Genomic DNA, 52803 nt, shown 5'->3' with positions numbered 1-52803 from the left:
ATGTAACTAAAGCCCAGCAGTGAGGAGCTGAAATTTACCCTCGTCTGCTACCACTGCAGACTGGCCAGTATTCTCTTAATGAAGTAATGTTCTTTCTTATTTGAGGGTCCCATTTTGTAGGGGAATATTTCAACCACGACCCCTTGTAACTCAGTTCCACTTGAAAACATGGGGTAAGGGTAAAAAATAACAATCAGATTGGGCCAGTGAGCAAGGAATTTGCAGACTCACATTCTTCAAAAAGGTGACAACCTGACCAGTTATTAAGCCACATATTTTCAAATTGAGACGTGGGACAGTCGCATCATTGACGGCATGGTTAGCGAATACATCGTATTGAGTCCACTTCTTCAAGCGGGCCCGGTACAGCGTAGCATACTAGTTGGGTTCATGTTCCAAGGTGGCTACTTAGGCCTGGGTGCCAAGACGACTAGACACACCATTTGATTCTCTTGTGCTAAGTCGGCTACTTGGGTTTCCCCGCTAATACGCTTAATTGGATTTAAGCAACAAGATAGCACTAAGCGTCTAGGTGTATCAGTGCTGGTTTAAGAGAAGCCAGGCCACTTCTTATTTCTCTCATTTAATCAAAAACATGACTGCAAAAGCACAAGAAGGCGCGCGAAAGAGAGCCCTCAGCAAACAGGGTGAACAGAGCAAAATGGCTAAGAACAAAAATATAGTTTCTGACCATTTGTCCAGGGCTGTCCTTTCAAGTCAAGTCAAATTTATTTGTAGTGCTTTTTACAACTGATGTCACAAAGCAGCTTCACAGAATTCAGGTAAAGACAAAGTTTTAGCATGAATGTAAAAAACCCCCAGGTGAGCAAGCCAGGGGTGACAGTGGCAAGGAAAACTCCCTCAGAACTGAGGAAGAAACGTTGGGAGGAACCAAGGCTCATAAGGGGGGACCCATCCTCCTCTGGTCAGACTACCGACGAAGTTATTATACTAATATTAATAGTAGTAATAATAGCTAGGAGTCCATGAAAACGTCAATGTAGGGTGGTCAGCTAGTCCAAGGCAGGTGGTGGTAGCTGGGGCGTGGGCAGCTGGGCTGAAAGATTTTGATTTTAGAAAGTCAGATATGGTCATTAAAAAATAGCAAACTTAATATTTCCTTACGAGTTACAGTGTGTACTCGGTGCTAATACGCTGCGAGTGGAACAGCTCCCTGGCTGAGTGAGGCTGGTTGCCATCATTGAGGTCATGAACATGCATGAGGCGTGATTAGAAAGTTCAAAAGTGCTAAATAAATAGAATGGCAGTGTTTAATGCGTCATGTTCTGTGTTCAGGAAATGAGTACAATTTCTTACATACAGGACAAACAGATTTTGCTCAAATGCTCCATATTAACCCATTCATTTTGAAATCACTTGTGAGCGCCCTCTAGTGTTTGACAAACCCAGAGGACACTACAGAGCAGCAATTCTCCTCTCTCCACCCTGTCTGGTTGCATTTACATGCTAAGACACATAGGATCTGAATGCCAAGATGGCTTGCTAGACCCGTCTGCAAAGACAGCTGGATTTGCAAGCTAGGATGGCTTGCTACCAAACACTTGGCACTCGGACAGCTAGATTGCATTCATCCTCTAACAGATAGAAGTGTTTGTGAAGAAGCTACTGTCTTCATGAAGCTGTTGTGCAACAAAGCTACTGTACAGTGAGAAGCTGGCTGTGACCAACATTGGCAGAACAAACAAAAACAAACAATGCTGTTTTCTTAAGTTAAAAATATTCTTTATTTTGCCCTTAAATATCCAGAATATTTTCTCCAGTGCTGCCTCAATTGTCAACAAGAACACTGGGGGGGTTCCACACGGAACTGGGAAGTAGAGCAGATGAAACTGGGAGGAAGAACGGTAATGCCATCACATCAGGAACAGCAGAGGCTCAACAACTGCAGGTTTACCAAAAAGCGCAGTAAAGGAACATGAGCTTCAGTACAGTGCTGCACAGTTACTGTTGATGCTCCCTGAGATGTTCCTGATGCAGCTTTAGTCCTCGAGGTTAAAGTCCCATGAAGACCTAATCTGGGCTTAAGGCCAACAGACGGGACAGTGGGGTAAAACCGGCGGAGCTCAGTGTAGTAAGATCAGGGCATCCTGCTTTACCTCCTCTTAAGCACAGGACAAACGTTCAGAAAAGGGATTTTGTGACGACAGGCAAACAAAGCACAATCCCCAACATGGTGAGATTGTTCTTGGACACCTTTATTTCTTTTTCTTGTCCTGTGTGGTGGTGAACCAGGTGTCCAGCAGCTTCTTGCTGTAATAGATCTGCCAGCCGTGCACCTGTACAGCCACGACCATCAGCAGGTAGAGGACGGACACGGCAGAGAAGCCGAAGATGAAGCGGTAAGCCTTGCCATGGCGGTAGAGCTGCTGAGCCACAGGGAACATTTCCATACCACCGTAAATGATGGGTGCCACACAGAAGAGCCCTGCGCTGATCATGGAGATAACCAGGTAGCTAATGTTGTTTCGCGGCAGCGCCATGAAGCTGATCGCTGTGGGGATGATGCTGAGGAGATAAGGGTACTCCCACTGGTATGGGCTGGCAACCACTCTGTGGGAGACCAGGTTCAGCTGGCTGACCAGCACCTGGGCCACCACCAGCCCCCACACCACAGCATGGACCAGGTTCAGCTTCCTGATCTCTGACTTCAAGGCCACGCTGGAACGTAGAAGAGATAGCACAGCTGGGTTAATACAGGATTATAGGACTGGTTTGGGAAGAAAATTAAATGTATACAGTTTCTTTACTACGTTTACACAGCAGGTAAAAGTGGCTCGAATCTGATTTTCTCACCAAATCCGATTTTTTTGTTTGGCTGTTCACATTATCTTTTAAATGTGATCTGTATGTGATCTGAACAGATCGGCTCCTAAACTGACCCACATGTGCAAAAGAACAGAGCTTCACGAGGCTCGTCCAGAGGTCAACAGTCATGACGGCCTGTGAACATCTGTCGCTCCTGGAGCTTTCAGTGTCGTCTTCACCAGCATCACAGGAGCGATTATGAAGTTCCAATGGTTGACAGCTGGGATCATCACCCATAGTGTGTTAGAATTTGCCGTAAAAAGAGCACATTATTCGGTCACGGCCACTTCTTTTGTTCGTGTCCTCAGATTCTTTAAACGCTTCAGCTTCGAGCTCCTCTGGCTACGTTCGGCCGCTTCGCTCGAAACCTCTTCAAACACGGAGCGGCTGCGATGAGTTTCTTGTATTTTTTTTGGTGCAGAAACATCAGCCTAAATGTTTATGAGCCGCAGCAGTGCAATATAATGGCAAATGCTGAGTTGAACTGACGTAAAAGTCACATGAATGCCGATCTGGCTGTTCAGACGAATCGCACTGCCACAGTCACTAGATCGGATTTCAGTACCACATATGAAAGCGTCTCAAAACGGAATTGAAAATATCAGATCCAATGCGTTTTTTGCTGTTCACACTGAAACACAGACACACATCTGTGTCACATATGAGGAAAAAGATCGGATTTGTGCCACTTTTACCTGCTGTGTAAACGTAGCCTAAACGTGTCAATCAGCCAAGACAAGTTTGCTGTCTGAAGTTTAGTCATTAAGCTGTGCCCTGGAGCCACAAGCCTAACGAATTAAACAGTGCTGGAAGCCAGATTACATTTGCCTCAAACCACATGCAAGTTTTGAAGTATTTACGTAAAAGATCTGGGCGAGCAACGACTTTGTGCTTGTAGCGCACAACCTCTAGAACTACGAGGCTAAAGAAGCTAAATTTGGACATCAAACATGCTAATCGAATGCATCTGTCATAAGTGCAATAAACATTCTTTTAGAGTTGCTTGTGTGGTTTCTGACACTACGAGACATGGCAGAAAAATAAAAAGATATACTGCATAGGTAAAACAGTAGCAGTAGCCATATTGGAGCCTGTATGCCCACATTTCTGTTTATTTTTATAAATAACAGAAGGTCATACAGTCTACTTGAGATTACTTAACAACTTGGTTTGAGGCAAATGATGCGATGATTCAGGGATGCAGTTTGCACCATGCCAATTGCTAAGGATGACCGTCCTTTACTTGTTGGCTACATTAGCTCAAACCTCAGGTTCCAGACAAGTTTTTGTTGCTCAATAATGTGTGGTATAAGGAAAGATCATGTAAATTTGATTTCTGCCAAACCACATGAATATAAGTGGTTGGTATAGTGTAGAGGGTAACATCTCTAACACCTCCCCAATACCGATAAGAGTCCTTGGGCAAGACTCCTAACACTAACTTCACCCACCTGTATAAAATGATCAAATTGTAAATCGCTCTGGATAAGAGCGCCAGCCTCCACTGGATTTGTGAAACAATAGTCTATTGTGCCATTTCCCTATAATTTCAGGTCCACTGTACAATACAAACCAAAGGTCAATGTCACTTATGTGCCACTGTTATCAGAAACATTTGCATTGCCATCTTGATTCATGTGATGTTTTGGTTAATAACATGATTTCCATGCAGGTCACAAGTTGTTCTCCTGATAAGGACAAATTAATCTTCACAAAGTAATTATTGGGTGCCAAAAAAAAAAAGGCTCAATTTAACTAACATTTATGAGACGTAGAAAAACACTCTCATCTGTTTCATTAAAAGAATGAGCACAATCTCTGTCGCAACAACTGAATTATGATTCTTCTGGAAACAAATGGAGCAATATGATTTGACCGTTTCAGCATGACTCTTAATTGTTTTCAAATAACACAGTAAATGCACCAATGTGATAGGAAGATTCTATTTTCTTGAATATTTTGGTGATTTTAATTGATAAATGTTCCAAAATCAGTGCAGTTCAATCACCATCTATAGACACATTATTGCTCCCCTAATACTAACACACACACCTCATCTGATAGTGTGAAGCCACACGTTCCCGGTGCTGAAAGTCACTCCCGTCTGTCCCGGCAGCTCTTGGTCCGGCTCGTGAAGCCATGGCAGCCCTTAAAAGAACAAAACATCAGAAATTTATGTTTATTGAGCTCTGTGTAGCTGCATTGGAGCAAAATTTGTTGTATCTAGTCAGGTACTATAATTGAAGTAATTACCCACATGCCTCAACTCATTTGCAATCGTCAAGTATCTGGACAATGACTGTTTCTATTGTTGTTCCTTTGGCTATGTAAGCTTAAGTCAATGTCACGTCAAAGTTTATTTATATAGCGTATTTGATCACAAAGCAGCTTTACAGAAAAATCCAGGGCCGAGCCCCCATGCCCATCGCCAAGGGCAACAGCGACAAGGAAAGGCTCCCTTAGAGCAGGAGGAAGAAACCCTGAGAGGAACCAAGATATAAAAGGGGAATCCATCCATCCTTAATTTGGTAGATAAAATAACAGCATTCAGCCACTTTTGAACCAACAGCGGTGCTCGTTGGAGCAGTTCACACTGCTCACCCTATTGGCCAAACTTTATTAGGGACACTGGAAACAACAAAACATCTTTATTTTTTTTTTAAGACAGAACAATGACTGCAGTATAAAAGATCATATTTAAACACTGGATTATTGCAGTGTATTACACAAGCTCTCTTTTGTGAGTGTTTTTTTTAGTCTGACAGTAATAATTGTGCACAGAGTTGTGAGTTTAACTCAATATGAATCTGCAGTGTGTCGTTTTTACAGTCTGACAATTATGGAGTGAACAGCCTTCTGTAGTTGGTTGCACTTGAAGTTCATTCCATAACAACAGTAGTCCTGTTCTAATCCACCTCATATTAACAGAGCAACAAAACCTTACACAGCCAGTGTATTGTTGCTCCTATTGAGGGCATCATATGGCATAACACTTATATTAATGTACAGGTTTTGACCTTTTCTTCTGGAATACATGTGAGAATTTAGGGAAATTACACAGAGAATATTTCCACAGAGAGCATCTGAGCAACAAAGTGGCACAGCCATTCTTTAGTCAGCAAAATATGAGAAAAATAAATGCTGTTTTAGATAACTGTCTCGTTCGCGGCCTGTGGTACACAAAAATGTTCCAAGACGGTGCACAGGTACAGAGTTTGAAACATTTTTATACATCACAGGACATAATGTAGATAACTTTATGAAGACAGTATTTGTATTTATTTGTTGAGAAAAACTGCTTGGACCTGGAACACAAAGGCTATGGAAGTTCAAATGCCTGTTATGTCAGACAGCCTCCAAACCCAATCCTCAGGACCCTCATGCCCCAGATTTTCCATTTCCCAGTACACCTGACGTTCTACAGCAAGCTCAATCAGGTGTGCTACAGCAAAAGCAACTCAAAAGCGCAAAGCACCACCAAACCCGAGGTTAGGTTTCATGAGTCAGTGAACTCATAAAATGGAGTCGAGGAAGTCAGGATAAAGGCATCGCTGGAGTGGAGGCCAACACCAGAGTTAGAGCTGCTGAGAACATGAAATATACAGAACTACCAAAAAGCTGTTGAGAACTTTAGAACGTCCCTGCTGGAAAAGACAGGAGCTTAATGACCAGCATAGCTGGTCCCCAGCAAAACCAGCATTGGTTGTGCTTTAGATGCTGGTGTGCTGGTCACCAAGAAAAACCAGCACATGGCTGTTGTCAGAAGGAAACCTCACATCTCCAAAATGGTACCTTAACAGGAGAAGGAAAAAAACCTACTCAGTTAGTGGAACCAGAGTTTCATGTGGTCCATTCCTTATTAAATTTCAAATTACATCAAAAACTGAAAGATGACAAAAGTGGATATACAAGGTCTTCTTCCGACACCAGCGATATGTTGTGTTTTTGATGTTGGTATGCTGGTCACCAGCTAAACCATCACCAGACCATTTTGATCTCCATCAAGGTCTTACAGCTACAACTGAACATATAGGTTCACAGACCAGTTTGGAAAAGCAATGCAGCGTCTATCAAGTTGGCATGTAGGTCACAATGTTTCTTTTGAGCTTTTTACCACAATTACACCACAAATGTGGCATAAGAGGTTAGTCTGGTTACCTGTGGGTGAACAATATGGCCAAATGTACTAACTAGGCTAGCTAACCAGGCAGCTAATCAGTTACTCTGACTGGAAAACTAGTTGAAAAAGCAGAAATGACTTAAAACAAAACGTACCACGAATAAATAAACCTTAACCGGTCAAATAAAGACTATAAAGACTCCAATAAGCTGATATAAAGAATTTAAAAAACGTTGCACAGAGAACATCCTGCATTACGAGCACGCGAATATTTAACTTGAGCTACCATAACCAGCTAGTTAGCTTAGCTTTGTCTTAGCTCAGACATTTATGCGACAAACACTGGAGAAAATAAGTTATCTGGTTAACCTGCGTCTTTTTTGAAGTTTTACTCAGAAAGTTAAAGTAAAAGTTTATGCTGACGTTTCAATGACGAATCAACTCCACGACGCTTTAAACGGGACTTCTTCTTTGAATTTTCAGCTCCACCTTAAATACTGCCTCAGTTCCTTTCCTGCGCATAGAGGCGCCGGTATGGAAGCGTTGAAGCATTTAAGGTGGAACGGAAAATTCGAATAAGAGGTCAGTCGCAGCTACTTGATACGTCTGCTTTGAGCAGAAAACAGTAGAAAAATGTGTTAATAAGTGGATAAATGAGTGAGTTTAAACAGCACCAATACGCTGAATAATATCATTCGTTTACCTTGTTATTATAAGACTTTATTCTGAAGTTTCAGCGACGAAAGTTAAGTTCTCGCTCGGAAGTTAGCGACTTCTTTAGCCACCACCACACGTTAAAAAATAAAACCCGCGTAAAATGAGATGAGGGAGGATAAACGACATTAAAAATCCAGCAGTGGAGAGATCTGAACCCTCTCGGAGGAGTTTAACGTTACCAATATTTACCTTAAAACTTGGAAGAAGCGGAGTGAAACGGCCGGCGGTGTGAAAGAGCGACTCTTCGCCTTGGGTGCACTCCTTCACCGTTGAAGTTCATTACCGCCACCCTTGGCCTGGAAAGCACATTAACGCTCCTCTGCCTTCTCCCGGCTCTTCATAGAGAAGATCAATGTGTAGATGATAAAGGTGGATCAGTCCCACACATTTCAGGCTCCAGAAACACCTACTAGCGCTTCTCTGCTCAGGCAGTGCTTTGGTATTAGTGTTGTACATTTAGCCCACTAGACGCCTAAGTGAGATTAGGATTTGGATAAAGAAACTAAGTAGGGACTTTCACTAAGAGGGCCCTTGTAGGAAGAAGGCGTACAAAAAGGTCATATACAGAAAGTCTTCACTTGTGGAATGTAAATGAATTGTCTGGTTGCTTGAACCCAGATTATTAAAGTTGACTAAGTAGACAAAACGTGGAACTAAACCTAGAATAAGGCAATTAGGTAAGCAGACTCAGGCACAACCTTCATCCCCAAACTTAATTCACAGAGCATCAATAAAGGCCTCTATGTTTTATTATATTGTATTTCTTCCCTGAGGTCATCTTATAACGTTGGTGTAAATTGGAAGCCTTTATCTGTCAGGAGAACCAAAAAATCAGCAGTTTCTGACAGCAGTATGATCAAATTTATCTGATTACCTTTAAATAAGGACTTATTATCTATAAGATGAGTATTTGGATAAAAAAATATAGACTATGTCAAAATAATGACTTTTCTCAAAATATTGACTGACTATGTCAAAATAATGACTTTTCTCAAAATATTGACAATGTCAAAATAATGACTTTTCTCAAAATATTGACTTACTACGTTTATATAATGTATTTTCTCCAAATATTGACTTACTATGTCGAAATAATGACTTTTCTCAAAATATTGACTTAGTATATTGAAATAATGACTTTTCTTAAAGTATTGACTTACTATGTCAAAATAATTATTTTACTCAAAATATTGACTTAGTATGTTGAAACAATGACTTTTCTCAAAATATTGACTTACTATGTTGAAATAATGACTTTTCTCAAAATATTGACTTATTATATAAAAATAATTAACCAAACTATTGACTTACTATGTCAAAATAATGACTTTTCTTAAAGTATTGACTTACTATGTCAAAATAATTATTTTACTCGAAATATTGACTTAGTATGTTGAAACAATGACTTTTCTCAAAATATTGACTTACTATGTCGAAATAATGACTTTTCTCAAAATATTGACTTAGTATATTGAAATAATGACTTTTCTTAAAGTATTGACTTAAAAAGAATGACTTTTCTCAAAATATTGACTTATTATATAAAAATAATTAACCAAAATATTGACTTACTATGTCGAAATAATGACTTTTCTCAAAATATTGACTTAGTATATTGAAATAATGACTTTTCTTAAAGTATTGACTTACTGTGTCAAAATAATGACTTTTCTCAAAATATTGACTGACTATGTCAAAATAATTATTTTACTCGAAATGTTGACTTAGTATGTTGAAACAATGACTTTTCTCAAAATATTGACTTCTTATATAAAAATAATTAACCAAAATATTGACTTACTATGTCAAAATAACAACTTTTCTCCAGATATTGACTTACTGTGTCAAAATAATGACTTCTCTCCAAATATTGATTTAATGTCAAAATAATGACTTTTCTCAAAATATTGACTTACTACGTTTATATAATGTATTTTCTCCAAATATTGACTTACTATGTCGAAATAATGACTTTTCTCAAAATATTGACTTAGTATATTGAAATAATGACTTTTCTTAAAGTATTGACTTACTATGTCAAAATAATTATTTTACTCAAAATATTGACTTAGTATGTTGAAACAATGACTTTTCTCAAAATATTGACTTACTATGTTGAAATAATGACTTTTCTCAAAATATTGACTTATTATATAAAAATAATTAACCAAAATATTGACTTACTATGTCAAAATAATGACTTTTCTTAAAGTATTGACTTACTATGTCAAAATAATTATTTTACTCGAAATATTGACTTAGTATGTTGAAACAATGACTTTTCTCAAAATATTGACTTACTATGTCGAAATAATGACTTTTCTCAAAATATTGACTTAGTATATTGAAATAATGACTTTTCTTAAAGTATTGACTTAAAAAGAATGACTTTTCTCAAAATATTGACTTATTATATAAAAATAATTAACCAAAATATTGACTTACTATGTCGAAATAATGACTTTTCTCAAAATATTGACTTAGTATATTGAAATAATGACTTTTCTTAAAGTATTGACTTACTGTGTCAAAATAATGACTTTTCTCAAAATATTGACTGACTATGTCAAAATAATTATTTTACTCGAAATGTTGACTTAGTATGTTGAAACAATGACTTTTCTCAAAATATTGACTTCTTATATAAAAATAATTAACCAAAATATTGACTTACTATGTCAAAATAACAACTTTTCTCCAGATATTGACTTACTGTGTCAAAATAATGACTTCTCTCCAAATATTGATTTAATGTCAAAATAATGACTTTTCTCAAAATATTGACTTGCTATGTTGATGTAGTTACTTTTTTTAAAATACTGACTTACTCTGTTGAAAGAATGACTTTTCTCAAAATATTGACTTACTATGTTGAAATAATGACTTTTCTCAAAATATTGACTTATTATATAAAAATAATTAACCAAAATATTGACTTACTATGTCGAAATGATGACTTTTCTTAAAGTATTGACTTACTATGTCAAAATAATTATTTTACTCGAAATATTGACTTAGTGTGTTGAAACAATGACTTTTCTCAAAATATTGACTTCTTATATAAAAATAATTAACCAAAATATTGACTTACTATGTCAAAATAATGACTTTACTCAAAATATTGACTTACTATGTCGAAATAATGACTTTTCTCAAAATATTGACTTACTATGTCAAAATAACAACTTTTCTCCAGATATTGACTTACTGTGTCAAAATAATTACTTTTCTCCAAATATTGATTTAATGTCAAAATATTGACTTGCTATGTTGATGTAATGACTTTTTTTTAAAAATACGGACTTACTCTATTGAAATAATGACTTTTCTCAAAATATTGACTTACTATGTCGAAATAATGACTTGCTATCTTTCATTTTTAACAATTTTTTGAACATGTCAAAACATTGATTTAATGTCTTGTAATAATTACTTTGAAATAATATTCTTGACATGTAATAATTAGTTATTTTTACTTGGTATTTTGAAAAGTTGATACTAAGTCAGTATTTTAAGAAAATGGTTCATTATTTAGAGATACTCCGTCCAATTTCAGAGATATTTAGTCAATATTTCAAGATACTAAGTCAGCACTTTTAGAAGATAAGTCATTATTTTGATATGCTGTACATCTGCTGATGACATAGAAGGTTTTATTCCAACAGCAACAATATGTAAATTAATATTTTTGCTTTGTTGTATTGTGCCTCATTCAAAAAGCTGTCCAGGCTGAAACACGCCACATCACTATGAATGGATACAGCTAAACTGCGGTAGGCTGAATAATCAAATATATGTAAATGATTTTGTGACATCATGAAAAAAACAAAAGAGGCTGTTTTTGCACCTTTCATGTATAGACTGTACATACAGGGGAGTGGACAGTATATATGGAACTTTTTAACAGTGCTTACATACTATATTAAGCTAGTTTTCCATTTGATAAGATAAAGGGTCTCTATAATGGAAAAAGCAATTTTTCATGATATTTAATATCCAAAATACTTCATGTGGTATACTAAAGTACATTCAGTCTTGTTGAAAGCATTTCTGTACTATACATTGCCTAAATATTTTGTAGTCTTTTATTTGTAGTTATTTGCATACATTAAGCTATTGACTTTATACATACAATGAAATCATCACACAGATGCATAACTTTATCAATTGAATTTTATTTACAAAACAAAATTGACCTTAAAAAATGTTGTTGTTCGTTGTTCGATTGAAGGTTTAGCACCATTGCGAAAATTGGAAGAAAAAAAAACGGAATAAATTCATTCTTTTTATGCCTCACCATCTTTTCTGCACATATACAAATTCAGGCACTCAGTAGTAAAATCTAAAAGACAAAATAAATTACAGAGAAGAAGAACTCCACGGAAATCCTCTCGGCGTCTAACTCTGCTTCGGTGGAACTGTGACTGATGGTGATGGAACGAAAACTATACTACGCTGGTATTTTGTCATGTTTCACATCCTTTGTTTACATGTGTTTTTGAATATCTGAGCGACATTTAACAGCCTAGCAACATATTATATACACATATACATATTTCAGATGTACCCCAGGTTATATCAGTAAGCAACACTAACCTTATTTCCTCATTTTTGCTTCATTAAGAAAAGGAATTTCAGATACATTGATGATAGTGCATCTACAGTTATGGTGAGGAGGTGTAATAACTGGACAGGCAGATGTACCATAAACAAATAAACTGTACCATGATTTTTACAGACCGACAATATGATTATTTGGTGTATATGGTAATGACAGTCTAGAAATAGTGCATGAAGAAGAACTGAACATCCTCTATTATGAGGACCTGAATGTCTAGTATGTCTAATGCATTTAGTGAATATTTCCCCAGTCATGTACGCATATGCAGATAGAGGAAATATGCAAATAAGTGCATGTCTGTCATTCAAATGCTTAAAGCAGGAATTGTAAATGTAGCCTATATGTAACCCACATGTTAAAAGACAGCTTTGAACGAACTATATTCAAAGTTTATGGCTTTTCGTTGTCTCTCTTTCAGAAACCCACTTCCACCACTTGATTAGGTGCATTTCATTCCCCAAAGACCTCCTCACTATGTATTCTCTAGTATTTCCTAACTATCACTAACAATGACATTTATCAAATGCCACCATTGATCAGACCTAGACCTGCTCATTTCAACAAATACCAGGGAACTATGCGATGAAGTCTACATCATCAAACTTCCTTCAATTTCTGTGTACTGATGGCACGCACATGCAGTTTATATATAAATGTATACGAAAGTTGCTGTTTTTTCCACCAATGACTTGTGAATCATGGGTAGTTTATGGCGCTTTACATTAGATACAATAAATATCCAGAGAATGATGAGTGGACATATTGACCAGCATAAAGTCCTGCAGCTTGGTCGGATGGTAACTGAATGTGAACAGTGTCTCCAGACTTTAGGGGCAGTACTGCGCTCCCTGATGCTTGATCCAGGAAACCTTTTTTGTACTCATCATATGTGTACATTACTGGCTCGTTGTTCTTCTGTAGAGCCACCCACACATTGGCTCCTTTGCAGTGGACATGGTATACAAAATAATAAATTCCAGGCATGCTGCAGGTGAAAATGCCTGTTTGAGGGTTGTAGTTCTGATTACCGTTGTACAAGACCTTCTTGAAGACCACTGGACTGCCAACAGGAGGGAACGGTGTTGTTAGCTGAGCGGTAAATGCAGGCATCTCAAGACCATTCCTGCCAATGATGTGTCCTCCAAGCTTGCTTTTTTTGTAGGCTGATTTTGCCCCATCCAGACCTGGACCCACCTCAGGAAGAATTTGACCAGCACCAGGAGGCTTAGCAGGTGGCCCAGGTGGCCCAGGAGGCCCAGGTTGGCCAGGCATTCCAGGTTTACCAGGGAGTCCGCCAAATCCTGCTTTCCCTGGTGGGCCCATAGGGCCTGGGAGGCCTGGTTTTCCTTCACCAGGTTGTCCAGGTTTCCCTGGTGGTCCATATTCCCCTTTTGGTCCTGGAATTCCAGGAGGTCCAATTGGCCCACTGGGACCCATTAGTCCAGGGATTCCTATTGGTCCTTGGTGGCCTCCTTCCCCTGGCAGACCAATTTCCCCCTTTTGTCCAGGCTTCCCTGGGGCCCCAGGGAGTCCAGGTAAACCTTTATGTCCATTCTCCCCCTGAGGCCCTAAGGGCCCAGGAAAGCCTCTTGGTCCTGGTTGGCCACTTTCTCCTAGGAGACCTGGTTTTCCTGGAAGTCCTGGAGGTCCTGGTTCACCTTTTCCACCTATAGGCCCTGGTGCCCCAACTGCACCACCTTCTCCTTTTGGTCCAGGAAAGCCAATACCTCCTGGGGGTCCCATTAGACCTGGTGGACCAGGGACACCACCAGGACCAGGTGCGCCAATAATTCCAGGAAGTCCGCCATGACCCTTCTCACCCTTTGGACCTTGAGGGCCAGGTAAACCACCATGTCCTTTGTCACCTTTCGGCCCAGGATATCCAGGCTTCCCAAATCCAGGTAAACCTGGACCCCCTGGAAAGCCAGGTGGACCTCGTTCTCCTTTTCCACCTGGAAGACCAGGTTTTCCTGGCAAACCATCTAAACCAGGTTTGCCAATACCTGGTAATCCTGGTGGTCCAGGTTGTCCCTCGTCACCAGGAAGTCCCCCCAACCCTAGCTCTCCAGGTGGGCCTTGTTTACCAGGGGCTCCAGGGACCCCAGGAAGGCCATTTAGTCCTGGCTTCCCCACTCCTGGTAACCCTCCTGGACCTGGTGGTCCAGGGAGTCCGGGTGGTCCTTTTACACCCGGTAGTCCTGGAAGGCCAATGCCTTTATCACCTTTAAGTCCTGGAATCCCAGAAAAACCTGGAGGCCCCTTTTGTCCAGGCTCTCCACGAATCCCAGGCTGTCCAGGTAGCCCTGGTCTGCCTGCATTTACCAGACCTGGCAGTCCAGGTGGTCCTGGAAGGCCTGGAGGTCCTGGCAGTCCTACTGGTCCTGCACCACCACTTGGTCCCAACTCTCCTCTCTGCCCTGGCAATCCAATTCCTCCAGGTTTTCCTGGTGGCCCTGGCATGCCAGGTTTTCCAATCCCAGGATATCCTTGAGGGCCGGGTGGGCCAGGTTTCCCAGGCTGTCCTGGAATGCCCTGGCCTGGCAGACCAGGAGGGCCTTGAGGTCCTGGAGGTCCCATAGGGCCTACCTCTCCTGGGAGTCCTTTCTCACCTCTGGGAATAGTTTCACCTGGAAGACAAAGGCAGTATCTTGAAAACAAGTGCTATGCATAAGAATGTAAAAATTCATAGATAAATGGATGGGGGGATATATTCTGTGGATGGCCCAAATCTGTAGAAATTCTTTAATTCTACCATCATAAAATGTTAAAAATGCTTATTTGGTCATTGAAAAACCTGAGACCAATGGCAATGAAATAACAACCGAGCATTTTCAGCATATCTCTGTTAATAGACGCGTAATATGCAATGGTCTTAGCATGCATATATTTCATTTTTCCGTGGCCCCTGGTTCAGATTATTAGATAACCTGCTGCCCAGGTTTAAAACATAAAGTTTTATTTAATCGTTGTGTGAAACATTTTACTTTTACATTTTGTGTAATTGTGTTATTTGTCAGGAATGTAAATTGTTGTGTGGATATCCATGTACAGCTCACACTACTCAGTGATTCCCAGATAACATTTGTTTTGGCAAAAGCAGGCAAGTGTGTATAGCAGCTGCCTTTGAAATGTGAGTGGCAGTTATGAAGTGTTTTAAATGGCATTAGCTTGTCAGGTAGATGAGAGGTAATTGGCTCGTGTCATTCACACTGATGGAGATCTGGCAAACTCTATTTCTTCAGATAGAGTGTTAGCTTTGGCAGCTCTCTCTAATAAAGCCTGTTGGAAAATGCTGGCCAAGAATGAAATCTAGGAATATGAGCAGACTCGGCCTTGTACTCCCAACCTCGTACTGCACTCCAGTTGCATATCTGAAATCATGCCATCTATGCCATTCATGGCAAACAGTCTGATCAATTTTAATCAATCTAGTTAATGATGTAAATGTATAATGTGTGTTAAACTGTGTTGCCTCTTTGGGTTTTAAAGGTTTAAAGAAATTTCACATGTATGAAGGTTGTATATCAATTTAAGGGATCATCCTAGAGCCTCTGCATTGTGTTCATCAATCCCACACATCTTATTTACAAAAATTAAAGGTTCTTAAGGGAACCAGAAGTGTCTTTTCTGTGGCACTGAGCAAAGAACCTAATTTTTGGCAACTTTTTTAAAGAGTGCTGTCCTATAACAAAAGAGTCAAAACTCAAGAAGAACTTTTCCATTCCTATGCAAATATACATTGAAATAACACACACAGTTGTATGCAAACAGTTGGACATGTTTTGCATAATTTCTATGTAAACAAGTACACTGTGTGCATTTTTTTTGCTGAATTTATTATACATACAATGAATTTATTATACATACAATGGGGCCTGTGCACCTTTTAGATTTTATGGTTTTGTTATTGTTTATCATGGTAAACTCAGCAAATAAACAGATTTTGTGCACTAATCATTTGAAGGAAATTACTTAGTACTTAAGTTGTTCCCTATAAAGGATGGGTCAGCTTATTTTCACCTTAGCTGGTAACAACAGTGAACTGCTAAATGCTTGAGTAAGGTGTTTGAAGATGGTAAACAAGGGATGTAGGGTATCCATGCTGTAATGCAAGCTAGAACAGGACAGCATATTAATCTCTTTACTAACTTACTGTATAGCTGCACTTTGTAGTTCTACAGTTACAGACTGTAGTCCATCTGTTTCTCTGATACTTTGTTCATGTGTGTTGCGCTGGTCTGAGTGGATCAGGCACAGCAGTGGTGCTGAAGTTTGTAAACACCTCAATGTCACTGCTGGGCTGAGAATAGTCCACCAACCAAAAACATCCAGCCAACAGCATCCTGTGGGCAGCGTCCTGTGACCACTGATGAAGGACTAGAGGATGACGGACACAAGCTGTGCAGCAGCAGATGAGCTACTGTCTCTGACTTTACATCTACAAGGTGGACTGACAAGGTAGGAGTTGACAGTGAGTGGACACAGTGTTTAAAAACTCCAGCAGCTCTACTGTGTCTGATCCACTCAGACCAGTACAACACAATAACACACAACCACCACATCAGTGTTACTGAGTGCTGAGAATGATCCACCACCCAAATAGTACCTGCTCTGTGAGGGTCCATGGGGGTCCTGACCACTGAGGAACAGAGTAAAAGGGGGCTAACCAAGTATCAGAGAAACAGATGGACTACAGTCTGTAACTGTAGAACTACAAAGTGCACCTATATAGTAATTGGAGCTGATAAAATGGACAGTGAATGTAGAAACAAGGAGGTGGTCAGAACGTTATGCCTGATTGGTGTATATGACCCTGAGAAGTCTACCCACATATACAAAAAGGAACACTTCTTTGAAGATAACAGTGTGGATATTTGAAAGGCATGAAGGAGGCCATCGTACTGTTGAACTGATGAAGTCTCTCAGATTATATTTCGGTTTCAGTTTCAGTTGCCTTGACTTACTGGTAGTGGACAAGGCTAATTAATATTACATGAATATCATCAGCACATTAAGGCACTATATTCATGAAGGTGATTGATGTTTTTGATCATATTCTTACCTTTGCCCAAATTTTGCAGAGGCACCTGTTGCTGTTCCTTTCCGTAGTGTGGTAGCATAGGCATCTCGTTTCCATATGGGAGATGAGGCTTCTTCCCCAGGTACTGCTGCTGGGGTATTCCTTCCTTGCCCAGGGGTATGTGAGGTAACTGTGGCAGTGGATGGTGTTGCTGGGGCAGTTGTTGGGGCCCTTGTTTATGCCCATAGTATGCCCCTGCTTGGGCATGATGCAGCAGGTAAAGCTGCACCACAAAGGCAAAGCAATGGGAGAAGTGGAGAGGCATGGCTATGTCCTGCAGAGTGGAGGAAAAGCAAGAAACTTTGACATTGAAAATTTATAAGAACAAAAAGAAATATTTGAGCAAAAATGTACAGTTTCCCCAAATACTCCAATTCTAGCTGATTGACTAAGACATTACTGGTGTCCAAAGTTTGCTTTTGGTTTAGTTTTGCACTCGAGCCCCAGGGCTGATGTAGCAAACTGGAATTGGAATCTTATAACTCCCAGAGCCTTATTTGTCTGAGCTTGATGGTGCATCTCCTTATGACAACTTAAACATGACATTGCATTTCCCTCTTACTTGGTAACACTTCATTTGGATGGTCCACAGTAGATGCTCTGTAAATGCTCATTATGTACAGGTTCAGTATGAAAGACTTTATTAAATCTATCCCTAACACTAAACCTAACCCTAACCTCAACCTACCAGAAAAAAACCAAAACCTACACCTACCGCTAATCCTAATCCTAATCATAAAGGTGTAGATAATCAACTGAACATCACCAAAATGTTAGATAATGATTTAAGTATCTGTAGACTATCTATAGGGGACCATCAAAATAAAGTGTGACCTACATTTGTTCTTACTTATTTGTGGACAGATGTTTTCTTCATTATAATTTTATTTATCCATGATCTAATGATTGCTGTTATTGTTGCTATACTGTAATAGAACCATTTACATAGCCAGCAGGCCCAAAGTTTTACTACACACTTCTACAATCTAAGAATAGCTCAATGAGTTTACACCGAAGTCCCCGTGGCTACTGAATAATAAGCCTTAGTATGTAAGAAGCCTGGGATTTTAAGGGTTTAAAGGGATTATTCTGCAATTTGGGTGTTGATGGGCTGATTCAGGTCGATTTTGGACAGTTGGACTTGGGTCAGTTTCAGATTAAAAACTTGATGCCATAGTTTGGGTCAGGCTTGGGTCAGATTCAGACTCAAACCCTGGTGCTGCTGGTCAGGCTTGGACGTTTTCAGGCTGTATTCGCATTCGATTCAAATTTCAGGCCTGATTAAATCTCTAACAATCACCAGTTTAACACCATGCAGACTGCATACCTAAACCATCACAAAGTTAAATTCGGTTGAGCTGTTAAATGATCTCAAGTAGACTTGCTCGTGTTCTTTCTGACACTGCATGACATACTGGCATACATGACATACATTTGCATATTGTAGCAGAAAGTCAAGGGAAAATAAACTGGACTTAAAAGATAAAAAACTACAGAGAAAATGTGCCTCCTAACAACCACCTGGAAGACCTAATAGACACCAATACTGTTTCCATCAGATAAAGAGCACTTAAAGCTTTCATCTTTGGGAGAGAGGAGAAAATCAAGCTGCTTCAGATCTGACCACCCCAGAGTCCAGACCTCAACACCACTGAATGTGTTTGATTAATTCAGAAAATGATCAAAACAGAAAGAAAATACTGAAATTTTGATGATATATTTAGTTGTTGACACTTTGTGTAATTTTCTGTTAAATATATGCCAGTTTTGACTGAAAATTATTATTCAATAAAGGGTTTGACTTTTACCCAGTACTATACTATCACACTAAGGCCCAATCCCATTTCACCCCTTGCCCCTACCACTCAGCCCTTAGCTCTCGGTTTTGTGGGTTCACATCTAGCGGTAGGGTGTCCCGATTGTTGTTGAGATAGAGAGGTAGGGTGAAGTGTTAGGGCTACATGGTCATCCACACGGAGGTGATAAATAATTGCCCCCCTCTTTGAAGGCGTATGATCCCTAAATGTAACTAAAGCCCAGCAGTGAGGAGCTGAACTTTCCCCTCCTCTGCTGTCACTGCAGACGGGCAGGGTCGCCTACAGAGCAGCACTAGTAGCTGTTAATGAAGTGATGCTCTTTTTATTTCAGGGTCCCATTTCATAGAGGAAGATTTCAGTCATGACCCCTGTAACTCAGTTCCAAGGGGTTAGGGTGACACTCGAAAACAAGGGGTAGAGGTAAAAAGAAGAAATGAGACTGGGCCTTATTGATATGAAGCCTCAGAGACAGTGCTGCAGGAGCTAAGCCAGTGTAGAAGCAATTCAGCAATTACAGATTTGAAGTAATGTGGTACAGTCTTGTTTTTGCATATGCAATTTGCTAGATATCCAAAAGAAATGACATGAATTCACACCATAGAAAACTGATAGCAACTCATTTGAACAGTCATGGTCATGGGATGCATTTGTTGGTACTTGTTGATAAGGTGGTTTCCCAAAATGGTACCTTGCCTTGTCCTTCACTCTTCAACCCTGAACGCATCATATTAATGACCCCAATTTGCATCACTGGGACATGTGAATCTTCATTTGGTCACTTGGTGTGGACTTTACACATTACACTAGGCCACAAGGTACTTATTAGAGCTTTCAAACTACCTTGAAACGGCATGTTCGTTTTTATGTAAACCACCACTATTGCAATGTCTGAAATTCCCAACGTGGTTATGCAATACACAATATACAGTACTTTTCAAACTGTACCTGTTTATTGATGATTCTAGACTTAAGCTGCTTTAGTAGCTCTTCAGACTAATATGTTTTGCAATCTGTGTTGGTTTTAACCTCCTGAAACACACACTTCATCAGTCTTTCAGTCTTGTTACCTGAGACATAACAGACTTGACAGTTCTCTTTAGCCTTATAAACATTCTCCAGCTGAACCCATTATGCGCTGTAAATTCAGCACTGCACACACACACTGTGTGAGATAACGAATGCACTTCTTCTACTTCCAGAACCAAAAGTTTTCAAAAGGTCTCCGTAGTTAAATCATTAAGATCATTATGAAGCCATCCAGAATGACGTGATATGAAATACACCATTCTAGAGAAACTTACCGAGTTAGAAGTGTTCACAGTGGTGGTGATAGAAACCAGACGTCCACCTTTAAAAGCTCCCTCACATGAAGTTACATGAAATAGGTATGAATACGCTGCCCAATGCCTGAGACACTGTATGACCGTTTTTTGCTACTACTTTAGCCTAAACCATAGAATTTTCAAAATACATGGTGGAGGGGTACATGAAGGGTGTTGTAAGGTGTTGCAAAATAGTCCCTCAAGAAAACGTACTTTTTCAGATTTACCACTATTTTACCAGTCATTTTCAGTAGTAAATAAAATGGCTGTGTGTGTAGTCATGGTGACCCCTGGTTCCTATCATCAACACTGTAAATAAATCTGTGTCTGTAAGTTTCTCTACAATGAACCAGTTCACAGCCCATTGTTTAAATTATACAGAGTATTTGGAACATCAGTGGAATTCTCCTTAAACTAAGGTCACTGTTATGGACCATTAGTACAATAATCACTGTGTTCAACACAGATCTTTACTGAATTTTACCCACATTAGTTCCTTTATTTTAATGCATTTTGTTTAGCATCATCCAGAATTACAGTTAGCCTTGATCACCAATACCTAGATATGATATATGATTGTATGCAAGTCAGAGAAAAGATCTCCCTGTAAGACCCAACAAAAATCTCTATCAACAAAAGCATATTCTTTAGTTGCTTTTCCTATTATTCCATTAGCAATCCTGCTCGAGAGGCCCCCATTGGTCAGGCCCTGGGCTGATAGCCCTAAAGCTGACTGGGCTAAAAGGGAATCTCAATTCGTAAGAATTTCTGCAAAATTGAGTGGTTGAGATATAAACAAAGTCAGTCACAGTAGTTCGATATGAAATGCTCCATTCTAGAAAAGCTCACAGATTCTTAAATTTTTACAGTGGTGGTCATAGGAACCAGTGGGTGCGACATCAGGCAACCATTTCATGTATTAACTTTCTGTGAGTTTTGGAGGCGTTAAACTCAGACATCTGGTTCCTATCACCACCACTGAACCACTCTGAATGAGTCTGTTTACATCTTACCTATTTAATATGCAGAAACTTTGTAAAATAGGTGGAATTTCCCATTCGTGCAGCCTCAGACGTCATACTGTATTCTCCTCAGAAATGTGTTGCAACCGTATAATGCTATGTGTTACTGGCTAGGCCTCATTCTTGGAAATGGAAAATGTGACAACACTGACACTGACAAAGAGCTTTAAAAGTGTACATAATCTCCTCCCCATAGGTTTATAGACCCACTCCACTCTTCACGCGAAGGAAATCGTCTTGTAAACTCTTATCTTGTACTTTTCTAACAGGTTGAACTATCCTACAGGTTGGACAAGTTTAACAGAACATTCCATTCTGCTTCTGTTTTTCACGTTATTAATTAAAGGTGACATTATGTATGAATGCGAAAAGCCACATTATTAGGGTCCATCAAGGTAGAGGTAGAGCTAGCATTAGCATCGTGCTTTGCCAGCTTGCCTGGTTTCTACATCTACAACAATGTGGTCCTTATTGTTAGCGTAGCCTGTCAAGCTAAGACTGTACTTCATGTAGCAACTCTAAACAAACGATGATCTGATGTGAATAATTTAGGTATTCGGCCAAAAACATCTTCTCATTAGCGAAAAGGAACTTTCTGTAAATCATGTTCAATCAAGTAACATAAGAATTTGAATTTAGAAACATTTGCCAACTGTGTTCGCATGCTGTACAATTGGACCTCTGCATTTAAACCATCCGTGCAGTGAAACACCCACATACATGCACACTAGTGAACACATACACACTAGGGGGCAGTGAGCACACTTGCCCAGACCAGTGGGCAGCCCTATCCACGTCTCCCGGGGAGCAGTTGGGGGTTAGGTGCCTTGCTCAAGGGTACTTCAGTCATGGACCGTCAGCCGAGGGGATTGAACCAGCAACCTTCCGGTCACAGGGCTGCTTCCCTAACCTCCAGCCCACAAGTGACCAGGACTGTATAGGCAAGTGGTCACTAACCCTCTTCCTGGAGATCCAATCATACTCTAAGACAACTGGGAACCTTCTGGGCCAAAGTGCTGCAGAAATTAGCATTTCCCCTCATGTTAAGCTCTGAATTCAGGTTCATGGAGTCCTCGCTAATTAGCTTTTTTAGCCGAATTAGCTAAGTTGGTGATACCTCAATGCAGACTGGCTGCTATAGAAGGATGCTATAAAACTTTGGGCCCACTGGTGGTCCCTGTCCAAATAAGGGATTTAAGTTTTTTTTCTCCTGTTTTCTACCTTTCAAAAGCAGTTATAGCTGCTATAAGGTAAGCTAAGAATAACCTTGTCACTAGCATAAATAGGCGCCAACGCTAATTAGCATTATCTCAGCTCTGTAGTTTCTAGGTAGATACGGCCAAGCGAGCTCTCCCTTTGGTTAGGAGCTGAATTAGCCAATCATGGTTTAATTTACAATGAGGGGACCGTTTTGTGTGAGAAACATCACTCTAGCATTTCTGGTAGCTCTAGATACTAGACTGGGGTTCAATGCCTGCCTGGATAAGAACCTACACTATACCAATCAGAGTCCTTGGGCAAGATTCCTAACACTGCCTTCTCCTTCCTGTGTAAAAATGATCAAATTGTAAGTCGCTCTGGATAAGAGTGTCTGCCAAATGCCGTAAATGTAGATACGTCACTGACTGCATATAAGCGGTATCAGACCAATGTGTTTCAGTCGGATTTCAGTGACCGTAAGGAACCTTTTATTAAAAAAGTCACTCAAAAAGTCACTTCAACGCTTAAAAAGTCACTGAAAACATAAAATATATGTTCATATCTTTTACCGAAATGTCTCTGTTTACATGAACACTTTTTGCTGTCCCAGATTAATCACTGTTAGCTTAGTGCTAACATATTACCAGAATCTCAAAGGGTTGCTAGCAGAAATTAGCATTATTGCAGAGATGTGTCTTTCTTCAGGCCATAAATGTCAAATCTTGGTTGAAACATAATAATGCAAACTTCTGCTAGCATCCCTGAGGGATTTTAGTAGTTCATTAGTGCTAAACTAGCAGGGATTTGCATGAACATTTAATTCTGACTTTTTTGGTCAGTTTATTCTTGTTGTGATAGCAAGTGCAGTGCTGAGAATGTAGAGTAGTTAATTACGTGTTCTCAGTGGATTTGATTGACAATTCTGTCAATTAATTCTGACACACTCTATTGTCTCAGCGATGAATCAGGCCCATGGCCGACCTGCAAGCCATTCATCCATCCATTTTCTAAGCCGCTTCTCCGTCAGGGTCACGGGGGGAGCTGGAGCCTATCCTAGCGGTCATCGGGCGGAAGGCAGGATACACCCTGGACAGGTCGCAAGTCCATCGCAGGGAAGACAGACAGACACAGACAGTCACTCACACCCAGGGGCAATGTAGCACGTCCAGTTGGCCTGACTGCATGTCTTTGGACTGTGGGAGGAAACCGGAGAACCCGGAGGAAACACAGACACGGGGAGAACATCCAAACTACCTGCAAGTCAATACATTCCTATTTACATTTGTGTTATTGAGCAGACGCTCTCATCCAGTGCGACTTACAAAAGTGCTTTGACCGCTTAAGAGAATGTATCCTAGCTAGTACCGATAGGGTAGAGAACTACCCTTAAGATAAAGCACTGAAGTAACATGAGGGCAGATTGAAGATGAAGATGAAGTGCTGCTGCGTTTTGGATCATTTGCGAGAGCGTGATGACCCAAATAGGAAGACCAACCAGGAGGAAGTTGCAGTGGTCAAGCCTTGAGATGGTATAACTTCAGACAGAGACAGTGCACTTGGGCTGATCTCCAGAACAAATCCACCTTATCTCAAGACAAGACCAAGTTCAAAAGACCGTGATGTGACTAGATTTGAGTACCATAAGACTACATGTAACCCTTCTGTTTTGAGCTGTACTGTAAACCTGCAGAGTTTGAATACAAGTCTGGCTCTATTAAATAAAAATTAACTAAAAATTACAGACATGTATTTTTTCGTTCCCAGAAATCATTAGCCCTTCTCTAGGACCCAGAAGGCCCTGAGGGTTCCTCTCTGCTAGCAACTGCTAACTGTAGTCTTTTATGACCAGTGGTGGACAGTAACTAAATAAATGATAAAATATGATAACAGGACCAGATCAGAGCCAGAATTACTTTAGTACTTTTACTCAAGTGGAGGTCTAACTTTTACTCTACTTTTACTGGAGTAATATTTACCTTGGGGGTCTCTACTTCAACTCAAGTACATGGTTTGTGAACTTGGTCCACCGCTGCTTATGACTAGGATGTTGCTGCAGAAGCACACAGCTATATCATGAGATAAAGAGCCCATTTTCACTTCATTTTTTCAAAACGACTACAATGTCAACATTGGTGGCTAAAGACGATACAGTGTCCAAATGGCAGCTTTTACAAGTTAAACTACTGCCATCAGAAAAATCTCAAAAAAAGCACAAACGAATGGAATTCAGGTGCGTGCATGTGCCGGATTGACTTACATATGTAGTTGTATGAGTCTGATATTGGATATCCTGCTAGGCCTCTGTGACTACTTTAAAGTGAAGGAGTTAAAAAAAAAACCTTCCTGCTCTCTCTCTCTCTCTCTCTCTCTCTCTCTCTCTCTCTCTCTCTCTCTCTCTCTCTCTCTCTCTCTGTCTGTCTCTCTCTCTCTCTGTCTAATGGAAACGGAAAGCGCGTCATACATAGATATTTTCCAGAAACCTACAAATTCTTTACAGATTATACAGGCGGAGCTGTGGCTGAATGTGTGTGTGTGAACTCCAGCTTGCTCTGGAGTTATTCATTTAACACACTTCTCAACCTCAAATCCTGGAGGGCAGCAACACTGCACACATCAGTGCTTTCACCGCCCGCACAACTCCAAACTGAACCGAGGTGTGCTGGAACAGCAAAAACAGTACTCGTCTGATCTGCGCTGCGTCCACCTGGAATCTGAGAACGCTGCCCGAACAGACTGACCAGTGAAATAGTCCACAACAGCCCTCATAAAGTAACCGAAACGTAATTAAAGGGCGCATATTTTGAGCAACTGAATTTCCCTCACCATTTTGAAAGAAAGTTTGAGCACTGTTAAAATTTCACCCCCGAGTCGACACCGTCCATATATGGAAACTAAGCCGCAAGCTGCAAACTAAGCTGCCTAGCAGTGCATGGGCCCATTAATGAAATTGTTTTATAAGCAGTGTAGCGTCACTGGAGCTTTTAAAATGCCATGTCCATTTAGTGACCACTCAGTTAGGCCCTGTTCACACGTCTCTGGATATTTTTGCAAATTGTATTTTATTTTACTGCAGTTTGGCCTTCTGTCCAGTTTGGCCTTCTGCCCTCCAGGGGGATTAAAAAAAATTTTTGTTTGGACGCAGCATCACGCCATTAACTTGCATGACCTTAGCTATCTCCACTTATTAAGCATACAGAACAGGCAGAAATAAGGCTGACCACTGGGTTGCTTCTGTGTGGTCCTTCATTGGAGGGTGATTTTGGAGTTGTTTCTAATTGAACATGGCTTTACTTTTTCATTAAACCATGGAGTGGAGGCCTGAGAATGTGCTGCGCTCAGTTCTTGTAAATGGGGTGTCGCCTCAGTTGCATATATTAAAAATACCTCAATGGTTTTAAAGGTATATGTGACTTGATGGTCACTAACCAGAGTCTGTTTTGAAAAAGAAAAGCCTGACGCTGCAATACAAAAGAAGTGAAACGTAGAAAAACCCAGTTTAATCAGGAAAGTATGGACGTTTTTGATATGGTGGCTCAGCCACAGCAACATAAAGCTTTTATTTTCTGGCAGAAATCAGATTTTGAATCTGTGCGAAACACCAAATTTCAGTCTGCACTTCAAATCAAACACTTGTAAACACTTGAGCATCCTCACAATGTTCTTCTTCTTGTGTTTGACATCTAATTTTACGAGGTGTTATGGCCCTCGCCTGGGCTGGAGCGCTTATGAGAGTGTTTTATGAGTCATTTTTGCATTTTTAAAAATGATGCTGGGGTAGACAAAGATTGTGTTTACCTTGTAGATGTAAAATTAGAGATGGTAGCTCATCACAACTGACACTTAGTATTGGTCATCCTCTAGCCCTCCATCAGATGTGATAGGATGCTGCCCACAGGACGCTGTTGGCTGGACATTTTTGGTTGGTGGACTATTCTCAGTCCAGCAGTAACACTGAGGTGTGTAAAAACTCCAACAGCACTGCTGTGTCTGATCCACTCGTACCAGCACAACACACACTAACACACCACCACTACGTCAGTGTTGCTTCCGTAATCAGAATGACCCACCACCCAAATAGTACCTGTGTAGTGGACCTATTTGCAGCTATAGTATAAAATGGGGGATGAGTGTAGATAGAAGGCACCTAATGAAGTGGTCAGTGAGTGCACATTCAAACTCTAAACTCCAGCTAAACTCTTTGCATTGAGCTTAACCAGCAATGGAAACTCTGGCCAATCTGGAAAACATTTTGACGCCTCTTTCTGAGAAAAACCAACCGGCATTAACTTGATGAGTTACACGTGGAACCACACCATCTTGCTAGTCTTCTCCCATCTACTCATCTTACCCCAGTGTTATTTCTTCTTAAAGTGAGTGACCCTTTTGTCATGAAACAGAAAACCAAGTGGAAAGTGGGCAAAAGAAAGCTACACAGTAAGGCTTCTTTTTAGCTTTATGTGTTTGCCATGCAAATATGCTCCAACCTCTTGAGGGGTTATAGGAATACATTGGCAAAAAAGCTCCTTACCCCAAATGGAATTATTAACATGCTGCTAACTTCAGGCTTAATTCATAACACATGTGACCCGAGGGCTACCTGATTCCAAATTGTGACCCGAGGGCTACCTGATTCGATTATTATTCGGTAACCAACCCAAAGAATTACCTAAATAAGGCACGCAGAGACGTTAAGAGGCTGGTATATTAACAGGTTTATTAAGGATAGAAAATTTGACAGCTGCACACATCATAGCGATCAGACCCACTTCTAAAATCACATCACCCTAGCACAATCTGGGCCTCGATGGGTTATTAATTACTAATGGTAAAATAACCACGCATAAAAAAAAGGAAGGAACCACAATACCAGCCTAGGTTCAACCCCCCATACTAAATTACACACTGTGATTAAATAAAATCAGTAGACAATGAAAAGAGATTACATAAATATACTTCCAGTCACCCACACTAATCAAATCAAAAATAAACCAAACGTGACACAGCAACCTTCAATATAGGTGGGACAGAAACCCGGCTTAAATGAGCTGAATATCCTCTACCTTTCAGCGTGCGCCTCCTAACCGTCCTTCCTAAATTAAAAAGGCACCAGATTAACCAGGGGTAAAATATATTAGGGGCTGCCCTGGGTCAAAAAGCCTCCCAATAATATACTAAAATATTCCTTTATTAACTATTTAAAAATGATGTAATGCAGAGGTATTAAAAAAGGGGAAGAAGAAAAAGCAGTGGCTATTGTTGCTGACCGTACAGACCGGTTAACTGTAGCAGGTGGAATGCACAGCGCAACTTCACTTTGTAGTACTTCAGATATCCCCAGGGGCTCACACAATATCTGTCACGCCACACTGCTGATTCAGAAAGCCCCCCACTCTCCCTTTAAAATAAATAAACAAACCATCATTAAGACACTAAACTGGGACCTCCTGTGGTTATTATTAATAAAAACCACCAATACCTGACAATACTACGACAGTAATACATATCGTAACTGCCAGCATTTACAAAGCATTTAAACAGCAACCGTACCTGTGTAAATGTGGGCTTCTCGCACAGACACGGCGCCAGCAGGCTCAGTCACGTTCCTATGGTCTTCCCCAAAAGTTTAACATGCACATTAGCAACATACAGCTTCACGGATCTTCCCGACGCCGAGCTCAGATTTGCCCCCACGAGATCAAACGATACTTCGTTCTCCCTGCGCGAGACTATATAGCGGGTGAAGCCGAGATCAATCAAAACACCAGTGTCAAAATAAAAGCCCCCTCTATGCTTCTACCCATCACATCCACCCCTACTTTGAAATGTCACCGTCCCGGTGACAAACAAACCACAAGGGTTACCATGGTCTAAAGAAACACTGGACTGTATTAAGACTGGGCTGAGCTGTAGCCCCTACCTCCTCATGCTGGAAGGTGACTGATCGTGGGAGGTTATACAAATTCGAATGCTGGCCGGCCGTTTTCCGGGCTGAACGTCGTACTGGCACTGATGCCACTGACGGGGATAACTCAGGCTCTGGTGGGACAAGGTTTCCTACTGGCTCTATGTTCAGGTCTAACTCTGGAACAGCCTCTTGCCTCACCATCCACTGGCCAAAAATTGAATCCTCTTCACTACTACTTTCTGTAGAATGCTCCTCCACTGATTCAACCCTACTCGAGTGTTCTCTCTGTGAAGCCACTGGGGATGTAACTTGTCCCGGGACCACTCGTAATTCAGACCGGTGCAGGTTTCTGGTAGGACCTAGACCGTCTACTTGCCTAATGGTGTAAACTCTGCCACCTCCATCCAGGCACTTCACCACTTCATACGGCGTACTATCCCAGATGTCTTGAATCTTATTCCGACCTTGAAGGTGATTCCTTCTATAGACTATAGTACCATAAGGAAGCACAGGGGCAATCCCCTTTAATGAGGTCGGTACTTGCCGCCTGGTGGCCGCTGTTAGTTGCCGCTGTGCACTTGCATAAGCAAACCGTAGGAACTCTTGCTGCTCTTGCACCCAATCTCCTACCATACCCTCCACAATTTCTTCTTCCGCAACGCCCAGCAGTGCGTCAATGGGTAGTTGAGGTTTCCTCCCAAACATCAATTCGTATGGGGTGTGGCCTGTTGACTGATGCACAGTGGTGTTATATGCAAACAATAACTGGGGTAACTGTTGTGGCCATCTTCGTCTTTTCTCCACGGGCAAGGTTCTCAGTAAATCATGCATAGTGCGGTTAAACCTTTCGCACTGCCCATTACCTTCAGGGTGGTATGGTGTTGTTCGACTTTTCTGTATCCCATACAATTTACATAATGCTTTTAGCATCTCACCTTCAAAGCACCGGCCTTGATCCGAGTGTATTCGTTGCGGCACCCCATACACATAAAACCACTTCTCGATCAGGGTACGTACCACAGTGTTGGCTTTTTGGTCAGAAGTAGGGAATGCCTGTGTGAATTTTGAAAAAACATCTGTCACCACCAGTACATTCTCTCGACCATCGCTGGCCTTCTCAAGCAAAGTGAAATCTATAGCAAGGATTTCCAGAGGTTTAGAGGCAGACAAATGCCCTGGAAAAGTTCGCACCTTTGGAAACTTAGCTTTAGCTACTACACAACGGGCACACTGCTGACACCACCGTTCGATGTCCTTCCCCATCTGGGGCCAATAGCACCTCTGCCGCACTAGGTATGCTGTTCGTTCACACCCCTGATGGCCATGGTCGTCATGAAGAGCAGTTAATACTTCGGCCTGTAATGTCTCTGGTAACAGCAACTGCAAAAGCTCCTTGTACTCCCCTGGCCCATGAGTCAGGCGGTAGAGCACCCCACCTCTCTCTCTTATCCGTTTCCAGTGCTTGACCAGTCCCAGTACAGGTTTCTTTTCCATTGCTCGCTCTTCAGAAGAAGGGGGTCGGCCCCGCCCCCAATACACTAGAAAAGCTCCTATTGTTGGATCCGCTGATTGGAGGGCTACAAGATCTACTTTTCGACGTATAGGAAGGGCGTCTATAGTAGCCAAGGACCCAACACACGGAGGCCCACCAGACAAATTTGGACCAATGGGTGGAACAGAGAACCCAGGAGCAAGGTCTTCAATATAAGAAGGTGCAGGTAAGTCAGGTTGTCGGGACAAAGCATCAGCAGCTCTATTGGTGCTTCCAGGTCGATACTTAATGTCAAAATTAAAAAGAGCCAACTGTGAGGCCCAGCGCTGCTCAACTGCACCCAACTTGGCAGTCTGGAGATAGCTCAGAGGGTTATTATCGGTTAGCACTGTAAACTTGGCCCCCAATAAGTATTCTCTGAATTTCTCAGTAATGGCCCATTTCAACCCCAAAAGCTCCAATTTCATGGAACTGTAATTAGACATATTTCTCTCTGTAGGATGCAACCCCCTGCTTGCGTATGCTACTGGACGTGGTTTTCCTTCTTGTTCCTGTGACAACACAGCCCCCAGACCCGTATGACTTGCATCTACTTCCAAGATAAAAGGCTTGGCAAAATCTGCATATGCCAAAACAGGTGCAGTTACCAACTTGTCTTTGAGTAGGCGAAATGCCTCCTCACATTCGTCACTCCAATGCCCATCTAGTAGGCTCAGTCTGGGTCTCGACTTAGCTCCTTGAAGGGTGGCCACTAATTTATGAAGCGGCGCAGCATATCTAGCAAATTGAGGGACAAATCGCCGGTAGTAAGAAGCGAACCCAAGAAAAGATCGAAGTTCCTTCACCGTGGTTGGACGCTGCCATTCTGACACCGCGGTAATCTTATCAGGGTCAGTCGCTACCCCCGAGGCAGAGATCACATGTCCAAGGTAATGGACTTCATCCTGAAAGAAATGACATTTCTCAAGTTTTAGTTTCAAGTTGTGCTGTTGTAATCTTCCCAAAACCATCTCCAAACGCTGTAAGTGGGACTCAAAAGAGGAGGAAAAGACCACAATGTCATCCAGGTACAGTAACAAAGACTGAAAGCGTTCATCTCCAAAAATACGTTCCATGAGTCGCTGAAAGGTACTGGGCGCATTACAGAGGCCAAAAGGCATTCGATTGAACTCAAAAAGGCCGAAAGGAGTGCAGAATGCTGTTTTTGGCTTGTCCTTTTCTGCCATAAGGACTTGATTGTATCCACTAGTCAGATCCAAGGTCGAGAACAATCGAGCACCCGCCAAAGCATCCAAAGATTCCTCAATCCTTGGTAATGGGTAAGCATCCTTTCTAGTCTTTGTATTCAACTGCCTGTAGTCAACACATAACCGTAGAGTGCCATCCTTTTTCTGGACCACAACAATTGGAGAGGAATAGGGACTACAGCTCACCCGCACCACTTCCCTCTCTAAAAGCTCTTGAATATGTGCCTTAACTTGCTCATACTGGGAAGGTGGAAGCCTGCGATAACGTTGACGAACTGGTGTATCATCAATCAATGGAATTTCGTGTTGTACTAAGCTGGTACACCCTAGATCACCTTCAGTTTGGCTAAAGACCCCACTATACCGTTGGAGCAACTCTTTCCCTTTTTGCCCCTGAGCTAATGACAAGGTAGGCCAAGAAAGATTAGACAGATCTAGTGGCTGACCCTCAACCTGTAGTGCCTGTATAATGGCAACACTCCCCTGATCTTCAACCCTCTCCTCCAAAATCACCACCGGGTTTTTGGTTTGTAGCGCTACCAAAAATAGACTTCCCAACACAGTACGGGGTGGTAGCCACACATCTCTGGTCTCCACATTAACTACCGGCACCCAAGTCTGGCCTCTACTAAAAGAAAGATAGGCTCTAGAAAGTAAAATGCCAGGTGGTAGCTTACTGTTCCCAGGCTCCAGCAATACTGACTGTAGTGATGACCCCACATGCTGATTGCCAATAGCTTCCACCAATTGAACTGAGCCTGCTGGAATGCGGATGGCCATACGTCCTGCTACCTTCACTGGGCCCAGGCAACCACTCAAAGGCAGGCAATCTAACTGATGGCATTCTTTGAAAGCCTGCTTCCAAACATACCCCACCGACTGCAAAGGAGGGGCCTGAAAAAGAGTCGAGCCATGTTGTTCAAACAATTCACGGTAACACTGGCCGATAACATTCATGCCCAATAATCCCGGGACCCTAGACTTTTGAATTTTACTATGGGGATCAACAGGATCTCTAATAACCAAAACACCCATTGCCGCCAAGGTCCTACCTAATACTTGCATATCCAACTCCAAGTAGCCAATATAGGGAACTTCCAAACCATTAGCTGCCCTAAGTTGAAGCCAGCGACATTGCTGTAAGGGTCTAAAAACAGACTGAAAATGTTGATTAAAAAATGTTTCAGTAACAGTAGTAACCATAGAGCCTGTATCTAGTAAGCAAGGAACAGAAACCCCTCCCATGCATACATCAATAACAGGACAAACTCCCATTAATCTAGATAATGGGCTAGAGGGCAAAGTGGAGCCTTCAATATGCCTAGCTGGCGGTTGGCCCTCCCCACCAGCCGGTATTAGTTTTCCTGCGGCTTGAACGGAATACCCGCGCTCCTCGATCCCCCACTATCTGGAAACCTACCCCCCCTAGATACTGGGTTAGATCCTCTACCTTCCCGACAAAACCTTGCAATATGGCCTGGTTGCTTACAACGAACACAAATAGGCCTACCAAAAGAATCATATGGATAAGATGGAGCAGTTTGACCCAAGGAAGCCCCCTGTGTAGAAGGTGACTTATTACCCAAAGACAAATGTGTCAACAACATATCCAGTTGAGCTTGCTGCTTTTTCAAACACTCCTTCAATTCAGCTAATTCATTACTAGGTTGAGCCGTTACTGCTTGGCTGGCAGCCCTATACTCACCTACTACCTCAAGTTGAGTATCACAGGAGTATGCGCGGGTCCTTGCCAATCCCCCATGCTCACCTTCTTCTACCCAACGAATAGCATCACTGCGTATAGTTAAAAAGGGAACATTAGGGTTAAGCCTCACTGTACGTTTTAACTCCCGCCGTAACATGCTATCCCGGACGTACTCAATGAATTGATCCCGTACCAAATGATCGCCATTTGCAATGGGCCTAGGGCTTTGGCGTTTAATAATCTCCATTAGGGATAAAAGAGAATGCGAATATTCTCGCAAAGACTCCCCTTCTAACTGTCGACGGTGGAAAAATTGCTTTTGTAATCCAATATAAGATTTAGAACAGCCATAAATATCAACCAGAATGGTGAGAATTTTCTCTGGATCATTTCTTTCACTCGCTGGGCGAAATTTAATCTCCGTTTTAGCTTCCCCATCTAAATGATCGTATATAAATAAGGCTTGCTCACGTGGCGACATGTGACGACCTTCCAAAGACCTGCGCACCTCCTCAACCCAATCTTCTACTGAGGGCATATCTGCAGATTTGCCAGAAAACCTAGGACATTTTCTCTCTCTTGGAATGTAGATATACCGCTCAAACCTATTTTGGCTAACCTCTGCTCGCATACTGGCTTGTGTCTCCTCCCCATTACTGGTGCTAGCACCCACATTAACACCTTCAGTAGCTTTCAATCTATCATTTTCAGCTTGCAACTGCTGCACACGTTCGTTCAAAGCCCTTAGATGTTCTTCCATATCAGAATTAGGCAGAGACATGTCGCCCAAAAAAAAACACACCAAAAGGAGTCAATGTACTTAAGACAAAAGAAAGAAAAAAGAAAAAATGGTTTCCAGCGTCACGAGGAGCGGTCAGGTCTGCAGTCTTCCTTGATAGCGGCTTCCTTTCTGGCAGCTTCCCAGACGACCCGGTCCGTGGTCCCACTGGATCTGCTAACAAATAACCACTGCTTTTCTTCCACCCTTTTTGTTTTCTTCTCTGCCAAAAATCACCCTACATGCACCGCTACCCTATCAAATATTAAATATCCCCAAACAAATCGGTTAATATATGCTCGGAAAAGCTACACCAGCACTCTAATCCTGCCGACTACGCCAAATTGTGACCCGAGGGCTACCTGATTCCAAATTGTGACCCGAGGGCTACCTGATTCGATTATTATTCGGTAACCAACCCAAAGAATTACCTAAATAAGGCACGCAGAGACGTTAAGAGGCTGGTATATTAACAGGTTTATTAAGGATAGAAAATTTGACAGCTGCACACATCATAGCGATCAGACCCACTTCTAAAATCACATCACCCTAGCACAATCTGGGCCTCGATGGGTTATTAATTACTAATGGTAAAATAACCACGCATAAAAAAAAGGAAGGAACCACAATACCAGCCTAGGTTCAACCCCCCATACTAAATTACACACTGTGATTAAATAAAATCAGTAGACAATGAAAAGAGATTACATAAATATACTTCCAGTCACCCACACTAATCAAATCAAAAATAAACCAAACGTGACACAGCAACCTTCAATATAGGTGGGACAGAAACCCGGCTTAAATGAGCTGAATATCCTCTACCTTTCAGCGTGCGCCTCCTAACCGTCCTTCCTAAATTAAAAAGGCACCAGATTAACCAGGGGTAAAATATATTAGGGGCTGCCCTGGGTCAAAAAGCCTCCCAATAATATACTAAAATATTCCTTTATTAACTATTTAAAAATGATGTAATGCAGAGGTATTAAAAAAGGGGAAGAAGAAAAAGCAGTGGCTATTGTTGCTGACCGTACAGACCGGTTAACTGTAGCAGGTGGAATGCACAGCGCAACTTCACTTTGTAGTACTTCAGATATCCCCAGGGGCTCACACAATATCTGTCACGCCACACTGCTGATTCAGAAAGCCCCCCACTCTCCCTTTAAAATAAATAAACAAACCATCATTAAGACACTAAACTGGGACCTCCTGTGGTTATTATTAATAAAAACCACCAATACCTGACAATACTACGACAGTAATACATATCGTAACTGCCAGCATTTACAAAGCATTTAAACAGCAACCGTACCTGTGTAAATGTGGGCTTCTCGCACAGACACGGCGCCAGCAGGCTCAGTCACGTTCCTATGGTCTTCCCCAAAAGTTTAACATGCACATTAGCAACATACAGCTTCACGGATCTTCCCGACGCCGAGCTCAGATTTGCCCCCACGAGATCAAACGATACTTCGTTCTCCCTGCGCGAGACTATATAGCGGGTGAAGCCGAGATCAATCAAAACACCAGTGTCAAAATAAAAGCCCCCTCTATGCTTCTACCCATCACACACATTTGAAATTTCACAAACTGACTTGTGGCAGAGCTGGCATCCTGTAATAGTGCCATGCTTAAAGTCACTGAGCTCTTCAGTACGACTCATTCTACTGCCCGTGCTTGTCTGTGTTGAATGGCTACGTACTTGATTTTATACACCTGTTAGCACTAAGTATGAAACACCTGAACTCAATGAATAGGCTTGTCCACATACTTTTGGCCACACAGTCGTGGAAAACAAACATCTTGGCTTTGATGTGTACTTTTGCCATTGCTATTTTCTGGGCGTGTCATTGTGAGTGTATCTTGTAGGTTTGCAGGTCTAGGGTTAGTCCACACTGTGGTGATGCCACTTTTTCACAATATAACATCAGCCTCAGGTTCAGCTCTGATTTGTTATTGAATGCAGGCCAAATGCTCAAAAACAAAGCCAAGCACTGTAAACCGAGGTTTGTGCTTCAGATTTAGCAGAATCAGTTAGGCCTGGTTGGTATCAGGGCTCAAATTTGCAGGTACTGATTGGGTTCAGGCTTCAGTTTCATGCCCATCTACTGTAGGATGAGGCTTTGGGTTGACAAAAGGCCCAAATGGCAAAAAAAAGAACAACGAACGACTGACGAATCAGAAAGAACAACAAGGACACGCATCACCCAACCGCAGGGCTCCGTGAGGGCCTCATGCTCTAAAACCCTGCGGCCGCAGTCCCTCTAATAGAAGCACAATCAAAAGCATCAACAAAACTTTACTGCACTTCAGCAGACTGGACCAGCTTGTGGCTGCCAGGCATGAGATTTCTGAAAGCCATGTTGTTCATCATGTGATCGGATTTCTCTCTTTAACGCGGTGAAGACAAACGAGGCGTGTTCGCTTTTAGACAGCGACTTAATCACATTCATTTAATATGGCCTTTAAAGGCAACGTCAACGTTATAAATATGAGAACAGGAGCAGAGTTTGTTTACAGAGCTGCACATGTGCTGGCCAGTAACTCAACCCAGGAGCTGAAGAAAAAAAGGAACACGGCGAGAGATCAGTCTGAACTGGTTAGGAGCAGTTTATAGGGCACAGTTGACGTTTGCAGCAAGGGTGACGAGATTTTGATGAGATTTGAATGGAATGTTACTACAGCTGCAGTCCTACCTGCGGCCTTTCACTGATTCAGAAGGCCGCCACAGTCCATTATAGACTTGATGGTGCTCTGCTGTTCGCACCTGTTGCGTTTTTCCTCTATTTAAAAAAGCTTTTCTAAAGTACTGTGATAAAATCACATCGTCTTGCTTTTCTTTATTGGGGCCATTTCTTGCTATAAGCGGTATAAGCACTCGCTCAGAGCCTCCGAGCCACAAGGGGCCCACGAGTAGGATATTTGTAAAAATCTTCTTATGAAAATATTGTTGATCACTTTGCAAGATGCATGTCTTAAAAGGTCTATATCGTGGAAAACCAAATGTTTGTGATTTTGCTAGACTGCCCAGCAGGCCAGCCTACAAGAGTCTCTTACTGTGAGTCACTGACTGACTGACTGACTGACTGATACCATTAGCGGGTGCTATATTGGCTCATCTGGAATACTGATTAAAATTCTTCCTGAGGTCTGAGTCATACATTTAAATGCCAATTTAGTGTCTGAGATGTTTCAGTCACTTTTGCATTGCATCTTAAGTTACCCACTTAACATATGGACATAAAGGAATGGCCAGTGCTTTTGGGTTAGCCTTAGCCTTAACTTCTGCTACATGACTTGGTCAACTGCAGTAGACAACGCCATGGTCTCGGGGCCTCATGTATAACAAGTCATGAACGTGCATTATTTTCTAAGAAATTCAATGAGACGTTGGCTTCTTATGTGAATTCCTCTTTCCACTTTAAATGGTGCAACAGCTTAGGTGCCAGTACAGATGCCAGAATATAACCGCTGCTCAGTTTAAGGTGAACCGGAAAATCCAAACAAAACAGCTGGTGAATAAGAAGCCAAATAAAGCCTTTCAGAAATTCAGATATGAAACATTTAGCATTTTTGCCAGACCTGTGGGGCTAGTGTTAGAAAGCAATACTGACATAGGTTTGTCTGTATATTGTTCGGTTTTGTTTTTGCTCTTTATGCACAGTATTTTAGATTTACTTTAGCTTTTGAACCTCTTAAATGGCCCGGACCCATCGGCAGGTCCAAAGGTTTAATACACACTTCTATTCACTTCTAGCCAATCTGCATTGTTGTGCATGTAGTTTCTGAACAATAAGCCTTAATATGTAATAAGCCTAAGATTTTAGGGGGTTAAAATGTTTCTTATTAAAAAAGTGAAGGGACATCGCAGAATAATGACCACTGTTAACCTAAAAAAAAAGCATCTAAAATAGTTTTATTTGAAAAAATGTACACACTGTAATATATACTGAAACCACAAGTGCAAGCATTGCCCGAGACAGACAGTAGGTGGCAGTATACACCTAATACACCACAGTGACCTCATCACCTGCATGCTCTTCCCACATGTAGCGCTAACACACAAATAATGAAAGACAGCAGAAAACACATACATGACCTTTCAAAAACAATAAAGCTCATCCCACCTGCAGCTGCAGTAACACTACTGTGTTTGTATGTATGTCAGTTGGACGTTCTCACCTCACAGTGATATTATTCAGGTTTTCACTCCATCATAAATTCATCAAATGATAGTACGTGACCACTCAGTGCACTAGAATCTAAACTGCCCAGATAGCTGGAGGATAGCTGGCCACTGTTGGCCCACTGATGGCAAAGCTGGCGGCCCACCAGTGGTTAAGAAGAGTATTATACAAAATGCCACATTTCAATGCTCATCTTCTCGACTCACAGTTCAACCGACTTATTTTTCGCAGTTGCTTGTAGTATTTGTCTTACTTCACTTTCCAAAATAAAAGTCTGTGCACAACTAAAATCTGCTTGAGGAGTTGTAAGCAGGACAGCAATCTGGGTGGTCCAAGGGTGGATCAACAGTGGCATACTGTCAGGCGAGAACATTGAGATATGCGGGCTAAAAATGCTGTGAATAATACTTTAATGTCTCGATGGCCATAGTTAGGAAAGAGTGAAAGAGAATGTCGATGTAAACGAAGTTAGCTTGGAAGCTATACTGCTACCCAAATGCTAGCAGCTAAAGAACGAGTGGTTTCTGCGCATGTTTAATGCGAGTTAAAGCTGTATCAGAAGAAGCCATATGTGAACACGATTCAGAAATGCTGTCAACTTCTCTGGGCCAAAGCTCATTTCAAATAGAGTCAAACTGGAAAACTGTTCTGTGGTCAGATGAGTCAAAATTTGAAATTCTTTATGGAAACCACAGATGCTGTGTCCTGCGGACTCAAAAGGAGAGGGACCATCCAGCTTTTTATCACCTCTCAGTTCAAAAGCCTGCATCGCTGATGGTTTGGGACTGCATTAGTTAGATGCTTACACATCTGTAAAGGCTCTATCAATGCTGAACAGTATATAGAGGTTTTAGAACAACATATGTACCAATGCAGACAATGTTACTTTCAGGGAAGGCCTTGCAAGACAATGCTAAACCACATCCTGCATCCATCACAACAGCATGGCTTCACAGAAGAAGTGTCCGGGTGCCGAACTGGCCTGCCTGCAGTCCAGAAAACATTTGTCGCATCATGAAACAAAAATCTGGCAAAGAAGACCCAGGACTGTTGAGCAGCTGGAATCCTACATCAGACAAGAACAGGAAAGCATTCCTCTCCTAAATCTCCAACTATTGGTCTCCTCACTTCCCAGATGTTTACAGACTGTTGTTAAAAAAGGAGGGGTTTCTACACAATGTTAGACATGCCCTGTCCCAACTTTTTAGAGATGTGTTGCTGCCATTAAGTTCAAAATGAGTTAATGTTTTTCATGAAATTGTAAAATATATATAATATTCTTATTTTATATATTATATTATATTCAGTTGTTTATATACATAATTTAGCTGTTTGGAGATTCTGTATATAGTCAAATTAATGTTTTCACTCTTGAATGCAAAATAATGAGATTAGTTGTGGAGCCCCCAAGACTACTACTTATGTATCTATTATATATGTATGTATGTATATGTATGTATATGTATAATATATTATTATAATATATTTATTATATTTGAAGAATTATTGATGGAGGAGTTTAGTGCTATATTTTGTCTTTAAGCGAATTTTTTCTTGAATTGCCGAAAAGTTCAAATGACTTTTGTTTTTTGCTGAAATGCTGCTTATTTTTTGACCTGTTTGTTCTTTCTTCCTTTTCTAAATTCATTCATCATTTATTTGTTGATTTCATTCATATTTTAAGGATGAAATAACAGGGTACATTTAAATAATTATGCTGTGAAGGTTTGTATTACAACTTTTGAAAAAGTTTTTGCCGACTCTTTCTGATTTGGGCTTTGTATGAGTCTAATACTGCTGGTATCTTGTGCGCAGTCATTTAAACTGGGGTTATTTTTGGCAGAGGGCCTGTTTCTCTGAATGGGTTTGTGCAGTAGGCCTCTCGGCAGCCTGTGAAATTCCCCGGTCGAGGCAGAATGGAGCCTGGAGCTGGTGCTGGATTAGCTGTGTCCAGTAGAGGGCACTGTTGCACTCAGAAGCAGCCAACATTCTGGATAGTACACAGGTGATGCCATGACTGGGGTGTCAATGACATTACATTTATGCATGAAAATTAAGGTAATAGAGTATTGAAACATCAGTAAAGTCTCCTATGTGCATGTTTCTGTTAACTTATAAAACCTTAGAGCACTTAAAACACAGTACTGTCCCAGCCTGAGGCATTAGTAGAGATTAGGTGGGCTAAGCCTTTACTAAGGGGTCCTGCTGGCCTGTTTTTTATTGGCCCTAAAATGTCTTTTAATCTTGAACTTTTTAAGTAGCAACAACAGTGGCCTGATAAACAGACACAGTAACTAACCTTTAAGTTGATCTGGTGGAACTGCTGTGGCACCTGTCCAGTCCAGATGCATTTAAGGGCGCCCCTTGCCACAGGGCCAGCGACTCGAGTTTCTCACCACACCTATCTCTGAAGCACATAGTCTTAGTCCGGTGTAATTATGGACTTATGATGGCCATATAGTATATCACTGTTGTCGGAATGAAACCTCGTATCTCCATTTTTGACGTTTTTCAGTTTTTGACATAATTTGAAAATGCCTGTTATCCTTTTACGTAAACTTCATGATGAATGGGTTAAAAGAACTGACCCAAAATGACCTGGAAAAAATTCTGCTTCCATTGACTTACATTAAAGGTAAAGTAGGTTTTTTCCTTCTCCTGTCAAGTTACCATTTTGGAGATACGAAGTTTTCTTCCAACAACAGCAATATAGGCTTGGCCAATGTCACTATGGGCAGCTTCCAGAGACACTTCACATCCAAGCACACTAGTGTCCCATTCGCTTTAGGCCAATAGGCCCCTTGATCACGTTTTTAGAGACAGACTTGCCTGGGCTGGGGATCTTGTAATGATTCAAAAAGGCTCCAACGGAGGTTGTAACTGTCCTGGACTAGGAACGTTAAGGATCTTTTGAGAAATGGGCCCACCATTCAGAGTAAGCATGGCACTTAGGGTCATTATGGAAGACGCTACCTGGCAGCCACCTTAGTCACTAGATTAGGTCAATGGGTGAGCCTAAAACCCCTGCAACCCTGGAGTTTTCGGTCTGGCTGGTGCGCTTCTGTCAAAGTGAAGGGAATTTGATGAAGCACAGTGTGTGTCATTGCACTATTGCGCAGGGGACACTTTCTACTGAGAAGTGCACTTTGAGATCAGTCAGTGACAGGTAGAAGTTTAGGCCTGAAAGAACCAGTCCACCCAAGCCTATGGGGGTATTAATGCCTGACCACAAAAGAGAGCACAACCATGTACTGGAAAATAGCAGTAGGCAGAAAATAGATCAAAAGTGCTATTTGGTCATGCTGGCACATGGATCTCATTGCATATTGAGCCCAGATCTTTTACAACTTAAACACTGTATCTGCCCCCCTACACAGATCACAGATGAAACAAAGGCATTAAAGTCGAGCAGAGCTATGTGTTCTCTCTTAAATATGACGTGATATGCACAAAATAGTGACATTTGACAGCACGGAAATGACATTTTCCCAATTATTTTTGTGTTTTGCCTCAAAAATGAGGATTTATTAAGAAATTGTGTTTCTACCAATTCAGTATTATTTAAACAATACTTTCATCTTGATCGCTGAATTTACTGTTATGTTAATCAATACCTGGTAGGTCACTCGAGGCAGTGGCGGGTTAGCGCAGCAGCAGCGCCTCCCCAAGTTCGCGCTCAGCTATCACAGTATATTGTGCATTTGGAGACTCAATGGAACAGTTGAATAATAAAGAATAGATGCAAAATAATATTGAGGTTTTGAATCATAATGTACACTTGGGCTAAAGCCCCCCTAAAACTGGCCTAGCGATACCCCTGATCTCACTCCTCTGTGAAAACACTTGACCTTGAATAGTAATCATTCAAATATAATCTTTAGTGATGCATCCATTGTAGGTTATGAAAAATGGACCCTACCATTCACTCAACCCTGTTATATGGACACATTCACTCATAAGAACTATCTGGAATATTCCATAAGGCACACGTTTGGCAGGAATTTACATAATCGGAATATCGTGATGATTACGTGAAGAAGAAAACTCCATTGATCGCCATTGACTGGTGAGGTCACGTTGAAAGTCCAACCCTATCCCCCAAATTATAGATTGAAAGTCAATTATTCATTAGAGAAAATGCATTTTAAGTAAATTAGGAATGCCCTTAATGTCTGGATGGACTAGCATGGATGCTAGTTAACCACGTTTTGGTGTGTCTGTTAATTCTATGCTAAAAATCTATGCTAAGCCACTGTCAGCAAAGAAACCTTGTAAATATTCCTGAGACGGGTTAACATCCGATCAATCGGGTTTTCTGATTGAGAAATACATGTGTTAAAAAGGGCTAATAAAGATGAACAAAGTCCAATTCTTAAGCATTACAAGGGCTAAACGGCACCTCAGTTTAATGAAGGATATAGAGCCTAAATTCACACTTGAGTAAAAGTAATGTTCCTTTAGAAGTAAATTACTTTAAAAGTACACCTACCGAAAATCAACCCGACTGGAACAGTAAATCCAGCATCGATTAGCATAGGAGCTGAAGTTTGGTCAAAAATAAAATGCTAATGCTAAAAAGTGAGAGGTGAGCGACAACAAAGCAGTGAAATTAGAGAACTGAAGTCATTTAGAGCCTAAAAGTGAAGGGTATTGAGGTGAAAGCACGTTCCTTTCCTCACAAATGGCTTGAGTTGAAGTATTAGCGTCTGCAGAACAGCAACAGCTAATGACAACAGCAATTGCAAGCTAAGCAAGTGGCAAGCTAAGCTAATAACATAGAACGTGTAGTGAGGAATATTGTAAGGAAAGTTTTCCGGGTTTGCCAAACACTAGAGGGCGCTTCTGAGCAAGTCCAAAATGAATGGATTAATATGGAGCATTAGAACAAAATAATAGTTTAGAAATGCTCAGAGATTTTTGTACAGAAGTACAGCATAAAACATTTTAACTCTGCTGTTTTACTTTTGAGCACGTTTAAACTCCGGTTATAGAACCTTATAATGATGCCTCATGTATGTTTATGACGTAAGTGAGCGCAAACTGCTTCACTCAACCAATTAACGTCTCAGCTCACCAACCAATCAGCATTCAGCAGCAGTCATGCTAACCAATCGCCACTCAGTAGCAGTAATGCTGACCAATCAGCACTCAGTAGCAGTAATGCCAACCAATCAGCACTCAGGAGCAGTGATGTCCTGCAGCGTCCTGCTGCCCAAAACCCACTAGTTGTAGAAAGATTTACAGTTAAGTTGTCTTTGCTTTCTTGGTGAAATACATCCGTCTAGTTTTCAAAATTAAAGGATGGTCCTGGACAAGTAATTAGAAACTATCTTAACTTTTACCGTTTTGCTTTTTGGCTCCATTCAGCCCTGTCCATTCAGGACTCTCTGGCCGACGCCCACTGGTGTTGCGCAGTCATATTTTCCTTTAATGGATGGAAAAGGAAGTGGTCAGGCTCCTCTTAAACCGCCTCTGCTAATAACACAGCAGTTCCTGCGTGTGAGTATCACATGATTCAATATAATCTACCTCTAATTTGCACTGATCAAGCTCTCTACATATCACCCACATCCCATCTGATAAGGAGGATGAAAGAAAAGCCGGACCTGCTCGTCGTTGTCCAGAACGCTGTGTTCCAGATAAAAAAACAAACAGTCTCTCATCTGCTGTTGCAAAGCTTTTCACGCAGACTCTGCGGCAACAGATCACAGGACTAAAGCCAGTGACCGAGATTCACACAACAGGCCAGAATAGGATTTTTTATGTCCATAGAGATACTGTTTATTCTGAAATGTAACAGACAAAACCTTATCCTGGATTGGCTGATATATAACAACCATATATGAACCACCTAACAATGTGACATGCATTTCTTTTTTATGGCCTTATCTCATTAGATAATGCTTCTATGAGAATTCATTCACAGTTCAATTTTATTTTAAAAATAGAAAAAAATGAATATCCAAATGTGACTGGAGGAACTACTTACACAGTAGTGGAATATGTATACGGCTCATTTTACCCTTGCGTTGGTCTAATGGGAGGAATGTCGTTGTAATTCAGGGGTAAAATGTAGTCTCTTATATTAAACAATTTGGAAAAGCCACAGACAAAATTCCTCAAAGTTGAGCTTTAAAAAAAAACTCTACTGCTATTTAACATTTAGTTACATTGTATGTAGAAAGTAATGTTTTATTTTTATTTCAAAATCTCTGAATATTTAGTAAGTGACAGCACTGACAATCTTCTTCAAGTCGTCTTTATTTCTTTGAGATATCTGTGCAAGAAGTAATTCAAAAAGACCTTCCTGAATGATTATTTAACTTTCCAAAACACCAGTGAGCATAAACTGCTTCACTCAACCAATCAGCACTCAGTAGCAGTAATGCCAACCAGTCAGCACTCAGTAGCAGTAATGCTAACCAATCAGCACTCAGTAGCAGTAATGCTAACCAATCAGCACTCAGTAGCAGTAATGCTAACCAATCAGCACACAGTAGCAGTAATGCTAACCAATCAGCACTCAGTAGCAGTAATGTTAACCAATCAGCACTCAGTAGCAGTAATGCTAACCAATCAGCACTCAGTAGCAGTAATGTTAACCAATCAGCACTCAGTAGCAGTAATGCCAACCAGTCAGCTCTCAGTAGCAATAATGCCAACCAGTCAGCTCTCAGTAGCAATAATGCCAACCAGTCAGCTCTCAGTAGCAATAATGCTAACCAAACAGCACTCAGTAGCAGTAATGCTAACCATTCAGCACTCAGTACAGTAACGCTAACCAATCAGCTGTCAGTACAGTAACGCTAACCAATCAGCGCTCAGTAGCAGTAACGCTAACCAATCAGCACTCAGTAGCAGTAACGCTAACCAATCAGCTCTCAGTAGCAGTAATGCCAACCAGTCAGCTCTCAGTAGCAGTAATGTTAACCAATCAGCTCTCAGTAGCAGTAATGTTAACCAATCAGCTCTCAGTAGCAGTAATGTTAACCAATCAGCTCTCAGTAGCAGTAACGCTAACCAATCAGCTCTCAGTAGCAGTAATGCCAACCAGTCAGCTCTCAGTAGCAGTAATGTTAACCAATCAGCACTCAGTAGCAGTAATGCTAACCAGTCAGCTCTCAGTAGCAGTAATGCCAACCAGTCAGCTCTCAGTAGCAGTAATGTTAACCAATCAGCACTCAGTAGCAGTAATGCTAACCAGTCAGCTCTCAGTAGCAGTAATGTTAACCAATCAGCTCTCAGTAGCAGTAATGTTAACCAATCAGCTCTCAGTAGCAGTAATGCCAACCAGTCAGCTCTCAGTAGCAGTAATGTTAACCAATCAGCACTCAGTAGCAGTAACACTAACAAATCAGCTCTCAGTAGCAGTAATGCCAACCAATCAGCACTCAGCAGCAGTAATGTTAACCAATCAGCTCTCAGTAGCAGTAACACTAACCAATCAGCACTCAGTAGCAGTAATGCTAACCAATCAGCTCTCAGTAGCAGTAATGTTAACCAATCAGCTCTCAGTAGCAGTAATGTTAACCAATCAGCTCTCAGTAGCAGTAATGCCAACCAGTCAGCACTCAGTAGCAGTAATGTTAACCAATCAGCACTCAGTAGCAGTAATGTTAACCAATCAGCTCTCAGTAGCAGTAATGCCAACCAGTCAGCTCTCAGCAGCAGTAATGCTAACCAACCAGGACTCAGTAGTAGTAATGTCCTGCACTGTCCTATTTAACTTTCTAAAACACCATTGACAAATATCTTTGGAAAAAAAACATGCAATTATATTCATTTATTTAAAATCACTTTAACATACATCAATCATTCAAATGCATTTTTGCAATTTAAGATGAATCAGATTAATATAATGCTGTGGACGAAAATCAGGAAAAAATAAAAATTCAAAAAGAAAAATTATCATAGATGTTTGTATTTAGGAATTTAGGCATAAAACCAAGAATACACTGACCTCATCTTTCTGTGGCTTATTCTCATCTTGGGACACCATTTGTCACCACAGTGATAGAATGACCCACGTAATAAAAACACTACAGTAAGCTTACTTGACCAGATAATTTAGCAAAATAAACATAACAGATTTTATTTGATTCTAACATTTTCAATTAGATGCAGTACGACCCACTGATGCACTCTAACACCCCCAGTTGAATACAGTGCTCAAGACAGAAACCAGGTCCAGAGAACAGAAGAAAAAGCTTGGCCTAACAACACCACAATCCAATCGTTCAGTGAATTCACTCACCCTGAATTCGCTGTAAACTGCCGGTCTGACTTAGATGTGTGGTCAGTGTAACGTTCCCTTTCTGGTCAGCCACAATGCGAGCCGGACATTCTCCCAGCCCAATGCTCCTACGCTGCCTGAGGTGGTGATGGCTGAGACTGGCTGCACGTTGCTTTTCTCAATGTTCTTGAGTTTTTACACTGAGCTGAAAGCTACCAGTCTGAACTTAGACCTGAGGTCAGGCCCATATGGAGCACAGGGCTCATCCTGCTGAAGCCATAGTTTGGTGAAAAGTAGATCTTACACAGTTGCGTTTTTACCCCAAATGTAGCCGATTAGCTAATGTGCTAATGTGCACCTGTGTGTCTGAAGGTGGCTTCTTTAGTTCTGCACTAGAGCTAGGAGGCTAATGTGGCAACTAATGGTAGCTTACTTGTTAGCAATGTATGAGCTACATGCCTAAATCATGACCTACCTGGACTAAACCATGTTGAGTTGTTCAGTAATCTCAAATAGACTTGCTTATGTGGTGTCTGACACTAAGGCTATACTTGCACAGCAGGTAAAAGTGCCCCACATCTGATCTTTTCCTCATACGTGACACAGATGTGTGTCTGTGTGTCAGTGTGAACAGCAGAAACACATCTGGTACTGAAATCCGATACGTATCCGATCTGCGGCAACTCTGGACTGATGCTGATATCCGATATTTACATGTACACATTTTTCCATCTTGGGCAAAGCTGCATTAAATTAAAGCCATATCAAGACCATAGAAAACCACAGTAGATCACATGCAGCTTGAAATTTAAACAGAGGAAGGCAGCCAGTCTTTTAGGTAAACAGACAAATGCTTATGTTACGTCAGCTCAGTTAGCATTACTATCCAAACCTTTTTTAGTTCGTATCTAGTAACCTGATACCTAACATGACAAGTGATGCTGAAAGCTTCATTAAATTTGCAGACCCTCCTCGATAGTCCCAACTGTGACCCTGAAATATCCCACTCCTGTACATTTTGTCTTCAGTTCTCTAGCTAATCAGCTAATTAGCAAGCTTTTGTTGAGAGTAAGTGGGGCAAGATGTAAAAAGAATAAAAAGTTAGAGCACCAAAAGAACTGCTGAAATGTGCAGAACAGGGGTACACTGGGATCACGGTTGGGAATCATCGTTCTACCCTAGTCAACATTAGTCCGTTTCTGTTGACCAGGTATTGTTTGGGTGGTGGCTCATTCTAGGCACACCAGTATACTGAGGTTTTTACACTCCTAGAACTGGTCTGGTTTTCAGAGCAGGATTTAAAAGATGTACAAGCCCACCTCAAACTGTAACAATGTTTTTTTCTGCTACTATATTGCCAATCCAATCACTTTTCTGAAATAGTTGGCTTATTATTATTGGCTACACAGCAGAGAAAAGTATTAGCAAGGAGATTTCAAACATTCTAACACCGTTTTAACAACTGGAGTTAATGTATAACTGCTAATTCACTCTTAACCCTCAAGTTTGGCATGCAGACTACTGGTCACCATAGCAACGACAACAATCTCACCTAGCTAATTGCCAACTGTGGCTAGTGGCGGCTCCATGGCTCCCACCGGGCCCATCTTTCTGAACCATTTCTTTCCTGTTTCTCTCTCTTGCTCTCGGCTTCAGGAGACTAAACCTGCCTTATCCCCTGGCCCGACTTGCTTATCAGCTGAAACGCCACTCCCTGTGACAGCAAAGAGAGAGACAACTTCTTACATGCCTTTAAAGAGATTGTATGTCTTCTATTGAGGACAACCTAAAGCTGCCCTGAACTGAATTTCCTTGTGCTTGTGCTGTCCCTCTCGGCAAATGCCTCACACTATCAAACAGACAAAGAGAAAGATTTGAGACGAGCATTACACTTATTTGCAACAAGAAACAAAAACCACTAAAAACTTGCAAAGCTGAAATCTGCATCTCGTTCACCAGATTCTCAAACACCATTTAAGCTGGAGCAGGAAAATTCAAGTAAGAAGGCAGCAAGACTTCAGCCTCATAAAAAGTCAAATGTTCAGAGACATTTCACAAGAAACTATTCTATTTTTGCGGAAAAAGTTTCCTGCTGGAGATACGAGAAAAGTGGCTATAGCTGGTTAGTGTAGTGGGTAACATCTCTGCCTTCTACACTGTAGACTGGGGTTCAATCCCCACCAGGGCAAATCTCCCTACATTATACCAATAAGAGTCCTTGGGCAAGACTCCTAACACCGCCTTGGCCTGCCTATGTAAAAAAAAAAAAAAAGATCAAATTGTAAGTCGCTCTGGATAAGAGCGTCAGCCAAATGCCATAAATGTAAATAGCTGAGCTAAAGCTTAAGGCAGAGCAAAGTCAGTGTGCATTTTAATTTCTATTATATTTTAGCCTATATCAATACATTACCACCTACTGAAACATGTTTACAGCCAAGATAATAAAATGGACATAAAATGGCTTTTCTTAACATGTTGGTTGCCAACCCTTTGGGCTAAGTATTGGCCCTCTTATCAGGAGATCGTGAGTTCCAACTCTGGTGATGCCACAGCTGTCCGTGGCCGGGAGTCCAAGAGAGTACAGCTGGCCTCGCTCTCTCTGGGTGGGAAGTATGGCCCCCATCTCCCCCATCACTCAGCCTGATGCTAGCCAGCGCAGGTGTCTGTTAGCTGACATATCTGAATTGGTGGTTGGCGCTTTCCTCCGAGTGCGTTCAGCTATACAATGGTCTTGGAGGAAGCCTGTGCTAGCCTTACCCGCTGGTGGCATTGTGTGACTGGGGGAGTCTAACTAGTGGGTGGAATTGGATACGACTAAATTAGGGAGAAAATTGGGGGAAAAATTCGGACTTGCTTTTGGTGTTTACTGTTGGTGATTGTGGTCTTGTGTTTACTGGTGCACCACCCAAATCTATCCAGCCAAGAGCGGTACCCTATGACAACATGCTCCTGTTGATCTACTCATCCTGCAGAGTTCAGTTCCAGCCCTAATCTAAAACCACCTGATCACCATGCTGATACAGAACTGTTGAGATGTGAGACTGTTTGAAATGGAGAGAGCGAGAGAGAGGAGCCCCACCTGAGGTTCATTCCTTTGGCCACTCTAATTTATTACCCCTTTCACATATTTGTTTTTGGAGATTCCTGTGTGATTCTACTTAGCATTGACCACCTTTAGCCAAAACCCAGAGCTGGAAAAACAGGATTTGGGTGGAACCCCTGGCCAGAGTCTCTCTCTATCTCTCTCTCTCTCTCTCTCTCTCTCTCTCTCTCTCTCTCTCTCTCAGAGTGAGTGATTTGTGCAATTTTCTTTGTTGAAAAAGCAGAGAAAACGAAAAACCTCCAAAAACACGGTCATCCCGTGACATCCACCCTCATCCTCAGCGCCTGTTATGTGCACTGAACTAAATATGACACCATAATAGCTAGAAGGAAATGTCCCAGAGGGCCCAGAGTTCACGTGGACCATCATACAGCATAAAACCGTAGAGTAGGACCACTTCTGTGTATGAGAGAGAGAAAGTATTCGTATCTGCCTCTTGAGAAGTACTCATCAAACGGACGTGAGAGGCAGCCGAAGGCCCAGCAGCAGTGGTCATGGGATAAAATGGGGGCCAGGAACCGACATGGACTTTGGTTCTTCAGTTCCTTCCAAACCCAAAACACTTGGCCTTTTTAGACCTGCTCCCTGTCCCAGTCCCCCCATTTAATGATCAGATTCACAGAGCTGAAATCAAATTCTAACCTAATTACCTCACAGACTAGCATAGCATGTGAAATATCGGACGGTTCGGTGTGTTGCAGCCAAAAGCTGGAAGGCACTGCTCTGTCTAAAGTGAAAACACAGGCAAGAAAGTGATGCCTGTCATAGATGCCAAACCTGTGTGGTCCAGCCACGTTCCTTCAATAGTCTATTTAGGTCACTAGTTAGCTAGCATAGGTAACTTGGCCGATGAGAGTCCACTTTAGCTTCAGCTTTCAGTTTTTTTAAACTGAACTGTGTAACTAATAGCAACTAGTAAGTGGGGACTGTATGAGTTCAACATAATTCCTTGTGGTCTATGTGATGTTCCATCTCACTATAAACGCTACTGTTGTCGACCGTTAATATGTCAATAAAGATCTTTACAAATTTATAAGGCTTTTGAAAAGGCTTAGCCAAGTCAGAAGTGACAAAAATCCTTGACCATTAGGTGCAGATGATGCTTTTGGTTGTTAAAAAGGCTACAGTGATTTGGTGTAACTGTTGTCTGTTGGGGGTTGTCTGTTTAGAGCTAGCTTTTAATTTTAGGTAGACAGGGCTTGGTAATTGATTCTCCCAACTCACTTAAAAGTCATTCAAATACAACGTTTCATTCACAAAACGCTTATCACTGGTGAGAACAACAGTGACAAGCGTGGAAATGCACAAATACACAGTCGAAACCACAATGACAGACGCGGAAAACATGCAAACACTCATACACGCTTACAGCAGTCAAAACCGCATTCGCAGGCACTGAGCAGGGACAGTGTTTCAGCACACGGCCAGCCCTCTCTCCGTCCCCGCCTGGGCCAAAACGTACAACCACACCGCTCTGGCCGCCTGGGCCCCGTCCACATCTCTGTTAGCATTCGGCCGCTGCTGCTACAACCATGAGATTTCCACCTCGTCTCCCGAGCCCAAGCCCTCTGACTGCTTCCAGATGTTTCGCTCCCATTCGAGGTAAACAAACGAGATGGCTAGAAGAGACACATTAAACACTCACCGCATGGTTCATTACAAGAGGCGCTTTGTTCTTTGGAGTCTTGTTATCGCTGTCGTTGTTGGTGTTGATTTTAACAAAGTCACTTGTGCAAGAATGTAAAAAAATGCTAATGACAAAAAACAGGACATTAAAGTGTGAAAACTCACTGGGAGAAAGATAGAAATTTCATGAACATTTAAAAAATTCTGGACTGCTTTATTGCAGTATAAGCCCACTTTATAACTTTAATGATAGATTTTTTAAGTTTTAAAAGTAAAAGTTTTTTAAGTTTTAAAAGTAATTTGATTATTTTCAGGTTATTTTTAATGTTATATATATATATATATATATATATATATATATATATATATATATATGTGATAAAATGTGCACACAAATTAATGTATGTTTATTTTTATACATTTTAAAGATAATTACCTATCGATCAATATATATAATCTAATAAAATAATCTAAAATTCTTTTTACTTAAAAATCTATAATTAAAGTTATAAAGTCGGCTTTTTACTTGTACTTTATACATATATATATGTGTGTGTGTGTGTGTGTGTGTGTGTGTGTGTGTGTAGTATTATGTATAAATAATAAATAATATATTTTAATAATATGAGAAAAAATATAAAATTATTACAAAATATGAATACTAAATAAAATAAATATATTACATTAAGATATTAAGATATACATATGTATGTATATACATTTTTTAACATATTTTATCATATTTTTCACATTAAAAAATTTATTTACATTTTATATCATTCTTTCTTAAAATAAAATATTTTTACTTGATCACATTTTAAATTAATATATATATGTATTTGTGTGTATGTTGTCATTTATACATTTGTATATTTTATACACACACACACACACACACACACATATATATATATATAAATTTGAATAATATGAGAAAATAATATGAATTTATATTTAAATTTAAAAAATATATTAAAAATATACATATTATTTTTACATTTTATAATAATTTCTATATTCTTTTTATAATACTAAATTATGTATCTATTTTTAATTTGAATGATTCTATTTAATTTTTTAATTAATCATATACGAATATGTTTACATATATGTGGGTGTGTTTTAAAAAGTAACAAATATGTGTTTTTTAATTATAGAAAATGTTTTTATGGAGCATGTATACTAACCACGAACCGTGTACCCTAAAGTCATGAGGTGTTGACCTTTAGTGTGTTCATGTCCTCCTGTATGAATGTAACTGCTGCTATGCTTTTACAACCCCAATTCCAGTGAAGTTGGTATGTTGTGTAAAACATAAATAAAAACAGAATACGATGATTTGCAAATCCTTTTCAACCTATATTTAATTGAATACACTACAAAGACAAGATATTTAATGTTCAAACGGATAAACATTGTTTTTTGCAAATATTCACTCATTTTGAATTTGATGCCTGCAACACATTCCAAAGAAGTTGGGACAGGGGCAACAAAGTTGAGGAATGCTCAAAAAACACCTGTTTGGAAAATTCCACAGGTGAACAGGTTAAATGGAAACAGGTGAGTGTCATGATTGGGTATAAAGGGAGCATCCCTGAAAGGCTCAGTCCTTCACAAGCAAGGACAGGCGAGGTTCACCACTTTATGAACAACTGCGTGAGCAAATAGTCCAACAGTTTAAGAACAACGTTTCTCAACGTGCAACTGCAAGGAATTTAGGGATTTCATCATCTACAGTCCATAATATCATCAAAAGATTCAGAGAATCTGGAGAAATCTCTGCGAGTAAGCAGCAAGGCAGA

General features: G+C 40.9%; 2 protein-coding genes and 1 long non-coding RNA gene across 3 annotated transcripts; all 3 read right to left on the bottom strand.

The window, feature by feature from the left end:
* Positions 1-1719: 1719 nt before the first annotated feature.
* Positions 1720-8033, bottom strand: jagn1b (jagunal homolog 1b). The gene is made up of 3 exons (XM_017713248.2): positions 7853-8033; positions 4879-4974; positions 1720-2679 (listed from the first exon to the last, which is right to left on the bottom strand). Exons 2-3 carry the CDS (start codon positions 4965-4967, stop codon positions 2217-2219), a joined length of 552 nt encoding a protein of 183 aa, XP_017568737.1. The 5' UTR covers positions 4968-4974; positions 7853-8033; the 3' UTR covers positions 1720-2216.
* A 3785-nt stretch (positions 8034-11818) lies between these two features.
* Positions 11819-43562, bottom strand: col8a1b (collagen, type VIII, alpha 1b). The gene is made up of 3 exons (XM_017713249.2): positions 43382-43562; positions 17347-17638; positions 11819-14911 (listed from the first exon to the last, which is right to left on the bottom strand). The coding sequence occupies exons 1-3, from the start codon at positions 43400-43402 to the stop codon at positions 13002-13004; spliced, it is 2223 nt and encodes a 740-aa protein (XP_017568738.1). The 5' UTR covers positions 43403-43562; the 3' UTR covers positions 11819-13001.
* Positions 34310-35416, bottom strand: LOC119262448. The gene is made up of 2 exons (XR_005129647.1): positions 35165-35416; positions 34310-35012 (listed from the first exon to the last, which is right to left on the bottom strand). It is a non-coding gene; the product is annotated as an uncharacterized LOC119262448 (long non-coding RNA).
* Positions 43563-52803: the final 9241 nt, after the last annotated feature.

The sequence above is a fragment of the Pygocentrus nattereri genome, chromosome 25 (assembly GCF_015220715.1).
Source record: "Pygocentrus nattereri isolate fPygNat1 chromosome 25, fPygNat1.pri, whole genome shotgun sequence".
Taxonomy (NCBI): Eukaryota; Metazoa; Chordata; class Actinopteri; order Characiformes; family Serrasalmidae; genus Pygocentrus; species Pygocentrus nattereri.
The sequence above is the reverse complement of the archived record's forward strand: the minus strand, read 5'-3'. Positions and strand labels throughout refer to the sequence as shown.

What these genes read in the sequence shown, in the direction of transcription:
- jagn1b (XM_017713248.2), bottom strand. Translation starts at nt 4,967, where the DNA reads ATGGCTTCACGAGCCGGACCAAGAGCTGCCGGGACAGACGGGAGTGAC. An exon ending in GCTTCACACTATCAGATGAG is followed by an intron (nt 2,680 to 4,878) that starts GTGTGTGTGTTA and finishes TCTACGTTCCAG; the next exon opens with CGTGGCCTTGAAGTCAGAGA.
- col8a1b (XM_017713249.2), bottom strand. Translation starts at nt 43,402, where the DNA reads ATGGAGCCAAAAAGCAAAACG. An exon ending in TGGAGCCAAAAAGCAAAACG is followed by an intron (nt 17,639 to 43,381) that starts GTAAAAGTTAAG and finishes TCCACTCTGCAG; the next exon opens with GACATAGCCATGCCTCTCCA. An exon ending in TCTGCAAAATTTGGGCAAAG is followed by an intron (nt 14,912 to 17,346) that starts GTAAGAATATGA and finishes TTTGTCTTCCAG; the next exon opens with GTGAAACTATTCCCAGAGGT.